Below are 70458 nucleotides of genomic sequence, written 5' to 3' on the forward strand. Positions count from 1 at the left end.
GCTAATTTTTGTGTTTTTTGTAGAGATGAGATTTCGCCATATTTCCCAGACTGGTCTCAAACTCCTAAGCTCAAGGCAATCCACCCACCTTGGCCTTCCAAAATGCTGAGATTATAGGTGTGATCCACCTTGCTCATTCCAGTTTAAACTTGTGAGTTGATTGTGTCTCCTGATTAGACTCCTACAAATACAGAATTGATGCTAGGAAGGGTACCAGGAGATAGACCCACACAGATAGGATTTGGGAATAGGTTTGGTTATCCATGGAACAGTGCTGAACTCCTTCCTAATGGGATATAGGATGCTGGTGATTTCCAGGAAGTGACCTCACAATGACTCAAGCTACCACTTACTGTTGATTGTGGTGAAATGCCAGGTGAAGCATATGCCCTGTGAGCTTAGGGGTGCTACAGTTGACCACTGCCACAGTAAAGATGACTCTGAAGAATGGCATGGGATGGATCCTTTCGAATGCACTTGAGCAGCGGTCTCCAACCAAAGGGCCATAGAACCGGAGGTGAGCAGCAGGCGAGTGAGGGGAAACTTCATCTGTATTTCTAGCCCCTCCTATCGCTTGTATGACCACCTGAGCTCCATGTCCTGTCAGATGAGCAGCAGCATTCGATTCTCATAGAAACACGAACCCTGTTGTGAAGCGTGCATGCGAGGGATCTAGGTTGTGCACTCCTTATGAGAATCTAATGCCTGATGTTCTGTCACTGTCTCCCATCACCCTAGATGGACAGTGTCGTTGCAGGAAAACAAGCTCAGAGATCCCACTGAGTCTACATTATAGTAAGTTGTAGAATTATTTCATTATATCTTACAATGTAGTAATAATAGAAATAAAGTGCACAGTATATGTAATGCATTTGAATCATCCTGAAATTATTCCCTCCACTCCCAGTCTGTGGAAAAATTGTCTTCCACACATTCACTCTGTTTTTTGGTAGAGACAGGGTCTTAATATATTGCTCAGGTTGATCTCAAATTCCTGGCCTCAAGTAATATACCTCTCGGCCTCCCAAAGTGCTGAGATTACCGGCGTAAGCCACCACCCTCAACCAAGACTTATTTCTTTTTTTTTTTTTTTTTGAGACGGAGTCTCGCTCTGTCGCCCAGGCTGGAGTGCAGTGGCGCGATCTCGGCTCACTGCAAGCTCCACCTCCCGGGTTCACGCCATTCTCCCGCCTCAGCCTCCGAGGAGCTGGGATTACAGGCGCCCGCCACCATGCCCGGCTAGTTTTTTTTTGTATTTTTAGTAGAGACGGGGTTTCACCATGTTAGCCAGGATGGTCTCGATCTCCTGACCTCGTGATCCACCCGCCTCGGCCTCCCAAAGTGCTGGGATTACAGGCTTGAGCCACCGCGCCCGGCCAAGACTTATTTCTTAAACCAAATAAAAATTAAGTGAGATTACTTGAGCCCAGGTGGTCGAGGCTGCAGCGAGCCCTAATTGCACCACTGCACTCCAGCCTAGGTGACAGAAAATAAAAAATAAAATAAAAATAATGTCTCAAGAAATAAAATAAAATACAAATTAACCCTTTATGACAGTCCCAGTAACTTTCCCTCCTAAATGTTCCCCACAAGTCTTTGAATTTTGTTTAATTTTCACACACATACCATTTAAGACGTTTAAGAACTTCTGTCTATCTGTGTCATCCCTTTATTTCAAAAGAATGTCTTTTTGTCACTTCCAGCTGGATCTACCATGAAAGACTTCTGAATCCAGGAAGAGAGACTGACTGGGCAACATGTTATTCAGGTACAAAAAGACTTGGACTGTAACTCAAAAATGATCAAATAATAGTGCATGCATCAAGTGCAGTGGGAAGCTCTTTTGGACAGTGAGAGAAGCTTCCAATTAAGGTGACCCTTGAAGCCAAGTCCTGAAAGATGAGGAAGAGTTGTATGAGAGTGGGGAGGGAAGGGGGAGGTGGAGGGATGAAGAATGGGCTGGGATGGGATGAAGTGAGCTGCTCAGGCAGGAAGACCAGCACTGTACAGACCTGGACAATGAAGATGTCACATTTTGTTCAGGGAATGGTGAATTAAGTGTGGCAGGAATGCTTTGTAGAGACAGTAGTCTGCTTGTATGGAATTTTGCCTGAGAGACCTGACTACAGTTTCTAATTTTTTCATGTTATCATCCATCACAGTCCTTGTCAGATAGTTTGGAATAGGTATAATGATCACAATAACACCAAGCATAGTATTTCAGTAATTCTCACAGAATCACAGGTAGGTGCCGCAGTTATCCCCATTTTATGAATGAAGTGATCAAGACGTAGGAATAATGAGTGATTTGCTCAAGCTCACCTGGAAATTAAGACTGAGTCAAATGTTGGGTCTGGTCGGACTTTAATGCTTGCTTTGTTCATGAGCACCACATATTGCCTCTCCTATGCAGTTAAGCAGGTAGACAGGTGACAGAAAAGCCCGTGTTTGTCTCTACTCACACACTTCTGACTGAATGTATGTATGGAGTTTCTACACCAAATTCTCCAATGCTCTGGATATTAACTGGCTATCCCATGATTTTATTCTGATACTACCTGGACTTAGCACAGACTCCACAAGTTAGGTGCTCAGTCCCACGAGACTGTCCTCACTTGAGATGCCAGTGGCAAGTCCTAGGTTGTCACCTGTACTTTTGACCAACCTGTTACAAATCAGGGGTTCCCATAACTCTCTTCTTGGGTTTAATAATTTGCCAGAACAGTTCATAGAACTCAGAGAAACAGTTTATTTTCTTTTTTTCTGAGAGAGACGGTCTTATTTTGTTGCCCAGTCTGGTGTGCTATATTTCTTTTCTTTTTTTTTGGGACAGAATCTCCCTGTGTCATCCAGGCTGGGGTGCGATGATGTATCATAGTTTATTATAGCTTTGACCTCCTGAGATCAAGCGATTCTCCCACCTCAGCCTCCGAAGTAGCTGGGACTACACATGCATGTCACCCATGCCTAGCTCATTTTTGTAGTCGGTGTTTCACCATGTTGGCCAGATGGGGTCTTGTTGTGTTGCCCAGGCTGGCCACAAATTCCTGGGCTCAAGTGATCCTCCCACCTCATCCTTGTAGAGATGGGATTTAGTTTATGTCGCCCAGGCTGATGTCAAACTCCTGGACTAAATCGATTGTCTCACCTCAGCTTATCAAGTAGCTGGGACTACAGGCACACACCACCATGTCGGGCTAATATTTATTTTTATTTTTTTCTAGAGGTGGGTCTCACTATGTTGTTCATGCTAGTTTCAAACTTCGGGCCTCAAGTGTTCCTCCTGCACCATGCCCAGCCATCGCAGGGTCTTTATAAAAGAAAGAGGGTAGGAGATTCAGAAGTGGAGCAGGAGATGTGGTGATGGAAGCAGAGGTAAGAGAGGGAGATTTGAAGATGCTTCACTTCTGGCTTTGAAGATGGAGTCAGGGGCCATGATCCCAGGAATGGGAGTGGCTTCTAGAAGGTGAAAAAGCCAAGGGAACACTTCAGAGTCTCCAGAAGGAATGCAGCCCTGCTGACACCTTGACTTTAGCCTTAATAGACCTAGTTTATGTTTCTGGCCCCCAGAACTGTAAGATGGTACATTTGTGGTGTTTTAAGCCACTGAATGTAGAAAACTGGAAACTATATTGCAACAGCAAGAAGAAATGAACATGAAGCCAGGCATGATGGCTCATGCCAGTAATCCCAGCACTTTAGGAATTTAGGCAGGAGGATTACTTGAGGCCAGGAGTTCAAGACCAGCCTGGGCAACATAGTAAGACCCTGTCTCTACAAAAAATGAAAAAATTGGCCAGGCATGGTGGCTCACGCCTGTAATTCCAGCACTTTGGGAGACCGAAGTGGGCAGATCACCTGAGGTCAGGAGTTCGAGAGCAGCCTGGCCACATTGCGAAACCCTGTCTCTACTAAAAATACACAAATTAGCTGGGCATGGTGGCACGCACCTGTAATCCCAGCTACTTGGGAGGCTGAGGCAGGAGAATCACGTGAATCTGGGCGGTGGAGGTGGCAGTGAGCCGGGATTGCACCATTGCACTCCAGCCTGAGCAAGAAGAGTGAAACTCTGTCTCAAAATAAAATAAAATAAAATAAAATACTAAAACAATTAGCCAGGCATGATGGCATGAACCTGTAGTCCCAGCTACTTGGGAGGCTGAGGTGGGAGGATTGCTTGAGCCTGGAAATTTGAGGTTGCAGTGAGCTGTGATTGTGTCAGTGCACTCCAACCTTGGTGACAGTGAGATCTTGAAAAAAAGAAGGCAGAAAGTAAAGAAGAAATGAGCATGGTGGGCGTGGGGACAGATGGCAGTGTTAAATATTATGGTCAGAGGTGGCGTTCTAAATGAAAATTGAGCAAAGACTTGAAGGAGGGGAAGGAGCTGGCCAAGGTGCTGAGGGAAGAGGATTGTAGGCAGAAACAACAGAACAAAGTGTCCAAGGTGTGTCTGAGGCTCTGGAAGGAGGCCAGTGGAGCAGAAGGAGAGAGGGAGAGAATTAGGAGAGGGGGCCAGGGAGTTGCTGGGTGGGGATCAGTACAGATCACGTAAGCCCTGGGAGGTTATTGCTGGGGCTTTGGCTTTGACTCTGACTCAGATGGGAACTACAGGAGGGTTCTAAGCAGAGAGGCGACATGATCTGTCTTCCGGTTTAAAAGCATTCTCTGGCTGCTGAGTTGAGAAAGGCTGTGGGAAGATTTGGGTAGAAGCATGGGGGCCAAGTTATGGCAACATCCAGGTGGGAGATAATTTTGGTCCTGACCAGGGTCATGGTGGTGTAGAGAGATGGTCAGAGGGGAGAAGTAGGGGAGGAGGCCAGGGAGTTGCTGGGTGGGGATCTTTAGTGTGTGTTGAAGACAGTCAACAGGATTTCCTGACAGACTGGATGTGAGAGAAGGCAGAGGTCAAGGTTGAGTTTGATTCTTACTGAATTATTAAGTAATTAAAAAAAACACTACTGCCTTTCCCAATCCTAGCAAGTATGGGATGCTAGATTAAAGAAATCTCTTCAAGTTCATTGCAGTGGCTCATGTCTGTAGTCCCAGCTGTTTGGGAAGCAGAGATGGGAGTATCTTTGAAGGGCAGGAGTTCAAGACCAGCCTGGGCAACACAGCAAGATCTGCTCTTTACAAAAATATTTTTCAAAATTAAATAAATGTAGCTAGGCATGGTGATGTGTATTTGTAGTTTCAGCTACTCAGGAGGCTGAGGTGGGCAGATCTCTTGAGGTCAGGAGTTTGAGGCCAGCTTGGGCAACATAACAAGACCCTCACTCTACAACAAAATTAAAAAAATAGCCCGGCATGGTGGCACTCAACTGTAGTACCAGCTGCTGGGGAGCTGAGGCAGGGAGATGGCTTGAAGCCAGGAGGTTTAGGCTGCAGTGAGTTGTAATTGCACAGCTGCACTCTAGTCTGGGTGACAGAGCAGAACCTGTATCACTGTACAAATAAAAGAATGAAATCTCAAGTCAGAGCCTTTCAGCTCTACAACCCTTGCAAACCCTGAGCCATGCAGTAGGGTTTGCGTCACTGGGAATGAGGAACCCCCTGCCCAGTGTTGTTGCCTGACTAATCATTGTTTTAAGCATTTATTAATCAGGGTGGGCGCGGTGGCTCACGCCTGTAATCCCAGCACTTCAGGAGACCCAGGCGGGTGGATCACCTGAGGTCAGGAGTTCAAGACCAGCCTTGCCAACATGGCTAAACCCTGTCTCTACTGAGAAAATACAATAATTAGCCGGGCATGGTAGTGGGCGCCTGTAATCCCAGCTACTTGGGAGGCTGAGGTAGGAGAATCGCTTGAGCCCGGGAGGCGGAGGTTGCAGTGAGCTGAGATTACGCCACTTCACTCCAACCTGGGCGAAAGAGCGAGTATTATATCAACATGTAATGGTTTTATTATTAATATGTAATGAATGTTAAATATTTTAAGAATCTTGTTTCAACATGTAATGACTTTATTAATATGTGATGAATATTTTTTAAATTTTGTCTTATTTTCTAGTTTTAATATAATTGTTTATATAAAGAAATAGTCTTAGAGGTCTTTAATAAAGTAAAAAAATGTAAAGACATCCTAGACCCCAAAAGATTGAGAACTTCTAGTTTAGAAATATTCAGAATAAGCCACATACAACTTGCTACTTGAACTATTTTTTTTCTTTGTTTTTTATTTTAGGAGATGAGGTCTCACCCTGTCACCCAGGCTGGAGTACAGTAGTACTATCACAACTCACTGCAGTCTTGAGCTCCTGGGCTAAGGATCCTCCTGCCTGAGCCTCCTGAGTAGCTGGGACTATAGGTATACATGACGACACTTGGCTAATTTTTAAATTGTTTTGTGGACATGGGGTCTCACTTTGTTGGCCTGGCTGGTGTCAAACTCCTGGCCTTAAGTAACCCTTTCACCCCTGCCTCCCATCCTAGAGGTAGGAGCTGCCACAACGAGCACTTGTTCAATTTTCTAAACAAATAAAACATTTCTAAAGTAAAGCTGTAGGATGATGGCAGGAAGATAAAAATAGAAAAACAGAAGAATACGTTCAAATGACTTACACATATTCTTTCGACAGCAAGAAGAACTTTTAGTATATACATTCCTTGCAAACAAACATAAGGCAAATAAACAGTGTTGTATAGGAACGTCAACACACACTGTACAATATTCCCACTTTGCTGACATGAGTTATGGAACTTTTGTGGTTTACTTGAGTATTGCTATCAGTATTTTGCTTCTCTGATCATTTTTATGAACTTCCTCATCTGTTAACTTCTCTCCAAGGTATGTCATATCGTGACATACTGCTGCTGCACAAACATGGCCAGTGTCTTCCTCTTAAACATGTTGAATGCTTTCCTAATTTCTTTTACCCTCTGTCTCTGTGTTTTGCATTTTTCTTCCCTTTATTGTCAGAAACTCGAGAAAGTCAGTCATACTAATTTATCGCCATTTGCTTTATTAATTTATACTTTGCTTATATGGAATTTTGCCCAACAGGCCTCATTACAATTTCTAACCTGTTTTGTTTTGTTTTGTTTTTTTCTGAGACAGAGTCTCGTTCCGTTGTCCAGTCTGGAGTGTAGTAGTGCTATCACAGTTGACTGCAGCCTCAACCTCCCAGGCTCAAGCAATCCTCCCGTCTCAGCCTCCCACGTGGCTGAGACTATAGGTGCTTGCCACTATGCCCAACTCATATTTGGAATTTTCCTATACGTGGGTTCCAGAGGGGTGACGGCGAAATGTGAGTCAGCATGGATTTTGGTATATGCAGAGATGGGGGGCTGGAACTAATTCTGTCTGTATACCGAGGGACGACTGTATATGTTTTTACAATTATGCTGTAGGACACATAGTATTACATAGCCTTGAAAATAATAATTTTTAACTGAGTGGAGTAATGATAATATTGATAAAAGTAGCATCTGGCCAGGTGTGGTGGCTTACACCAGTAATCACAACACTTTGGGAGGCTGAGGCAGGAGGATGGCTTGAGGCCAAGAGTTTGAGACAGGCCTTGGAAACAAAGGGCGTCACCATCCCTACAGAAAAATACATGAATTAGCCTAGTGTGGTGGCATGTTCCTGTAGTCCCAGCTACTTGGGAGGCTGAGGTGGGAGGATCGCTTGAGCCCAGGGAGGCTGAGACAGCAGTGAGTCATGATCAAGCCTCTGCACTCCAGCCTGGGTGACAGAGTGAGACACTGTCTCATAACAACAAAAAAGTAGCAGCTAACATCAACTGAGCTTTTACCAGTTGCCTGTTAATACCATGGTTTAATTTCTTATAACTGTTTCTTATTTCACTTAACCACTCTGTCTTCCGTTACTCCCAGATTTTCACTGTGTTTGTACAGATGACCTTTGTTTAGATTGAATTGTCTCCCCAAGGTATTTGCAGAAGTAAGATTACTGTAAGTCATGGTGAATGGACATTCTCATTACCCTTGATGTCAATTGACAAAGTTTTGCGTGCCTCCCAGCTATAATCTCAGCACTTTGGGAGGCTAAGCCAGAAGGATTGCTTGATGCCAAGAGTTGGAGGAGGCAGTTTGGCAGTATGGTGAGACCCTGTCTCTATTATTTTAAAAAATTGTCAAGCTTTACCCTGGAAGGCTTATATTCAATTTAAACACCCCTCGTAGTATAAGAAAGTGCCCATTTCACTGCATCTTTGCCAGCACAGGGTATTACAATTTAATGTCATTGTTTGTTTATTTTAAATTGGTAAAACACCTCATATTACTTTACTTGTCACATTTCTACATCTTTCCTTAGCTTATTAGCTCTATTTCTTTTCTGTCTGTAAATGGTTGTTGTTTTGTTCTTTGAGACAGGGTCTTGCTCTGTCACCCAGGCTTGACTGTAGCGGCATAATCATGACTCACTGCAGCCTTGATCTCCCAGGCTCAAACTTCAGCTTCCTGAGTAGCTGAGACTACAAGTGTGTACCACCACTCCCAGCTAATTTTTTTCTTTTTTTGGATAGAGACAGGGTCTCACTGTGTTGTCCAGACCGGTCTCTAGCTCCTGGCCTTCAGCAGTCCTCCTGTGTTAGCTTCTCAAATTGCTGGAATTTTGGGTATGAGCCACCATGCCTGGCCTGGGCTAGTCCTGATTTTTCTAGAGTTCTCTTTACTTTGTGCTAGCCAATCTCTCATTATGCTGTTCCCCTTTTACAATGAATAATTCTCTGGATTAAATTTTACCACTTTAAACTTTTGAGTGGTTTTTGTCTCCTGATTGGACTCTGACTAATATGCTCGGAAGGGTCCCAGGAGATAAACTCACACAGGTGGGATTTGGGCATAGGTTTGATTTTCCAAGGGACAGTGCTGAGCTCCTTGCCAATGGGAAACGGGATGCCGGTGATTTCCGGTAAGTGACCTCACAGTGACTCAAGCTACCACTTACTGTTGATTGTGATGAAATGCCAAGTGAGGCACATGCCTGGGGAGCTCAGTGGTTGCTGCACTTGACCGCTATGAAGACTGGTGTGGGAAGGGTGCTTTTGGATGCACTTAAGCCAGGGTCCCCAACCCCTGAGCCATGGAGCTGTAAGGAGCCACACAACAGAAGGTGAGTGGTATCGAGTGAGGGAAGCTTCATCTGTATTTACAGCCACTCCGCTTTGCTCACATTCCCGCCTGAGCTCCACCTTCTCTCAGGTCAGCAGCAGCATTAGATTCTCATAGGAGCACGCACCCTGTTGTGAACCATGCATGTGAGGGATCTAGGTTGTGCTTTTGTCCCTATGAGAATCTAATGCCTAATCTGTCACCTTCTATGCTCAGATGGGACCATCTAGTCGCAGGAAAACAAGCTTAACATGCCCACTGATTCTACATTATGGTGAGTTCTATAATTACTTTTCATCTATTACAATTTAATAAAGGAAATAAAGTACCTAATAAATGTTACATACTTGAATCTTTTGGCCCAGGTCTTGCCTCTCAACAGCCTCTGCAACCTCTCCAGGCCCCAAACTTTCTCCAATCGGCCTCTACAGACCAAGCTCATGACTCACAATGGTCTATTTAGGCCCATACCCTACCTCACGGCAGTCTCCGCGGATGAGGCTACTGCCTCACAACAGCCTCCACTGGTCCAGCTCCATCATTACAACGGCCTCTTTAGACCCAGCTCCTGCCTCCCAGTCTTCTCTCCAGGCCCAGAACTTTCTCAAGTTGACCTCACCAGACCCAGCTCCGGCCTCTCATTGCCCTCCCAAGGGCCAGCTTTTGCCTCATGGCCACCTTCCAAGACCCAGCTCCTGTTTTACAGTGGCCTCATGAGGCCCATCTTCTGACTCTCGGCAGCCTCTACAGGCTCAGCTCCTACCTTACAATGGCCTCTTTAGTCCCAGCTCCTGCCTCTTTGCAGGAGGACCAACAGGCCTCAAGTCCAGGCCACAAAATCCAAGCCCAAAATGTCCACAAGTCAGCCTCTGAAGGCCCCGCTCCTGCCTTTCGTTGGCCTCTCCAGGCCCAGCTGCTGCCCCCAGATGACTTCTACAGGCTGTGCTTTTACTTCTGGCTGTGCCTGGAGGCCCAGCTCCTACCTCGCTATGGCCTCTCCAGCTGCCAGAGGTCCTCAAGTCAGCCCCTCCAGGCCCAGCTCCTCCTGCCTGCCACTGGCCTCTTGAGGCCCAGCCCCGCTCACGCCTCTGGGCGGCCTCCTCAGGCCCAGGACTTGACCTCCAGTGAGCCTCGCCAGGCCCAGCCTCCTGCCTCCGGAAAGCCTGCACAGGCCCAGCCTCTGCCTCCCAGCAGACTCTCCACGCCCAGCTCTCGCCTGACTGCGGCCTCCCCAGGCCAGAGCTCCTCCTGCCTTTCGGCAGCTCCGCCGGGCCCCGCTCCTGCCTCCCAGTGGTCTCGTTAGGCCCGGCACATTCGTCACGGGGAACGGCCTTTCCAGGCCCAGCCTTTACCTTTTGGCGGCCTTTCCAGGCCCCGAACTTCCTCAGGCCGGCCTTTCCAGGCCCAGTCGCGGCCTCCCGGCCTCCCATCCAGGCCCAGCTCCTTCTGTTCCTGGCTGCGGCCGCAGGCCGAGCCCCGGCCTCACGACAACCTCCTTGGGCTCGACTCCGGCCCAGCTCCCGCTCCGCGGCCTTGGTAGGCCCCAAACGTCCTGAAGCCGGGCCCCACGGTGGCCTCTCCGGGCCCGGCTCCTGCCTTCCGACGGCGTCTCCACACCCCAGACTTCCTCCAGTCGGCCTCTCCAGGCCCAGCTCCTCCTCTGGGCGGCCTCCTAAGGCCCAGGACTTGACCTCCAGTCGGCCTCGCCAGGCCCAGCCTCCTGCCGCCTGAAGGCCTGCACAGGCCCAGCCTCTGCCTCCCAGCGGACTCTCCACGCCCAGCTCTCGCCTGCCTGCGGCCTCCCCAGGCCAGAGTTCCTCCTGCCTTTCGGCAGCTCCGCCGGGCCCCGCTCCTGCCTCCCAGTGGCCTCGTTAGGCCCGGCTCATTCGTCACGTTGAACGGCCTTTCCAGGCCCAGCCTTTGCCTTTTAGCGGCCTCTCCAGGCCCCGAACTTCCTCAGGCCGGCCCCTCCAGGCCCAGTTGCGGTCTCCCGGCCTCCCGTCCAGGCCCAGCTGCTCCTGCTCCCGGCTGCGGCCGCGGGCCCAGCCCCGGCCTCACGACAACCTCCTTTGGCTCGGCTCCGGCCCAGCTCCCGCTCCGCGGCCTTTGTAGGCCCCAAACTTCCTGAAGCCGGGCCCCACGGTGGCCTCTCCGGGCCCGGCTCCTGCCCTCCGACGGCGTCTCCACGCCCCAGACTTCCTCCTGCCAGCCTCCCCGGCCCAGCTCCTCCTCTGGGCTGCCTCCTCAGGCCCAGGACTTGACCTGCAGTCGGCCTAGCCACGCCAAGCCTCCTGCCGCCTGAAGGCCTGCACAGGCCCAGCCACTGCGTCCCAGCGGACTCTCCACGCCCAGCTCTCGCCTGACTGCGGCCTCCCCAGGCCAGAGCTCCTCCTGCCTTTCGGCAGCTCCGCCGGCCCCGCTCCTGCCTCCCCGTGGCCTCGTTAGGCCCGGCTCATTCGTCACGGGGAACGGCCTTTCCAGGCCCAGACTTTGCCTTTTGGCGGCCGCTCCAGGCCCCGAACTTCCTCAGGCCGGCCCCTGCAGGCCCAGTCGCGGCCTCCCGGCCTCCCGTCCAGGCCCAGCTCCTCCTGTTCCCAGCTGCGTCCGCAACCCAGCCCCGGCCTCACGACAACCTCCTTTGGCTCGGCTCCGGCCCAGCTCCCGCTCCGCGGCCTTTGTAGGCCCCAAACGTCCTGAAGCCGGGCCCCACGGTGGCCTCTCTGGGCCCGGCTCCTGCCCTACAACGGCGTCTCCACGCCCCAGACTTCCTCCAGCCAGCCTCTCCAAGCCCAGCTCCTCCTCCCGGCGATCTCTGCAGGCCCACGCTGGCCTCGAGTCGGCCTCTCTAGGGCTCGCTCCTGCTCCCGGCGGCCCCTGCAGGCCCAAGTCGTCGCCCACTCGGCCTCCGCCGGCCCAGCTCCTGCCTCTCCGCGGCCTCTCCAGCTGCCAGACTTCCTCACGTCAGCCCCTCCAGGCCCAGCTCCTCCTGCCTGCCACGGGCCTCTTAAGGCCCAGCCCCGCTCACGCCTCTGGGCGGCCTCCTCAGGCCCAGGACTTGACCTCCAGTCGGCCTCGCCAGGCCCAGCCTCCTGCCGCCCGAAGGCCTGCACAGGCCCAGCCTCTGCCTCCCAGCAGACTCTCCACGCCCAGCTCTCGCCTGACTGCGGCCTCCCCAGGCCAGAGCTCCTCCTGCCTTTTGGCAGCTCCGCCGGGCCCCGCTCTTGCCTCCCAGTAGCCTCGTTAGGCCCGGCTCATTCGTCACAGTGAACGGCCTTTACAGGCCCAGCCTTTGCCTTTTGGGGGCCTCTCCAGGTCCCGAACTTCCTCAGGCCGGCCCCTCCAGGCCCAGTCGCGGCCTCCCGGCCTCCCATCCAGGTCCAGCTCTTCGGGTTCCCGGCTGCGGACGCAGGCCGAGCCCCGGCCTCACGACAACCTCCTTGAGCTCGGCTCCGGCCCAGCTCCCGCTCCGCGGCCTTAGAAGGCCCCAAACGTCCTGAAGCCGGGCCCCACGGTGGCCTCTCCGGACCTGGCTCCTGCCCTCCGACGGCGTCTCCACGCCCCAGACTTCCTCCAGCCAGCCTCTCCCGGCCGAGCTCCTCCTCTGGGCGGCCTCCTCAGGCCCAGGACTTGACCACCAGTCGGCCTCCCCACGCCAAGCCTCCTGCCGCCCGAAGGCCTGCACAGGCCCAGCCACTGCATCCCAGCGGACTCTCCACGCCCAGCTCTCGCCTGACTGCGGCCACCCCGGGCCAGAGCTCCTCCTGCCTTTCGGCAGCTCCGCCGGGCCCAGCTCCTGCCCCGTGGCCTCGTTAGGCCCGGCTCATTCGTCACGGGGAACGGCCTTTCCAGGTCCAGACTTTGCCTTTTGGCGGCCTCTCCAGGTCCCGAACTTCCTCAGGCCGGCCCCTTCAGGCCCAGTCGCGGCCTCCCGGCCTCCCATCCAGGCCCAGCTCCTCCTGCTCCCGGCTGCGTCCGCGGGCCCACCCCGGCCTCACGACAACCTCCTTGGGCTCGGCTCCGTCGCAGCTCCCGCTCCGCGGCCTTTGTAGGCCCCAAACGTCCTGAAGCCGGGCCCCACGGTGGCCTCTCCGGACCCGGCTCCTGCCCTCCGACGGCGTATCCACGCCCCAGACTTCCTCCAGCCAGCCTCTCCCGGCCCAGCTCCTCCTGTGGGCGGCCTCCTCAGGCCCAGGAATTGACCTCCAGTCGGCCTCGCCACGCCAAGCCTCCTGCCGCCCGAAGGCCTGCACAGGCCCAGCCACTGCTTCCCAGCGGACTCTCCACGCCCAGCTCTCGCCTGACTGCGACCTCCCCAGGTCAGAGCTCCTCCTGCCTTTCGGCAGCGCCGCCGGGCCCCGCTGCTGCCTCCCCGTGGCCTCGCTAGGCCCGGCTCATTCGTCACGGGGAACGGCCTTTCCAGGCCCAGCCTTTGCCTTTTGGCGGCCTCTCCAGGCCGCGAACTTCCTCAGGCCGGCCCCTCCAGGCCCAGTCGCGGCCTCCCGGCCTCCCGTCCATGCCCAGCTCCTCCTGCTCCCGGCTGCGGCCGCGAGCCCAGCCCCGGCCTCACGACAACCTCCTTTGGCTCGGCTCCGGCCCAGCTCCCGCTCCGCGGCCTTTGTAAGCCACAAACGTCCTGAAGCCGGGCCCCACGGTGGCCTCTCCGGACCCGGCTCCTGCCCTACAACGGCGTCTCCACGCCCCAGACTTCATGCAGCCAGCCTCTCCAGGCCCAGCTCCTCCTCCCGGCGGCCTATGCAGGCCCACGCTGGCCTCGAGACGGCCACTCCAGGGCTCGCTCCTGCTCCGGGCCTCCCCTGCGGACCCAACTCGTCGCCCAGTCGGCCTCCGCCGGCCCAGCTCCTGCCTCTCCGCGGCATCTCCAGCTGCCAGACTTCCTCACGTCAGCCCCTCCAGCCCCAGCTCCTCCTGCTTGCCACTGGCCTCTTGAGGCCCAGCCCCGCTCACGCCTCTGGGCGGCCTCCTCAGGCCCAGGACTTGACCTCCAGTCGGCCTCGCCAGGCCCAGCCTCCTGCCGCCCGAAGGCCTGCACAGGCCCAGCCTCTGCCTCCCAGCGGACTCTCCACGGCCAGCTCTTGCCTGACTGAGGACTCCCCAGGCCAGAGCTCCTCCTGCCTTTCGGCAGCTCCGCCGGGCCCCGCTCCTGTCTCCCAGTGGCCTCGGTAGGCCCGGTTCATTCGTCACGGGGAATGGCCTTTCCAGGCCCAGCCTTTGCCTTTTGGCGGCCTCTCTAGGCCCCGAACTTCCTCGGGCCGGCCCCTCCAGGCCCAGTCGCGGCCTCCCGGCCTCCAGTCCAGGCCCAGCTCCTCCTGCTCCCGGCTGCGTCCGCGGGCCCAGCCCCTGCCTCACGACAACCTCCTTTGGCTCGGCTCCGGGCCAGCTCCCGCTCCGCGGCCTTTGTAGGCCCCAAACGTCCTGAAGCCGGGCCCCACGGTGGCCTCTCCGGGTCCGGCTCCTGCCCTGCGACCGCGTCTCCACGCCCCGGACTTCTTCCAGCCAGCCTCTCCAGGCCCAGCTCCTCCTCTGTGCGGCCTCCTAAGGCCCAGGACTTGACCTCCAGTCAGCCTCGCCAGGCCCAGCCTCCTGCCGCCCGAAGGCCTGCACACCCCAGCCTCTGCCTCCCAGCGGACTCTCCACGGCCAGCCCTCGCCTGACTGCGGCCTCCCCAGGCCAGAGCTCCTTCTGCCTTTCGGCAGCTCCGCCGGGCCCCGCTCCTGCCTCCCAGTGGCCTCGTTAGGCCCGGCTCATTCGTCACGTTGAACGGCCTTTCCAGGCCTAGCCTTTGCCTTTTAGCGGCCGCTCCAGGCCCCGAACTTCCTCAGGCCGGCCCCTCCAGGTCCAGTCGCGGTCTCCCGGCCTCCCGTCCAGGCCCAGCTCCTCCTGCTGCCGGCTGCGGCCACGGGCCCACCCCGGCCTCACGACAACCTCCTTTGGCTCGGCTCCGGCCCAGCTCCCGCTCCGCGGCGTTTGTAGGCCCCAAACGTCCTGAAGCCGGGCCCCACGGTGGCCTTTCCGGGCCCGGCTCCTGCCCTACGATGGCGTCTCCACGCCCCAGACTTCCTGCAGCCAGCCTCTCCAGGCCCAGCTCCTCCTCCTGGCGGCCTCTGCAGGCCCACGCTGGCTTCGAGTCGGCCTCTCCAGGGCTCGCTCCTGCTCCCGGAGGCCCCTGCGGACCCAACTCGTCGCCCAGTCGACCTCCGCCGGCCCAGCTCCTGCCTCTCCGCGGCCTCTCCAGCTGCCAGACTTCCTCACGTCAGCCCCTCCAGGCCCAGTTCCTCCTGCCTGCCACTGGCCTCTTGAGGCCCAGCCCCGCTCACGCCTCTGGGCGGCCTCCTGAGGACCAGGACTTGACGTCCCATCGGCCTTGCCAGGCCCAGCCTCGTGCCGCACGAAGACCTGCACAGGCCCAGCCTCTGCCTCCCAGCGGACTCTCCACTCCCAGTTCTCGCCTGACTGCGGCCTCCCCAGGCCAGAGCTCCTCCTGCCTTTTGGCAGCTCCGCCTGGCCCCGCTCCTGCCTCCCAGTGGCCTCGTTAGGCCCAGCTCATTTGTCACGTTGAACGCAGGACTAGCCTTTGCCTTTTAGCGGCCTCTCCAGGCCCCGAACTTCGTCAGGCCGGCCCCTCCATGCCCAGTCGCGGCCTCCCGGCCTCCTGTCCAGGCCCAGCTCCTCCTGCTCCCAGCTGCGGCCGCGGGCCCACGTCGGCCTCATGACAACCTCCTTGGGCTCGGCTCCGGCCCAGCTCCCGCTCCGCAGCCTTTGTAGGTCCCAAGCGTCCTGAAGCCGGGCGCCATAATGGCCACTCCCGGCCCGCCTCCTGCCCTCTGACGGCGTCTCCACCCCCCAGAGTTCCTCCAGCCAGCTGCTCCTGGCCCAGCTCCCCCTCTGTGCGGCCTCCTCAGCCCAGGACTTGACCTCCAGTCGGACTCGCCACGCGAAGCCTCCTGCCGCCCGAAGGCCTGCACAGGCCCAGCCACTGCGTCCCAGCGGACTCTCCACGCCCAGCTCTCGCCTGACTGCGGCCTCCCCAGGCCAGAGCTCCTCCTGCCTTTCGGCAGCTCCGCCGGGCCCCGCTCATGCCTCCCAGTGGCCTCGTTAGGCCCGGCTCATTCGTCACGTTGAACGGCCTTTCCAGGCCTAGCCTTTGCCTTTTAGCGGCCTCTCCAGGCCCCGAACTTCCTCAGGCCGGCCCCTCCAGGCCCAGTCGCGGCCTCCCGGCCTCCCGTCCAGGCCCAGCTCCTCCTACTCCCGGCTGCGTCCGCGGGCCCACCCCGGCCTCACGACAACCTCCTTGGGCTCGGCTCCGGCCCAGCTCCCGCTCCGCGGCCTTAGAAGGCCCCAAACGTCCTGAAGCCGGGCCCCACGGTGGCCTCTCCGGACCTGGCTCCTGCCCTCCGACGGCGTCTCCACGCCCCAGACTTCCTCCAGCCAGCCTCTCCCGGCCGAGCTCCTCCTCTGGGCGGCCTCCTCAGGCCCAGGACTTGACCACCAGTCGGCCTCCCCACGCCAAGCCTCCTGCCGCCCGAAGGCCTGCACAGGCCCAGCCACTGCATCCCAGCGGACTCTCCACGCCCAGCTCTCGCCTGACTGCGGCCACCCCGGGCCAGAGCTCCTCCTGCCTTTCGGCAGCTCCGCCGGGCCCAGCTCCTGCCCCGTGGCCTCGTTAGGCCCGGCTCATTCGTCACGGGGAACGGCCTTTCCAGGTCCAGACTTTGCCTTTTGGCGGCCTCTCCAGGTCCCGAACTTCCTCAGGCCGGCCCCTTCAGGCCCAGTCGCGGCCTCCCGGCCTCCCATCCAGGCCCAGCTCCTCCTGCTCCCGGCTGCGTCCGCGGGCCCACCCCGGCCTCACGACAACCTCCTTGGGCTCGGCTCCGTCGCAGCTCCCGCTCCGCGGCCTTTGTAGGCCCCAAACGTCCTGAAGCCGGGCCCCACGGTGGCCTCTCCGGACCCGGCTCCTGCCCTCCGACGGCGTATCCACGCCCCAGACTTCCTCCAGCCAGCCTCTCCCGGCCCAGCTCCTCCTGTGGGCGGCCTCCTCAGGCCCAGGAATTGACCTCCAGTCGGCCTCGCCACGCCAAGCCTCCTGCCGCCCGAAGGCCTGCACAGGCCCAGCCACTGCTTCCCAGCGGACTCTCCACGCCCAGCTCTCGCCTGACTGCGACCTCCCCAGGTCAGAGCTCCTCCTGCCTTTCGGCAGCGCCGCCGGGCCCCGCTGCTGCCTCCCCGTGGCCTCGCTAGGCCCGGCTCATTCGTCACGGGGAACGGCCTTTCCAGGCCCAGCCTTTGCCTTTTGGCGGCCTCTCCAGGCCGCGAACTTCCTCAGGCCGGCCCCTCCAGGCCCAGTCGCGGCCTCCCGGCCTCCCGTCCATGCCCAGCTCCTCCTGCTCCCGGCTGCGGCCGCGAGCCCAGCCCCGGCCTCACGACAACCTCCTTTGGCTCGGCTCCGGCCCAGCTCCCGCTCCGCGGCCTTTGTAAGCCACAAACGTCCTGAAGCCGGGCCCCACGGTGGCCTCTCCGGACCCGGCTCCTGCCCTACAACGGCGTCTCCACGCCCCAGACTTCATGCAGCCAGCCTCTCCAGGCCCAGCTCCTCCTCCCGGCGGCCTATGCAGGCCCACGCTGGCCTCGAGACGGCCACTCCAGGGCTCGCTCCTGCTCCGGGCCTCCCCTGCGGACCCAACTCGTCGCCCAGTCGGCCTCCGCCGGCCCAGCTCCTGCCTCTCCGCGGCATCTCCAGCTGCCAGACTTCCTCACGTCAGCCCCTCCAGCCCCAGCTCCTCCTGCTTGCCACTGGCCTCTTGAGGCCCAGCCCCGCTCACGCCTCTGGGCGGCCTCCTCAGGCCCAGGACTTGACCTCCAGTCGGCCTCGCCAGGCCCAGCCTCCTGCCGCCCGAAGGCCTGCACAGGCCCAGCCTCTGCCTCCCAGCGGACTCTCCACGGCCAGCTCTTGCCTGACTGAGGACTCCCCAGGCCAGAGCTCCTCCTGCCTTTCGGCAGCTCCGCCGGGCCCCGCTCCTGTCTCCCAGTGGCCTCGGTAGGCCCGGTTCATTCGTCACGGGGAATGGCCTTTCCAGGCCCAGCCTTTGCCTTTTGGCGGCCTCTCTAGGCCCCGAACTTCCTCGGGCCGGCCCCTCCAGGCCCAGTCGCGGCCTCCCGGCCTCCAGTCCAGGCCCAGCTCCTCCTGCTCCCGGCTGCGTCCGCGGGCCCAGCCCCTGCCTCACGACAACCTCCTTTGGCTCGGCTCCGGGCCAGCTCCCGCTCCGCGGCCTTTGTAGGCCCCAAACGTCCTGAAGCCGGGCCCCACGGTGGCCTCTCCGGGTCCGGCTCCTGCCCTGCGACCGCGTCTCCACGCCCCGGACTTCTTCCAGCCAGCCTCTCCAGGCCCAGCTCCTCCTCTGTGCGGCCTCCTAAGGCCCAGGACTTGACCTCCAGTCAGCCTCGCCAGGCCCAGCCTCCTGCCGCCCGAAGGCCTGCACACCCCAGCCTCTGCCTCCCAGCGGACTCTCCACGGCCAGCCCTCGCCTGACTGCGGCCTCCCCAGGCCAGAGCTCCTTCTGCCTTTCGGCAGCTCCGCCGGGCCCCGCTCCTGCCTCCCAGTGGCCTCGTTAGGCCCGGCTCATTCGTCACGTTGAACGGCCTTTCCAGGCCTAGCCTTTGCCTTTTAGCGGCCGCTCCAGGCCCCGAACTTCCTCAGGCCGGCCCCTCCAGGTCCAGTCGCGGTCTCCCGGCCTCCCGTCCAGGCCCAGCTCCTCCTGCTGCCGGCTGCGGCCACGGGCCCACCCCGGCCTCACGACAACCTCCTTTGGCTCGGCTCCGGCCCAGCTCCCGCTCCGCGGCGTTTGTAGGCCCCAAACGTCCTGAAGCCGGGCCCCACGGTGGCCTTTCCGGGCCCGGCTCCTGCCCTACGATGGCGTCTCCACGCCCCAGACTTCCTGCAGCCAGCCTCTCCAGGCCCAGCTCCTCCTCCTGGCGGCCTCTGCAGGCCCACGCTGGCTTCGAGTCGGCCTCTCCAGGGCTCGCTCCTGCTCCCGGAGGCCCCTGCGGACCCAACTCGTCGCCCAGTCGACCTCCGCCGGCCCAGCTCCTGCCTCTCCGCGGCCTCTCCAGCTGCCAGACTTCCTCACGTCAGCCCCTCCAGGCCCAGTTCCTCCTGCCTGCCACTGGCCTCTTGAGGCCCAGCCCCGCTCACGCCTCTGGGCGGCCTCCTGAGGACCAGGACTTGACGTCCCATCGGCCTTGCCAGGCCCAGCCTCGTGCCGCACGAAGACCTGCACAGGCCCAGCCTCTGCCTCCCAGCGGACTCTCCACTCCCAGTTCTCGCCTGACTGCGGCCTCCCCAGGCCAGAGCTCCTCCTGCCTTTTGGCAGCTCCGCCTGGCCCCGCTCCTGCCTCCCAGTGGCCTCGTTAGGCCCAGCTCATTTGTCACGTTGAACGCAGGACTAGCCTTTGCCTTTTAGCGGCCTCTCCAGGCCCCGAACTTCGTCAGGCCGGCCCCTCCATGCCCAGTCGCGGCCTCCCGGCCTCCTGTCCAGGCCCAGCTCCTCCTGCTCCCAGCTGCGGCCGCGGGCCCACGTCGGCCTCATGACAACCTCCTTGGGCTCGGCTCCGGCCCAGCTCCCGCTCCGCAGCCTTTGTAGGTCCCAAGCGTCCTGAAGCCGGGCGCCATAATGGCCACTCCCGGCCCGCCTCCTGCCCTCTGACGGCGTCTCCACCCCCCAGAGTTCCTCCAGCCAGCTGCTCCTGGCCCAGCTCCCCCTCTGTGCGGCCTCCTCAGCCCAGGACTTGACCTCCAGTCGGACTCGCCACGCGAAGCCTCCTGCCGCCCGAAGGCCTGCACAGGCCCAGCCACTGCGTCCCAGCGGACTCTCCACGCCCAGCTCTCGCCTGACTGCGGCCTCCCCAGGCCAGAGCTCCTCCTGCCTTTCGGCAGCTCCGCCGGGCCCCGCTCATGCCTCCCAGTGGCCTCGTTAGGCCCGGCTCATTCGTCACGTTGAACGGCCTTTCCAGGCCTAGCCTTTGCCTTTTAGCGGCCTCTCCAGGCCCCGAACTTCCTCAGGCCGGCCCCTCCAGGCCCAGTCGCGGCCTCCCGGCCTCCCGTCCAGGCCCAGCTCCTCCTACTCCCGGCTGCGTCCGCGGGCCCACCCCGGCCTCACGACAACCTCCTTGGGCTCGGCTCCGGCCCAGCTCCCGCTCCGCGGCCTTTGTAGGTCCCAAGCGTCCTGAAGCCGGGCCCCACGATGGCCACTCCCGGCCCGCCTCCTGCCCTCCGACGGCGTCTCCACGCCCCAGAGTTCCTCCAGCCAGCCTCTCCCGTCCCAGGTCCCCCTCTGGGCGGCCTCCTCACCCCAGGACTTGACCTCCAGTCGGCCTCCCCACGCCAAGCCTCCTGCCGCCCGAAGGCCTGCACAGGCCCAACCACTGCGTCCCAGCGGACTCTCCACGCCCAGCTCTCGCCTGACTGCGGCCTCTCCAAGCCAGAGCTCCTCCTGCCTTTCGGCAGCTCCGCCGGGCCCCGCTCCTGCCTCCCCGTGGCTTCGTTAGGTCTGGCTCCTTTGTCACGGGGAATGGCCTTTCCAGGCCCAGCCTTTGCCTTTTGGCGGCCTCTCCAGGCCCCGAACTTCCTCAGGCCGGCCCCTCCAGACCCAGTCGCGGCCTCCCGGCCTCCCGTCCAGGCCCAGCTCCTCCTGCTCCCGGCTGCGTCCGCGCGCCCAGCCCCGGCCTCACGACAACCTCCTTTGGCTCGGCTCCAGCCCAGCTCCCGCTCCGTGGCCTTTGTAGGCCCCAAACGTCCTGAAGCCGGGCCCCACGGTGGCCTCTCCGGACCCGGCTCCTGCACTCCGACGGCGTCTCCACGCCCCAGACTTCCTCCAGCCAGCCTTTCCCGGCCCAGCTCCTCCTCTGGGCGGCCTTCTCAGGCCCAGGACTTGACCTCCAGTCAGCTTCGCCAGGCCCAGCCTCCTGCCGCCCGAAAGCCTGCACAGGCCCAGCCTCTGCCTCCCAGCGGACTCTCCACGGCCAGCTCTCGCGTGACTGCGGACTCCCCAGGCCAGAGCTCCTCCTGCCTTTCGACAGCTCCGCCGGACCCCGCTCCTGCCTCCCAGTGACCTCGTTAGGCTCAGCTCATTCGTCACGTTGAACGGCCTTTCCAGGCCTAGCCTTTGCCTTTTAGTGGCCTCTCCAGGCCCCGAACTTCCTCAGGCTGGCCCCTCCATTCCCAGTCGCAGCCTCCCGGCCTCCCATTCAGGCCCAGCTCCTCCTGCTCCCGGCTGCGGCCGCGGGTCCACCCCGGCCTCACGACAACCTCCTTGGGCTCGGCTCCGGCCCAGCTCCCGCTCCGCGGCCTTTGTAGGTCCCAAGCGTCCTGAACCCGGGCCCCACGATGGCCACTCCCGGCCCGTGTCCTGCCCTCCGACGGCGTCTCCACGCACCAGAGTTCCTCCAGCCAGCCCCTCCCGGCCCAGGTCCTCCTCTGGGCGACCTCCTCAACCCAGGACTTGACCTCCAGTCGGCCTCGCCACGCCAAGCCTCCTGCCGCCCGAAGGCCTGCACAGGCCCAGCCACTGCGTCCCAGCGGACTCTCCACGCCCAGCTCTCGCCTGACTGCGGCCTCTCCAAGCCAGAGCTCCTCCTGCCTTTCGGTAGCTCCGCCGGGCCCCGCTCCTGCCTCCCCGTGGCCTCGTTAGGCCCGGCTCATTCGTCACGGGGAACGGCCTTTCCAGGCCCAGGTTTGCCTTTTGGCGGCCTCTCCAGGCCCCTAACTTCCTCAGGCCGGCCCTCCAGGCCCAGTCGCGGCCTCCCGGCCTCCCATCCAGGTCCAGCTCTTTCTGTTTTTGGCTGCGGCCGCAGGCCGAGCCCCAGCGTCACGACAACCTCCTTTGGTTCGGCTCCGGCCCAGCTCCCGCTCCACGGCCTTTGAAGGCCGCAAACGTCCTGAAGCCGAGCCCCACGGTGGCCCCTCCGCACCCGGCCCCTGCTCTCCGACGGCATCTCCACGCCCCAGACTTCCTCCAGCCAGCCTCTCCAGGCTCAGCTCCTCCTCTGTGCGGCCTCCTAAGGCCCAGGACTTGACCTCCAGTCGGCCTCTCCAGGCCCAGCCTCCTGCCGTCCGAAGGCCTGCACAGGCCCAGCCTCTGCCTCCCAGTGGACTCTGCACGCCCAGCTCTCGCCTGACTGTGGCCTCCCCAGGCCAGAGCTCCTCCTGCCTTTCGGCAGCTCCGCCGGGCCCTGCTCATGCCTCCCAGTGGCCTCGTTAGGCCCGGCTCATTCGTCACGTTGAACGGCCTTTCGAGGCCTAGCCTTTGCCTTTTAGCGGCCGCTCCAGGCCCCGAACTTCCTCAGGCCGGCCCCTCCAGGTCCAGTCGCGGCCTCCCGGCCTCTCGTCCAGGCCCAGCTCCTCCTGCTGCCGGCTGCGGCCGCGGGCCCACCCCGGCCTCACGACAACCTCCTTTGGCACGGCTCCGGCCCAGCTCCCGCTCCGCGACGTTTGTAGGCCCCAAACGTCCTGAAGCCGGGCCCCACGGTGGCCTTTCCGGGCCCGGCTCCTGCCCTACGATGGCGTCTCCATGCCCCAGACTTCCTGCAGCCAGCCTCTCCAGGCCCAGCTCCTCCTCCCGGCGGCCTCTGCAGGCCCACGCTGGCCTCGAGTCGGCCTCTCCAGAGCTCGATCCTGCTCCCGGCGGCCCCTGCGGGCCCAACTCGTCGCCCACTCGTCCTCCGCCGGCCCAGCTCCTGCCTCTGCGCGGCCTCTCCAGCTGCCAGACTTCCTCACGTCAGCCCCTCCAGGCCCAGCTCCTCCTGCCTGCCACTGGCCTCTTAAGGCCCAGCCCCGCTCACGCCTCTGGGTGGCCTCCTCAGGCCCAGGACTTGACCTCCAGTCGTCCTCGCCACACCAAGCCTCCTGCCTTCCGAAGGCCTGCACAGGCCCAGCCACTGCGTCCCAGCGGACTCTCCACTCCCAGTTCTCGCCTGACTGCGGCCTCCCCAGGCCAGAGCTCCTCCTGCCTTTTGGCAGCTCCGCCTGGCCCCGCTCCTGCCTACCAGTGGCCTCGTTAGGCCCAGCTCATTGGTCACGTTGAACGCAGGCCTAGCCTTTGCCTTTTAGCGGCCTCTCCAGGCACCGAACTTCCTCAGGCCGGCCCCTTGAGGCCCCGTCGCGGCCTCCCGGCCTCCCGTCCAGGCCCAGCTCCTCCTGCTCCCGGCTGCGGCCGCGGGCCCACCCCGGCCTCCCGACAACCTCCTTGGGCTCGGCTCCGGCCCAGCTCCCGCTCCGCGGCCTTTGTAGGTCCCAAGCGTCCTGAAGCCGGGCGCCACGATGGCCACTCCCGGCCCGCCTCCTGCCCTCCGACGGCGTCTCCACCCCCCAGAGTTCCTCCAGCCAGCTGCTCCTGGCCCAGCTCCCCATCTGGGCGGCCTCCTCAGCCCAGGACTTGACCTCGAGTCGGCCTCGCCACGCCAAGCCTCCTGCCGCCCGAAGGCCTGCACAGGCCCAGCCAGTGCGTCCCAGCGGACTCTCCACGCCCAGCTCTCGCCTGACTGCGGCCTCCCCAGGCCAGAGCTCCTCCTGCCTTTCGGCAGCTCCGCCGAGCCCCGCTCCCGCCTCCCCGTGGCCTCGTTAGGTCCGGCTCCTTCGTCACGGGGAACGGCCTTTCCAGGACCAGCCTTTGCCTTTTGGCGGCCTCTCCAGGCCCCGAACTACCTCAGGCCGGCCGCTCGAGGCCCAGTCGCGGCCTCCCGGCCTCCCGTCCAGGCCCAGCTTTTTATGTTTCCGGCTACGGCCGCAGGACGAGCCCCGGCCTCACGACAACCTCCTTGGGCTCGGCTCCGGCCCAGCTCCCGCTCCGCGGCCTTTGTAGGCCCCAAACGTCCTGAAGCCGGGCCCCACGGTGGCCTCTCCGGGCCCGGCCCCTGCCCTCGGACGGCGTCTCCACGCCCCAGAGTTCCTCCAGCCAGCCTCTCTCGGCCCAGCTCCCCCTCTGGGCGGCCTCCTCACCCCAGGACTTGACCTCCAGTCGGCCTCGCCACGCCAAGCCTCCTGCCGCCCGAAGGCCTGCACATGCCCAGCCACTGCGTCCCAGCAGACTCTCCACGCCCAGCTCTCGCCTGACTGCGGCCCCCCAGACCAGAGCTCCTCCTACCTTTCGGCAGCTCCGCTGGGCCCCGCTCCTGCCTCCCCGTGGCCTCGTTAGGCCTGGCTAATTCGTCACGGGGAACGGCTTTTCCAGGCCCAGCCTTTGCCTTTTGGCGGCCTCTCCAGGCCCCGAACTTCCTCAGGCCGGGACTTCCAGGCCCAGTCGCGGCCTCCCGTCCTCCCATCCAGGCCCAGCTCCTCCTGCTGCCGGCTGCGGCCGCGGGCCCACCCCCAGCCTCACGACAACCTCGTTTGGCTCGGCTCCGGCCCAGCTCCCACTCCGCGGCCTTTTGTAGGCCTCTAACGTCCTGAAGCCGGGCCCCACGGTGGCCTCTCCGGGCCCGGCTCCTGCCCTACGACTGCGTCTCCACGCCCCAGACGTCCTGCAGCCAGCCTCTCCAGGGCCAGCTCCTCCTCCCGGCGGCCTATCCAGGCCCACGCTGGCCTCGAGTCGGCCTCTCCAGGGCTCGCTCCTGCTCCCGGAGGCCACTGCGGACCCAACTCGTCGCCCAGTCGACCTCCGCTGGCCCAGCTCCTGCCTCTCCGCGGCCTCTCCAGCTGCCAGACTTCCTCACGTCAGCCCCTCCAGGCCCAGTTCCTCCTGCCTGCCACTGGCCTCTTGAGGCCCAGCCCCGCTCACGCCTCTGGGCGGCCTCCTCAGGCCCAGGACTTGACGTCCCGTCGGCCTCGCCAGGCCCAGCCTCTTGCCGCACGAAGACCTGCACAGGCCCAGCCTCTGCCTCCCAGCGGACTCTCCACTCCCAGTTCTCGCCTGACTGCGGCCTCCCCAGGCCAGAGCTCCTCCTGCCTTTTGGCAGCTCCGCCTGGCCCCGCTCCTGCCTCCCAGTGGCCTCGTTAGGCCCAGCTCATTGGTCACGTTGAACGCAGGCCTAGCCTTTGCCTTTTAGCGGCCTCTCCAGGCCCCGAACTTCGTCTGGCCGGCCCCTCCAGGCCCAGTCGCGGCCTCCCGGCCTCCCGTCCAGGCCCAGCTCCTCCTGCTCCCGGCTGCGGCCGCGGGCCCACCCCGGCCTCACGACAACCTCGTTGGGCACGGCTCCGGCCCAGCTCCCGCTCCGCGGCCTTTGTAGGTCCGAAGCGTCCTGAAGCCTGGCGCCACGATGGCCACTCCCGGCCCGCCTCCAGCCCTCCGACGGCGTCTCCGCGCCCCAGACTTCCTCCAGCCAGCCTCTCCTGGCCCAGCTCCCCCTCTGGGCGGCCTCCTCAGCCCAGGACTTGAGCTTGAGTCGGCCTCGCCACGCCAAGCCTCCTGCCGCCCGAAGGCCTGCACAGGCCCAGCCACTGCGTCCCAGCGGACTCTCCACGCCCAGCTCTCGCCTGACTGCGGCCTCCCCAGGCCAGAGCTCCTCCTGCCTTTCGGCAGCTCTGCCGGGCCCCGCTCATGCCTCCCAGTGGCCTCGTTAGGCCCGGCTCATTCGTCACGTTGAACGGCCTTTCCAGGCCTAGCCTTTGCCTTTTAGCGGCCTCTCCATGCCCCGAACTTCCTCAGGCCGGCCCCTCGAGGCCCAGTCGCGGCCTCCCGGCCTCCCGTCCAGGCCCAGCTCCTCCTGCTCCCGGCTGCGTCCGCGGGCCCACCCCGGCCTCACGACAACCTCCTTGGGCTCGGCTCCGGCCCAGCTCCCGCTCCGCGGCCTTTGTAGGTCCCAAGCGTCCTGAAGCCGGGCCCCACGATGGCCACTCCCGGCCCGCCTCCTGCCCTCCGACGGTGTCTCCACGCCCCAGAGTTCCTCCAGCCAGCCTCTCCCGTCCCAGGTCCCCCTCTGGGCGGCCTCCTCACCCCAGGACTTGACCTCCAGTCGGCCTCCCCACGCCAAGCCTCCTGCCGCCCGAAGGCCTGCACAGGCCCAACCACTGCGTCCCAGCGGACTCTCCACGCCCAGCTCTCGCCTGACTGCGGCCTCTCCAAGCCAGAGCTCCTCCTACCTTTCGGCAGCTCCGCCGGGCCCCGCTCCTGCCTCCCCGTGGCCTCGTTAGGTCCGGCTCCTTTGTCACGGGGAATGGCCTTTCCAGGGCCAGCCTTTGCCTTTTGGCGGCCTCTCCAGGCCCCGAACTTCCTCAGGCCGCCCCTCCAGACCCAGTCGCGGCCTCCCGGCCTCCCGTCCAGGCCCAGCTCCTCCTGCTCCCGGCTGCGTCCGCGCGCCCAGCCCCGGCCTCACGACAACCTCCTTTGGCTCGGCTCCGGCCCAGCTCCCACTCCGCGGCCTTTGTAGGCCCCAAACGTCCTGAAGCCGGGCCCCACGGTGGCCTCTCCGGACCCGGCTCCTCCACTCCGACGGCGTCTCCACGCCCCAGACTTCCTCGAGCCAGCCTCTCCCGGCCCAGCTCCTCCTCTGGGCGGCCTCCTCAGGCCCAGGACTTGACCTCCAGTCGGCCACGCCACGCCAAGCCTCCTGCCGCCTGAAGGCCTGCACAGGCCCAGCCACTGCCTCCCAGCGGACTCTCCACGCCCCGCTCTCGCCTGACTGCGGCCTCCCCAGACCAGAGCTCCTCCTGCCTTTCGGCAGCTCCACTGGGCCCCGCTCCTGCTTCCCCGTGGCCTCGTTAGGCCCGGCTCACACTTCACGGCGAACGGCTTTTCCATGCCCAGCCTTTGCCTTTTGGCGGCCTCTCCAGGCCCCGAACTTCTTCAGGCCGCCCCCTCCAGGCCCAGTCGCGGCCTCCCGGCCTCCCGTCCAGGCCCAGCTTTTTCTGTTTGTGGCTGCGGCCGCAGGCAGAGCCCCGGCCTCACGACAACCTCTTTCGGCTCGGCTCCGGCCCAGCTCCCGCTCCGCGGCCTTTCTAGGCCCTAAATGTCCTGAAGCCGGGCCCCACGGTGACCTCTCCGGGCCCGGCTCCTGCCCTCCGACGGCGTCTCCACGCCCCAGACTTCCTGCAGCCAGTCTCTGCAGGCCCAGCTCCTCCTCCCGGCGGCCACTGCAGGCTGACGCTGGCCTCGAGTCGGTTTCTCCAGGGCTCGCTCCTGCTCCCGGCAGCCTCTGCGGCCCCAAGTCGTCGCCAAATTGGTCTCCGCCGGCCCAGCTCCTGCCTCTCCGCGGCCTCAGCAGCTGCCAGACTTCCTCAGGTCAGTCCCTCCAGGTCCTGCTCCTCCTGCCTGACACTGGCCTCTTGAGGCCCAGCCCCGCTCACGCCTCTGGGCGTCCTCCTCAGGCCCAGGACTTCACCTCCAGTCGGCCTCGCCAGGCCAAGCCTCCTGCCGCCCGAAGGCCTATAGAGGCCCAGTCTCTGCCTCCCAGCGGACTCTCCACGCCCAGCTCTCGCCTGACTGCGGCCTCCCCAGGCCAGAGCTCCTCCTGGCTTTCGGCAGCTCCGCCAGGCCCCGCTCCTGCCTCCCAGTGGCCTAGTTAGTCCCGGCTCATTCGTCACGGGGGACGGCATTTCCAGGCCCAGCCTTTGCCTTTTGGCGGCCTCCCCAGGCCCCAAACTTCCTCAGGCCACCCCCTCCAGGCCCAGTCGCGGCCTCCCGGCCTCCCGTCCAGGCCCAGCTCCTCATGTTCCCGGCTGCGGCCTCTGGACCATGCCGGCCTCACGACAACCTCTTTGGGGTCGGCTCCGGCCCAGCTCTCCCTCCGGGGCCTTTGTAGGCCCCAATTGTCCTGAAGCCGGGCCCCACGGTGGCCTCTCCGGGCCCGGCTCCTGCCCTCCGACGGCGTCTCCACCCCCCGGACTTCCTGCAGCCAGCCTCTCCAGGCATAGCTCCTCCTCCCGGCGGCCTCTGCAGGCCCACGCTGGCCTCGAGTCGGCCTCTCCAGGCCCAGCTCCTCCTCCCGGCGGCCTCTGTGTGCCCATGCTGGCCTCGAGTCGGCGTCTCCAGGGCTCGCTCCTGCTCCCGGCGGCCCCTGTGGGCCCAACTCGTTGCCCAGTCGGCCTCCGCCGGCCCAGCTCCTGCCTCTCCGCGGCCTCAGCAGCTGCCAGACTTCCTCAGGTCAGCCCCTCCAGACTCAGCTCCTCCTGCCTGCCACTGGCCTCTTGAGGCCCAGCTCCGCTCACTCCTCTGGGTGGCCTCCACAGGCCCAGGACTTGCCCTCTAGTCGGCCTCCCCAGGCCCAGCCTCCTGCCGCCCGAAGGCCTGCACAGGCCCAGCCTCTGCCTCCCAGCGGACTCTCCATGCCCAGCTCTCGCCTGACTGCGGCCTCCCCAGGCCAGAATTCCTCCTGCCTTTCGGCAGCTCCGCCGGGCCCCGCTCCTGCCTCCCAGTGGCCTCGTTAGGCCCGGCTCATTCGTCACGGGGAACGGCCTTTCCAGGCCCAGCCTTTGCCTTTTCGCGGCCTCTCCAGGCCCCGAACTTCTTCAGGCCGGCCCCTCCAGGCCCAGTTGCGGCCTCCTGGCCTCCCGTCCAGGCCCAGCTCCTCCTGCTGCCGGCTGGGGCCGCAGGCCCAGCCCCGGCCTCACGACAACCTCTTTCGGCTCGGCTCCGCCCCAGCTCCCGCTCCGCGGCCTTTTTAGGCCCCAAATGTCCTGAAGCCGGGCCCCACGGTGACCTTTCCTGGCCCAGCTCCTGCCCTCCGACGGCGTCTCCACGCCCCAGACTTCCTGCAGCCAGCCTCTCCAGGCCCAGCTCCTCCTCCCGGCGGCCTCTGCAGACCCACGCTGGCCTCGAGTCGGCCTCTCCAGGGCTCTCTCCTGCCTCCGGCGACCCCTGCGGGCCCAACTCGTCGCCCAGTCGGCCTCCGACGTCCCAGCTCCGGCCTCTCCGCAGCCTCAGCAGCTGCCAGACTTCCTCAGGTCAGCCTCTCCAGGCCCAGCTGCTCCTGCCTGCCACTGGCCTTTTGAGGTCCAGCCCCGCTCACGCCTCTGGCGGCCTCCTCAGGCCAAGGACTTGACCTCAAGTCGGCCTCGCCAGGCCCAGCATCCTTCCTCCCGAAGGCCTGCAGAGGCCCAGCCTCTGCCTCATAGCGGAGTCTCTACTGCCTTTCCAGGCCATGTTTTTTCCTTTTGGCTGTCTATGTAGGCCCAGAGCTGCCTGAAGTCTGCCTTGCCTTTCCCAGTTTCTGCCTCTCGGTGTTCTCTTCTGGCCCAGCTCTTCTTCCTGGGTGCATCTGCAGGTAAGGTTTTGCCTCACAACAACCACTTTTGATTCAGCTCATGTGCAGCCTCTGGCGCCCTTGTAGACCCAAAACTTTCTCAAGTCCAGTCCTCCAGTTCCACTGCCTTCCTCGTGGCAGCCTAAAGAGGCCCAGGTTTTGCCCAACAATGGTTTCTCCAGGCAGCCTCAACAGACCCAGCTCCTGCCTCACACTGGCATCTCTAGGCCCTGCTGCTGCCTCTCACTGTCCTCACCTCGCCCATCTTTTTCCTTATGCCTGCCTCCCATATCCCAGCTCCTGTCTCACTGTCGTCCCTGTCATACCAGCTCCTGTCTCACGGTGGCCTCTTGTGGCCCATCTTCGGCCTCATAATGACAACTTGAGCCCATCTTCTGCCTCGTCATGGTCTTTTCTGGCTTTGCTCTTGCCTCGCAGTCACCTCTTCTGGATCCATCTTTTTAGTCTTTGATGGTCAACAGCATCAAGGAGCCTAATGCTTCCCTGGACTCTTAATTGTTGGTAACTTCACAGCAGAGTACCTTAGCAAAACACCTCCCTCTTCTTTTAACCTTGACAGTGCATTTGTTACAAATTTACAATAAATTCTGCCTGCGTGGTTTCATACTGATTTTTGTGTTATTTAGTGTCTCATCGTTTTTCTTGTTTTCTTTGGGTGGGAATGGGAATGAGCCTCTGCTTCGGCCCTTTTTCTTTGCTCTGGACATGGTAACTTCTCACTTCATGTCTTCTATATGTATATTTTTTACAGTTATCTTTTTTGTTTTGTTAGGGTCTTGCTCTGTCACCCAGGCTGGATTGTAGTCATGTGATCATGGTTCACTGCAGCCTTAGCCTTTTGGCCTGAAGTGATTCTCCCAACTCCACATCTTGAGTAGCTGATACTACAGGCACGTGCCGCCATGCCTGGCTAATTTCTGATTTTTTTCTGAGAGGTTGGTTCTCACTGTGTTGCTCAGGCTGTTCCCAGACTTTTGGACACAAGCAGTCCTTTTACCTGAGCCTCCCAAAGTGCTGAGATTACAAGCACGAGCCTCCATGCCTGGCCTGCTATTTGCTTGTCATGAACTATTAAGAATTTACTTTTTGATTAATATACTATTTCTGTATAGATTTATGTATATGTAGATATTTTAAGTTTTTCATGGATACCAATTTTTTCCCTCTTTTTGAGACAAGGTATCACTTTGTCATTCAGGATGGAGTGTGGTGGTATGATCCCGGCTCACCACAACCTCTTCTTTCTTGGCTTAAGTGATCCTCCCCCCTCAGCCTGCTGAGTAGCTGGGACCCCACGTGTGAGCCACCATACCCAGGTAACTTTTATATTTCTTTTAGAGAGGGGGGTCTCACCATGTTTCCCAGGCTGGTTTCAAACTCCTGGGCTCAAGCAGTCCTCCTGCTTCAGCCTCTTGCAGTGCTGGGATTACAGGTGAGAGCCACCACATCTGGCCTACCATTCTCTTTTCATGGATCATTAAGAATTTACTTTATGCCAGCACAGTAACTCACTCCTGTAAATCCCAGCACTTTAGGAGGACAAGGTGGATGGATTACGAGGTCAGGAGTTCAAGACCAGCCTGGCCAAGATGGTGAAACCCCGTCTCTACTAAAAATACAAAAATTAGCCAGGTGTGGTGGCAGGCACCTATAATCCCAGCCACTCTGGAGGATGAGGCAGGAGAATTGCTTGAACCTGGTGAGGAATAGGTGCCAGTGAGCTGAGATCATGCCATTGCACTCCAGCCTGGGCAACAGAGTGAGACTGCATCTCAAAAATTCTTTTACTGTTTTATTAGTATAATGTAAATACATAAATATGTGTGTGTGTATATTCATATGTGAATATATGTGTTTATGTATTTTCATAGCGTGTGCACACACACACATTGTGAAAGAGATATTTGAATACCTAGAAATTGATAAACTTCTTCCAGGTTTTGAAACCACCCTTAGCACAAACACAAAAGAAGTACAAACTATCATTATTAATGACCATGGACCAAGATGACCATGAGTCAGTACTTTGCACCTCAACCACCTTCCAGCAGAGCATCTCAGAGGGCTGGATATATCTGAACATCACACCCTTTCACATAGACTAGGATGGTTTGTATCTATTACCTCTTTTAAGACCTCATTGTGATCCTTGTTAGAGTGAAATCAAACTATTTCTCAAATCACAGAGATACTGAATAACAGCTTTGGTCAGGAAATAGGTATTTCATTTGGTTTGTCATGACAAGCTCCTGGCCTAGTCAGATGGAATATAGCAGAAATGTGTGTGTGTGTGAACATTCTTGTGCACAGATGTGGGGGTGGAAGTGGTGGATTGAATTTGATAAAATCAGCAGGGGACAGGCTGCTGGGAAGAGGGCACTTGTTTTGGCAGCATCTGTGTAACTCTAGAATGAACAAAGGCTTGTAATCCAGAGTTTTATCTCCTGAAAAATAAAGATTGTAATTCCTGCCTTGATATGTGGACTAGGTGACTTGCTGTATGCAGAATATCTAGTATATAATAGGTGCTGAATTAATACTACTTTCTGTAGCTCATTCTTAATCACTGCTTAACTTTAAAAAGTTTAGGATGACTACTACTTTTGTAAAAATTATTTGTAATTATTACATAAAGTCGAAGTCCTATAGAAAAGCACAAAGCAGGCCGGGTGCTATAGCTGACACCTGTAATCCTAGCACTTTGGAAAGGCAGGGTAGGATTACTCAAGGCCAGGAGTGTGAGGACAGCATGAGGAACATAGCAAGATCCCATCTCTATAAAAAATTAAAAACCAGTTATGGTAATATGTACCTGTAGTCCCAGCTACTGGGGAGGCTGAGGCAGGTGGATCACTAGAACCCAGGAGTTTGAGACTGCAGCCTGGGTAATAGAGTGAGACCCTGTCAGACAGAGGGAGTGGGAGAGAGAGAGAGAAGAGAGAGAGAAAAAAGTACAAAGAAGCAAGTAATAAATCATGAAATTTTCAACCACCAAGAAATAACTCTTAACATTATGTGATATTGCCAGGCCTAATAGCTCACGCCTGGTTGAGGCACGAGAATCGCTTGAGCCTCAGAGGCAGAGGTTGCAGTGAACCAAGATTACACCATTCTACTCCAGCCTGGGCAACAGAGACTGTCTCGGAAAGAAAAAAAAAGTGATAATCCATACCTCTTTTTGTGCAAATAGGTAATTAGGTAAATTGATATATTAATGCATTAAAAATAACTTTGCCTGGTGTGGTGGCTCACGCCTGTAATCCCAGCATTTTCGGAGGCTGAGGTGGGCAGTTTGCGAGGTCAGGAGATCAAGACAATCCTGGCCAACACGGTGAAACCCTGTCTCTACTCAAAATACAAAAATTAGCCGGGCATTGTGGCAGGTGCCTGTAATGCGGGCTACTTGGGAGGGTGAGGCAGGAGAATCGCTTGAACCTTGGAGGCGTAGGTGAGCCAATCTTGCAGTGAGCCAAGATCGCACCACTGCACTCCAGCCTGGCAACTGATCAACACTGTCTGAAAAAAAAATAATAACTTTACGTATTTCATATGTGTTTTAGTTTAAATATATATAACTTTCATTTTGCTTGATACAACAGAAGCTGAAGAAACTAAAGTAAGGTGGGAGAATTTCTAAACTTCAGATAAGGCCGGGCGTGGTGGCTCAAGCCTGTAATCCCAGCACTTTGGGAGGCTGAGACGGGTGGATCACGAGGTCAGGAGAGCGAGACCATCCTGGCTAACCCGGTGAAACCCCGTCTCTACTAAAAAATACAAAAAACTAGCCCGGCGAGGTGGCAGGCGCCTGTAGTCCCACCTACTTGGGAGGCTGAGGCAGGAGAATGGCGGGAACCCAGGAGGCGGAGCTTGCAGTGAGCTGAGATCCGGCCACTGCACTCCAGTCTGGGCAACAGAGCGAGACTCCATCTCAAAAAAATAAAATAAAATAAAATAATAAAACAAAATAAATAAATAAACTTCAGATAAATGCCTATGTGAGAGTGGTATCTTTTTATTCAACATTCATTAAAATTATGAAAAAAGATAACGTATCATGATTCTTTTTAATCTGCAGTTTCTATTTTCATCCATAGCTGCTGTGTTTTTGGAATTGGTGCATGTTTGAGAGTTTCTGTTTAATGCGTTTATACTTGGATAACTTTTTTTTTTTTTTGAGACAGAGTCTTGCTCTGTCACCCAGGCTGGAGTGCAGTGGTGCCATCTTGGGCTCACTGCAACCTCTGCCTCCTGGATTCAAGCGATTCTCCTGCCTCAGCCTCCTGAATAGCTGGGATTACAGGTGCATGCTACCACGGCCAGCTAATTTTTGTATTTTTAGTAGAGATGGGGGTTTCACCATCTTGGCCTGGCTGGTCTCGAACTCCTGACCTCAAGTAATCTGCCAACCTTGGCCTCCCAAAGTGCTGGGATTACAGACGTGAGCCACTGGGCCTGGCCTCTAATTTTTTTATCTTTTGTGTATAAATTCCAAAAGTATGGAATTTTGGAATTGCAGCCACCATTATATAAAAATTCTGGGAGGTAATTATTTCAGAGTGAGTTTCCGCACCAGGCCCCAACAGATCATGCCAAACCAGCGTGAGGTCAAGTTTTACATTATTATTATTTGGTGTTAAACAGCTTTAGTGTCAGTCATTGCAACTTCTCGGCACAATAAAAAATATCTCACATGATCAACATGTTCTGTTCTGGGGACGGGGGCAAAGGCAGGGGGAATCACCTTCTTAAAAAGTACAACTCAAGTTGGGAGGGCAGAGGGGATGGGGAGGAAACCCTCCTGGTGCCTGTAGCAAAGTGCAAGAGCCCCCGCCCCCAAACTAAGCTGAGTCCGGCCCCTCTGGGGAAAAAAAGGGGTGCATGAACTCCCCCTGTTCCACAGGTGCCTCCCTGTGGCCCAAGGCCCGCACCATACTCCATCTTGCAGCCCTGGCAGGAGCTATTTTGCATTAAGTGGAAAGCTCTGAAGGTCACACACTCCAAGTTATGTACAGGGGCTGGGAGGAGGGAAACTGCCGCTGCAGGTCCCCCAGCTCTCCCCCTCTCACAGCTGCAGGGGTAGGGGGTATATATATAAGAGGAGCAGGCCTTGGCCAGGTGCGGTGGCTCACACCTGTAATCCCAGCACTTTGGGAGGCAGAGGTGGGAGGATCACAAGGTCAGGAGATCGAGACCAGCCTGGCCAAGATGGTGAAACCCTGTCTCTACTAAAAATACAAAAATTAGCCGGGCGTGGTAGCATGCACCTGTAATCCCAGCTACTTGGGAGGCTGAGGCAGGAGAATGGCATCAACGTGGGAGGCGGAGCTTGCAGTGAGCCAAGATCACGCCACTGCACTCCAGTCTGGGCGACAGAGCGAGACTCCGTTTCAAAAAAAAAAAAAAAAAGAAAGGAGCAGGCCTTATTCTGCCCCAAACTGAAAGGATGAAATGACTTTACCCGGGAGAAGATAACCATCCTGCCCTCCATTGCTACCCCCACATACTGTCCGTGTTCTCAGGGAGTACTGTGAGTCCTGGGATCTTCTCCAGGGTCCCCCACCTGCCTGTGGTAGTTATGGAGGGACCCGGGGGTGGGGGTCAGGACTAGGGAGTCCCCTTCCAGCCAGGCTGTCCAAGGCCCTGATTCTGGGGCAGAGGCAGTGGTAGGGCAGCCAGGGTTACACCAGAGCATGAGCAGGGTGAGGTGGGGTCAGGCAGTCCTGGGAGTCAGAGCAGGGGCAGCAGTGGTGGACCAGCTATGCATACATCTTCTCCTCCAAGATTTGTGTGCAGAACATCCTGCCCACGCTGCTCCAGCAGCTTCAGGTGGCACCTGCCCCAGCCCAGCCTCTGGGACCCAGGCAGCGGCTCCCAGCGGCCCTGCACCCACCACCAGCATCGGTTTCACCTGCAGTTGAAGATCCGTGAGGTGCCCAGAATGTCATGCAGTCGTCACTCCCACCGAGCAGCCCGTGGGGCTGAGGCTCCTCTCATTGGACTGCCCCCCAAATGGCACCGCTGCTGCCCCTGCTCCGACTACCAGCCTCGCAGGACTCCAGAGGCAGTGGCGAGGCAGTGGCGAGGCAGTGGCAAGGCAGTGGCGAGGCAGTGGCGGGGCAGCAGCGCCAGAGCCCCAGCCGGGTGAGGTGTGGTCAGGACCCTCGCGGGGATGGGAGTCGGGGCAGGGGCAGAACAAACCTTGGAGGGGAAGATGTGTGCATAGCGGGCCTGGAGGGCGGCTGTGTCCGGGGGAACTGGAAGAAGCCGTGGGCCTGGAAGACCTGCATGACCAGGGCCGACACCGGTCCAGGACTCGCGCAGTGAGGAGGACAGCGCCTTCTCCAACTTCGGTTCCCTGAGCCCGTCCTTGGCTTATCTACCTGTACAGGCAAAGGGGAAGCTGTCCCCCTCGCACATGGCGCACTTGGGAGTGTTGGGCTCCAGGCTGAAGCTGGAGCATCTTCTCATCTTGCATTTGGGACTGGTGGGGTCCTTGGGTGCGGGTTCCATGTCGGTAGGGTTCCCTCTGCCCCGCCCGCCAAAGCCCAGTCAGTTTCTCCTCTGCAGGCCCAGCCCCCCAGGTGGCTCAGACCAGCTGCTGCCTAGGAAAGCCTTACTGTCGGGAGGGGCCACTATGACTGAGGGGCCTCCTGGCTCCAGGTCGCCCACACTTTCAGGTCTCTTGCGTCAGAAGGTGGCAGGATCCGTTCGGAGGAACCAGGTTGCCTTGGAAGGTGTCGCTGGGCCCCCAGCCCCAGGGGGTAGTAGCCTTAGGGGGGCCTGCTCTGCTGCCCTGACCAGACTCCTGAGCCTTGAAGGCTCCTGGGCCCAGTGAGAAGGAGGTGGCTGCCGAGGTTGAGGAGGAAGCATCCGAGTATGTGGAGGAGCAGGATGGGGCGGGACCATAGCCTTTGCCAAAAACCGCAGATGGATCAGGGGGGCCTTGGGGGCTCAGGATCCAGCAAGGGGCGGCAGGGGGTAAAGGAGGAAGGGATGACAGGTGCAAATGCCTTCCCACCAAAGCCCTTGTTGCCCTCTGGCTCCTTCCCAGAGCTGCCCCCACTCTCAATTGGTCACCCACTCCTTGAACTTGAGATCAGTGTCAGTGGTGCTGAAGCCATCATCAGCAATGACATCATCACCCCTTCCTCCTCATGGATGACCTCTCATCACTCACTATGTCCTCACTGGCCACATGCTGGGAATAAACAGCTCAAGTGGGCAGCAGCAGGGCTGCCCACTGGTCACCTCCTTCACCAGGGACTGCAAAGTGGCCTGGAGCTCCATACTAGGCAGAAGGCTTTGGGCCAGATACGATGCAGCACCAGACACCACCTGCCTCAGTTCCTGTAGTGCCTGACGGTCCACTTCCTTGCTGTCTAGGCTGTGTACTCCACTGTGGGAGAAGGCTCAGGCCAGGCTGAGCCAGATTCCCTGACTGTGTGCAGCTGTTCTGCCCCACAGAAGCTGCTCCTTGCTATCCCAGCTCTGGAGTGTCTGGGCTGCAACTGACAGGAGCTCAGAGAACACCCCAGGGGCATTGGCAGTGCCGTCTCTGACATGCTCTGCTTCCACGAGCCCTTGTGCCCTCCTGCCAGCCCCTGGCTTGTGGGCTTCGCCTCCAGGCTGGACTTCTTTCAGTCCTTGTTGCAAGTGGGCCACCTTCACCTGGGAGGTCAGGTCATGGTACTTCTCCTTCTCATTGGGCCCCAGGGTGTTCCACCACTCACCCAGGATCTGGCTGACGGTCCGGTTGTCCTGGTTGGGGCCATGCTGGTGGGCCCCGCCAGGACTTGGTGCTGCTTGCTGAAGATCATGACTGCCACTTACGGGCCGCTGGATGTGGTCTTTGTCCCATTTGTTGGGGCTACATTCATCCTTCTCAGAAGATGAGTCCAGGCAGAGCACTGAGGGACTGGGCCTGACACCTCTGGGTGCTAGAGGCAACTGGGTGTCAGGAGACAAGACAGAGAGGAAAGCATCACCATGGTCGTTCTCTGTGTCACTGTCCAGCAGGGGCTCCCCCGAGGGGCCCAGGACTCCTTCTCCATGGTGGGAGGTGGGCTCTTACCAGGTTCAACCACCCCCAAAGTGTGTGGGGGTCCAAGCCCTGGGCTTTCAGGGCAGGTGGTTCCAGGGGGCCGCCCAGGGTCAGCACTCCCTGTCCCACCTGGTGGCCGCTCATGAGCAACCGCTGCTGACTTGGCAGGTTCTTTTGTCTGGTTGGAGGCCACTGAGTGACTGGCAGGTTGCTGGGCCTCACGCGGCTACAGGGAGGAGTCAGGAAGGGGACAGAGTGCCAGGGGAACACGGCCACAGAACAAAGTTCCATGTTCCTCCACATGAAGATGCCGATGCCACTGGAGGCCTCGCTAGACGCAGGCATCAGGGGCCTGTGGGCCGAGTACTTGGTCCCGGCAGGGGGTTCCTGGCAGGCTCTCACACCTCCTCAGCCCCCTCCTCAACCTCAGCCCCCCCAACCTAAGACAGCTTGGACCTACAGAAGGGAGGGTGGGAGGGGAGCAGGAGGCCAGGCCTTAAGTTTTTTTTTTTTTTCGAGATGCAGTTTGGCCGGCTGGAGTGCAGTGGTGCGATCTCAGCTCACTGAAACCTCCACTTCCTGGGTTCAAGCGATTCTCTGGCCTCAGCCTCCCAAGTCTATGCACCTTTACCGCTGAATATTATATATTTTCTTATGCTTTCATGTGATTAACTGGCATTCTTTTTTTTTCTTTTTGAGACAGAGTGCTGCTTTGTCACCCAGGCTGGAGTGCAGTGGTGTGATCTCAGCTCACTGCAACCTCCGCCTAGTGGTTTAATTGATTCTCCTGCCTCAGCCCCCCGGTAGTTGGGATTACAGGCACCTGCCACCACACCTGGCTAATTTTTTGTATTTTTAGAAGAGGTGGGTTTTCGCATGTTTGCCTGGCTGGTCTTGACCTCCTGACATCAGGCGATCCACCCTCCTCGACCTCCCAAAATGCTGTGATTACAGGCATGAGCCCGGGCACCCAGCTGCTTTCTTTCATTTTTACTTGAAAAACTCCATTAAGCATTTCTTTTAAGGTAGACCTAGTGGTCCTGAATTCCCTCAGCTTTGTTTGTCTAAGGAACATGTTATTTCTTCTTTCTTTCGGAAGGATAGCTTTGTCAGACATAGTATTAGTTGTTGGCAGTTTTTTTCTTTCAGCACTTTGAATATATTCTTCAATTCTCTCCTGACCTGCAAAGCTTCTTCTGAGAAATCTGCTGCTGGTTTAATGAAGATTCTCTTGTCTGTGTCATGCCACTTTTCTCTTGCCTCTTCAACATTTAAAAAAAAAATCTTTGACTTTTGATTATTTGATTATATTGTGATTATGTATATTTGGTTTGAACCCCTTAGGAATCTTTAAGCTTCATGGATTTGGATGTCTAAATCTTTCCCATGATTTAGGCAGTTTCAGCCATTCTTTCTTTAAATAAACTTATTTCTCCTTTCTCTACGTTGCTTCTCAAACTCACATGACAGTGGATTGCCTAATGGTGTCTCGTTGGCTTTCTTTTCTCTCTCCTTTTTTATGAGCTGTAGTCTTGCTCTGTCACCTAGGGAGGAGTGCAATGGCATGGTCTTGGCTCACTGCAACCTCCCACTTGGGCTCTGCAGCCCAGCCTGTCTTGTAACCGCTGCCTCCTCAAAGCGACACCTGGAAGATTCTTCTTCCCTTTGAGGGAGAATCATCGTTATTGCTTCATCGCTTGTAAGGGACTGAGGTGGGAGAATCATTTGAACCCTGGAGGCAGAGGTTGCTGTGAGCCAAGATCACACCACTACACTCCAGCTGGGGTGACAGAGTAAGACTCTGTTATTAAAAAAAAAAAAAGTTCTGGAGATGTATGGTGGTGATGGTTGCCCAACACCACGAAACTGTACAGTTAGAAATGGTCATGATGGTGAATTTTACATGTATTTTAGCACAATTAAAATATACATATATGATAATGTATGTATCTATGCATCTAAACCAGATGCTGAGAGACAGGGAGAGGAGCTGATGAAGGCATGCAGTGCCTGAGGGGGACGGTCCCCGCCCAGAGTCCTGGGAAAGCTGGCCACTGCTCTCTGCAGGCAGAACTGGTTGTCCCAGCTGCCCTGGACTCCCTAAAGGCAGGTGCGCACACAGCCACTAGAAGGCAGCATGGGCCCTCGAATGGGGAGCCTGGGCATGAATGATTTCAGGGTTCACCCCCGTCCTCAACTTCTCCAAATGTAAGAGGGGAAGGGTCATTCTGGCCCACCCGCCATGCATGGTTGCAGTGAGGCTGAGAGGAGAGGACAGATCGCAAAACTAGAAAGTGTCCAGCCAGGGCCGGGCGCGGTAGCTCATGCCTGTAATCCCAGCACTTTGGGAGGCCGAGGCAAGTGGATCACCTGAGGTCAGGAGTTTGAGAGCAGCCCGACCAATATGGTGAGACCCTCGTCTCTACAAAAAACACAAAAATTTGCCGGGCGTGCTGGCATGTGCCTGTAGTCCCAGCTACTCAGGAGGCTGAGGCAGGAGAATCGGTTGAACCTGGGAGACAGAGGTTGCAGTGTGCCAAGATCCTGCCACCTCACTCCAGCCTGGGGGACAGAGCTAGACTCCATCTCAGAGAAAGACTCTGTCAAACAAGCAAGCAAGCAAGCAAGCAAGCAAGCATGGAGGGAGGGAGGGAGGGAGGGAGGGAAGGAAGGAAGGAAGGAGAAAGAAAGAGAGAAAGAGAGAAAGAGAGAAAGAGAGAGAAGACAGAAAGAAAGAAAGAAAGAAAGAAAGAAAGAAAGAAAGAAAGAAAGAAAGAAAGAAAGAAAGAAAGAAAGAAAGAAAGAAAGAAAGAGAGAGAGAGAGAGAGAGAGAGAAAGAAAGAAAGAAAGAGAGTCCAGCCTGGGCAACATGGAGAAACTCCGTCTCTACCGAAAATAGAAAAATTAGCCAGGTGTGGTGGTGAGCACCTGTGGTCCCAGCTACTTGGGAAACTGAGGTGGGAGGATCTCCTGAGCCCGGGATGCAAAGGTTGCAGTGAGCTGAGATCGCACCATGCCACTGCACTCCAGCCTGGGCTACAGAGCGAGACCCTGTCTCAAAAACGAAACAAAGCAAAAAAAAAAAAAAAAAAAAAAAAAAACTAGAAAGTGAGTGATGTGGAATTGCTGCAGCTGTCCTGGAGACACGCCCTTTTGGAGGGAGGCCTCTGTCAGGAGATTGAACTCTTCATTGGCTCAAACCCCCGCCTCTAGGAGGGGCCCACCTGGAAGTCCCCATACTGCTACCCTGCAATTCCATACTTGGGCACAGTAAGCACAGAATCAGAGATGAGACAAAGGACAGCATGGTGCACTGGGGAGCCCTGAGCCTTTCCTATGGTCACCCTGTCCCCAGGGGCTCCTTTCCTGAGGGCACACCCAGGTGTGAACTTCACCCAGCACAGGCCAGCCCCTCCAGGGCAACCCAAGCCCCTCCCTACCCTGCTAGAGAGACAAATGGTAGAAATGCGGAATTGAATGGAGAGCTGGAGGGGACTCGGATGGGGACAGGGGAGGAGGCTGGGCTGATAAGTAAGAATTGCAGGGACTGAGGACATTTTCCAAGAAATGTAGCTTAGGTAACAAAATAATCTATGAAGTAGCAACATTGACATCCTCAAAGAGGAGAAAGCTGCACATCAGAGAGCTGGCATAACTGCACAAGGCCGCACAGCACAGACAGGATCAAAGCAGGTCCAGTGAAAACTCTATAGGCCTCCACTACAGACCCACGTCAGAAAACACATTCTAGAATGTTCCAGAACCAATCGTGGAACACAGGTGCCAAAGTCCAACTTAAAAAAAAATCTTTAATGTCTTGAGCTCTGCCTTTTTTTTTTTTTTTTTTTTTGAGACAGGGTCTTACTCTGTTGCCTACGCTGGAGTACAGTGGTGCAAACATGGTTCACTGCAGCTTTGATGATCTCCTGGGCTCAAGCAGCCCTCCTACTTCAGCCTCCCGAGTAACTGGGATCTCAAGCATGCACCACCACACCTGGCTCATTTTTAAAATTTTTTGTAAAGATGGGGTTTTGCCATGTTGCTTAGGCTGGTCTGGAACTCTTGGCTTCAAGCAATTTTCCTGCCTTGACCTCCCAAAATTCTGGGATTGCAGGAGTGAGTCACTGTGTCCAGCTAAGTAAGACGTGCATCCTTTTTTTTTTTTTTTTTTTTTTGAATGAAGTCTATGATGCCCAGGCTGGTCTTGAACTCCTGAGCTCAAGTGATCCTCCTGCTTTGACCTCCCAAAGTGCTAGGATTACACGTGTGAGCCGTCGCACTAAGCCAAGACCTGCATCTTAAGAGGGGGAGTTTAGACTGCAGGCCTCTTGCTTGCAAGTGAGATATCATTTTCCCAATCCATCCAGAAAGGTCCTTGTACCCTGTATGACTCATACTAATTCTCAGAGAGTGATCATCAGATTAGAGACTCTGGGGGTGTACCCTGCTCATAACCTTCCTTCTGCAGAAAAAAATGTGATTCAGCAGAAAATAATGCACTGTCTGCACACAGCACACCCTTCCTGGTTATCAGATTCTAGCCTTTTGTTGCCTTTGAACTGCTTTACAACTCTGTAAATTGTAGGCAAATGATACTGTTATGCCCAGACTGTTTGTTCCCCAAAGAAGACCACCACAGTCCAGAGTCAAAGCCAAGCGGCAAGGATCTTTACTACAAGTTCGAACTTGGTCCCTCCTTTACACAGTATACAAGAGGGCCCTGAACGATGCGAGCGTTTGCTTTTTATAGCCCGAAAGTTGTAGGGGAACAAAGAAATTCTTTTGGCTCCTGCGCTTTCAGTAACCTTGAACGGCTGTCCCCTTATCGGAGACTTTCCAGGTGGTGTTTATACTGGGCTCAGGGAGTTTGAGAGATATATGGTGGTGGGATGGGAGGATGGGATGTGTTTGTGCTAGGCTCAGGGAGTTTTGAGCCCGGGGCTGAGGAATGTGCCCAGCTCCTTTCATTCCCCCCTTCTCTTCAGGTATCTTTAGAGCCAATCTTGGGTCTTATAAGTCTGATTCTGTTTCAGCGTTTACAGGTTGGTATTGGGCTCTGAGGACCATGAGTTGTACAGTGTCAAATCTTTCCTTAATAAATTGTAAAATTCTGTTAACAACACAAGGTCCTACGGTAAGCAGAAATAGTAGACTTAGCAGGGGTCCAAGGAAGGGGGCTAACAGAGAAAACATAGAGGAATTCCACCATTGGTCTGCAGCTGAAGCAAACTGCCGTGTTTTTACTTCAGTGCTTAACTTGTGTAACTGTTGGACCCGGTCCTCTACAAGTCTTGATTTATTTATGTAGAAACAACAGTCTTTTTTTAGAAATATACATGTACCACCTTTTTCTGCAGTGAGTAGGTCTAGGGCTCTCCGGTTCTGCAAGGTTACCTGAGCTAGGGACGTGAGCTGCCGCTGAAGGGAGGCAAGGGACTCAGCCGACTCCTCTATAGCAACGGCAAATTGTTGGTACAACTTGTTACTTTCTATGAGGGTGTGACCTAGGGCTCCCCCCGCTAGTCCGGCCGCAATGAAGGATGTGGTGAGGGAGATTCCTGCAATGAGGGGGAGAAATATGGCTCGTGCAGGTCTCGGTCTAGGGTCTGGGTGAATAACAGCACTAGTCCAGTTACCGGTATACCCTAGGAACTCGCCAGCAGTTAGTAGAGTCAACCGGGGAACTAATGTGACAGGGAGACACAGTAGGTTATTAACAGAAAGACTAGGTAGGTTCTTAGATAAGGTTCTATTACACCAGAAGAATATGCCTGATGGAGCCCTTAAGGTGATATTAGGGGGCGTTGCAGTGATGCTGCAGAGGCTGGAATTGGTTCCTGAGAAACAGTAGGGAAACTTCTCCTGACTGGGGTTTAGGTATAGGGGCACGTTCAGGATAGGAGCATACGAGAGGTTTCGGAGGTTGTTAGCTTGGGCAAAGGTAGAGGATCCCTATGGCAGAGGGACAGTGGTTAGCGGTGGATGTCCTAGAGTGGCGCACAGAAAGCAGCCAGACAGGCTATGAAGTCCTGTAAGGTTAGCAAGTTTTAGTCCTTCTTGTAATAACTTTAACCAGGAGAAAGGACGTAAGTCTTGTGTTAGTCTGTTTTCCTGTCGTTGGATATTCCCGTGGACCAGGGGCAGTACTTGCACTAGGCCTCGCCACAGATAGAGGTGACTGCTAGGCCATGTGGAGGAGGGGGAGTAGTATACAGCCCCATGTTGAGGTGTGGTCCAGCAGGAGTTCTAGGGGTCTCTAACTATTTATGTATATGAAAAGTCTCTATCCCGTCTATGATGGAAGGGCCATTTAGGGTCTAACTGTTTTCTCTCTCCTCAATAACGGGGTCTATGGATGTTACAATAGTTATAAGGGCAGCCGGCATTTTGGTGCCACCAATAGTGTTTACAATTGTATTTAGTCTGATCAAACTCAAAGTATATTATTGGTGTCATAGGTTTGGCTATTTGAAAACTAGTAAAATTTAGTAGAATTGGGCTGTTGCACCCTGAGGAAGGGCAATCAGCACTGGCCAATAATTTTCCGGGCTTATGAGGTTGCCTAGGGTTCGGTTTTCATAAAGCCAGAATCTCCAGACAAAGGGATTATGAGCTGGTTTTGTGATTTCTCCAGCAGCCACTAGGGCGACTAACGTTAGGGTTAGATTACCTAACTGCATGTTTGCAGTGAGCTATGCTGCCGGCGCAGGGTGAGTTTTAAGGGGTTGTTCCTAGCTCTGTCCACAGTCCACGTGTCCGGTGCTTCAGCCGCCGTCGTGATTGGTCCCAGAAGATCGGAGGTTGGGTCCACTGGCTTGACGTGGGTGTAGTGGATCCACGATGCGATGCCTTCTACCTTCAGGGCGGTGGGTGTGGTTAGGAGTATCTGGAGTGGTCCTTTCCACCTGGGTTCTAGGGTCTCTTGTCGGTGTCGCTTGACCAGGACCCAGTCTCCCGGCTGGTACGGATGGGGTGTCGGCGGGGGACCGGTCTCATATAGTTTCTTCAGCTTGGGCCAGATTTTTTGATGAATTTTCTGCAAGGCTTGTAGGGAAAACAAGAGTTTAGAGACATTTTCTGTTTCGGACTTGAGCAGATCATCTTTTAGGCCGGGAACTAAGGGTGGGGGTCTGCCATACATAATTTTATAAGGAGTAAGGCCCAGTCTGTAAGGGGTATTACGGGCCCGGAACAGAGCGTAGGGGAGAAGGACCACCCAATTAGCGCCAGTCTCTATAGTCAATTTAGTTAAGGTCTCTTTTAAGGTCCGATTTATTCTCTCTACCTGTCCTGAACTCTGGGGCCTGTAAGCGCAATGTAGTTTCCAATTTGCCCCAAGGATGGAAGCCAAATCCTGACTTACTTTAGCGACGAAGGCCAGCCTATTATATCTGACCTTATCTGGACGGGAAAGCCATACCTGGGGAGGATATTTTCCAGGATTTTCTTTGCTACAACCTGAGCAGTTTCTTTCTTGGTGGGGAATGCTTCAGTCCACCCTGAAAAAGTATCTACAAAGACAAGTAAGTACCGATACCCGTATTTTCCTGGCTTTATCTCAGTAAAATCTACTTTCCAGTAGATACCGGGCCTGGTTCCCCTGAGCCTTGTTCCCGTTGCAGCCTGGGATTGGGGATAGGCGTTGTTAAGCTGGCAGACTTTGCAACTTGTCACGATGTTGCTGGCCATCTCGGCTGTATGTCTGAATTTGAGCTTAGAGCGTTTGATCAGGTCTATCATCCGCCGAGCACCCAGGTGGGTGGTTCGGTGGATGTGTTCTAACACATGTTGTTTTAATTTTTCTGGTAGGATGGTTTGGTCATTAGTATCAGTCCACCACCCATTCTGGATCTGTTTCAGGGGAAGCTTGTCAATCCACTGGAGATCTTGTTCTGAATAATCAGGGAAATATGGCAAGTCCCGGGGGCCGGGTCAGGGAGCTGGAGTGCAAGGAGTTGGCTGGGAGCCTTTGCTACCTTTCTTGTAGTTTGGTCCGCCAGAAAGTTGCCTTGAGCAGTTGGAGTAGTTAGTTTTTGATGCCCTGGGCAATGCATAATGGCTAACTTTTCTGGCCTCCATAGGGCTGTTAGCAGGGCTAGGATTTCTTGCTTGTTTTTTATTTCTTTTCCTTTAGCCGTCAGTAACCCCCGCTCCCTGTAAATGGCCCCATGTATATGCGCTGTTGCAAAAGCATATCGGCTGTCTGCATATACCGTCAGCTTTTTCCCCGCCCCTAAGGTAAGAGCTTGGGTGAGTGCTATCAATTCGGCCTTCTGGGCCGATGTCCCTGGGGGCAGGGGTTCCGCCCAGATTACCTCAGTCTCTGAAGTCACTGCCGCTCCAGCGTACCTCTGGCCCTGATGCATGAAGCTGCTCCCATCAGTGAACCGGACGAGGTCGGCGTCAGGAAGTGGGCGATCCTGCAGGTCTTCTCGAACTCCGTGCACCTGAGCTAGTATCTTGGTGCAGTCGTGGAGTGGGGCGTCCAGGTCCGGGTTGGGCAGCAGCGAGGCAGGGTTTAAGGTCGTTGGGGGCAGGAAAGTTATCCCAGGTCTTCATGGAGGGCCTTATTGAACAGGGTAGGAGAGTTTTTGAATCCTTGCAGCAGTCTGGTCCATGTCAGTTGGCCACTTATACCTTTATCAGGGTCATTCCACTCGAAGGCGGAGAGCTTTTGGCTCTGAGGGGCTAAAGGCAAACTGAAGAAAGCATCTTTTAAATCTAAAACAGTGTACCATTGATGTTTAGGGTTTAGGGTGCTTAGGAGGGTATATGGGTTAGGCACAGTTGGATGTATGTCCACAACCCTCTTATTGATTTTTTTTAAGTCTTGTACAGGTCTGTATTCTCCACTATTAGGTTTTCATACCGGCAACAATGGAGTATTCCAGGGTGAGTGACATGAGCAGAGGATTCCTTGGTCAAGGAGTCGGCGGATATGTGGGGCAATTCCTTTCTTGGCCTCTAGGGGCATCGGGTATTGGCGTACTCGCATGGGGTCTGCCCCAGGTTTAAGTTCAACAAATAAAGCAGGACGGTGTTTTGCTAGTCCTAAGCCCCCCGTTTCCGCCTAAGCTTCTGGATATTGCTGGAGCCAGGTTGCTATGTCCTGGTCAGGGGCCGGTTGCTCCTGGTGGAGCCGGTACTCATCTTCTAGGGTTATAGTTAGGACGGACACGGGTTGATTGTGGGAGTTGGTCACGATGGGCCCCTCAGGGAGGAAATGGATCTGTGCTCCCATATCGACCAAGAACTGGACTGGGGACCCCTCCACTTGCAAAGTTACCCTAGGTTCGGGGAGGGGATCCGAACCCCGTCTTCCCTAGTCTTTATCTTGAGTGACTAGTACGGGTGTAGACCTAGGGGGTCCCTGTCCTCGTTGTTTTTTTTTTTTTTTTTTGGGGCAGTCTCTTACCTAGTGGCCAGCCTCCTTGCAGTAGGCACATTGGTCTTTTTTTCAGATTATCATGCCTTGGGGGGCCGCCTGGGTTGGGTGTACTCTGGCTGTAGATGCTTTTTCTGTACTACTGCTGCCAGGACCTTGGTCATTTTTTTTCAGTGGCCTTAAATTGCCTTTCTTCTGGAGTATCTCTGTTATTGTAAACCCGCTGGGCTATCTGAAGGAGGTCCTGAATCCGCTTTCCTTCCAAGTCTTTTAATTTCTGGAGTTTTCTTTTAATATCTGGGGCTGCCTGATTTACGAATGACATTACAATAGCTGCCTGACTTCCTGGAGCCTCTGGATCTATGGGGGTGTACTGTCTAAAAGCTTCCATTAATTTTTTTAAGTAGGTGGCTAGGCTCTCTGTCTTTTCTTGCAGAATAGAATATACTTTAGCCAAATTAGTGGGCTTGCGAGCAGCTGCCCGGAGACCTGCCATTAGAGTCTGGCGATAAAGGCATAGCCGTCCCCTACCTTCTGCCGTGTTGTAGTCCCATGCCGGCCTGGTCAGAGGAAAGGTCGTGTTTATGAGGTCGGGGTTGGCAGTCGGTTGACCGTCGTCCCCCGGGACCAGCTTTCTAGCTTCTACCTGTATTTTCTCTCGCTCCTCTGTGGTAAACAAGATTCGGAGGAGCTGCTGACAATCGTCTCAAGTGGGCTGGTGGGTGAACATGACACTATCCAGTAAAGCCAGTAGATCTTTGGGGTTGTCTGAAAACCGAGCACTCTGAGTTTTCCAGTTATACAGATTACTGGTGGAGAATGGCCAGTACTGGAGCCTGGGGATTCCTGTGTCATCTGGGGGTCCTATTTCCCGGAGGGGTAAAGCCACCGTGGAGTCAGGCGGCTGGGGGGGGCTAGTCCGCGAAGTACGCCTTTGCGTCCGCCCCGCCGGCCCCTCAAAGTTACTTTCCCTTTCAGCAGGCCCGTGAGTGCCGGCTGCCTCCCCTCCGCCTGCTCTCTCCTGCTCTTTCATTCGCGCGCGCTCTCTTTCTCTGTCATCCCATGTCCTTTCTCCTTCACACTCAGTCTCTTTTTCTTTCTGTCTCTCTCTCTGACTCTCCACGTCTGCCGTTTCCTCCCCTTTCTCTTTCCGATTTCCCTTCTCACTTTCTCCCTCTCCCGTCTCACTTTCTGTGTCTCTTTTTGTAAAGGAATGTGGGTTAGAATCCCTGTAAAGGAAATCTGCGCCGGAAGCCGGGAGGCCGGGGACCGGGGCCGCAGGCGCAGCGCTGGAAGCCGGGAGCCCGGGGACCGGGGCCGCAGGCGCGGCGCCGGAAGCCGGGAGCCCGGGGACCGGGGCCGCGAGCGCGGCGCCAGAAGCGCGCGCCGGAAGCCGGGAGCCCGGGGACCGGGCCGGGAGCGCGGCGCCGGAAGCCGGGAGCCCGGGGATGGGGGCAATTCAGACAGCGAGCGCGCACCCGGGGACCGGGGCAATTCAGACAGCGAGCGCGCACCCGGGGACCGGGGCAATTCAGACAGCGAGCGCGCACCCGGGGACCGGGGCAATTCAGACAGCGAGCACGCACCCGGGGACCGGGGTCAGATTCAGACTGCGAGCGCGCACCCGGGGACCGGGGTCAGATTCAGACAGCGAGCGTGCACCCGGGGACCGGGGTCAGATTCAGCTGTTGCCCGGATCGCGAACACGCTCCCGGCAACTCAGATCGCAATTTAAATCAGAAGAGAGCCAGGGGACGTCTCCCACCGGTCTCCACTGGCTGTCCTATAGCGCGTCCGCCAGGACTGTGCCAGCCTCAGTTTCAGACCTCGCGAGTCACAGATTCAGATTCAGAACAGACACACAGACACAGACAGACAAACGGAGACGAGCCAGCTCACCTATCAGTAGATCGATCTCAGCAGATCCGTTGACCAGGGGTCTGGTGGGCTTGGGGAATCCCGGACGGGCCCCCAGATGTTATGCCCAGACTGTTTGTTCCCCAAAGAAGACCACCAGAGTCCAGAGTCAAAGCCAAGCAGCAAGGATCTTTACTACAAGTTCGAACTTGGTCCCTCCTTTACACAGTATACAAGAGGGCCCTGAACGATGCGAGCGTTTGCTTTTTATAGCCCGAAAGTTGTAGGGGAACAAAGAAATTCTTTTGGCTCCTGCGCTTTCAGTAACCTTGAACGGCTGTCCCCTTATCGGAGACTTTCCAGGTGGTGTTTATACTGGGCTCAGGGAGTTTGAGAGATATATGGTGGTGGGATGGGAGGATGGGATGTGTTTGTGCTAGGCTCAGGGAGTTTTGAGCCCGGGGCTGAGGAATGTGCCCAGCTCCTTTCAATACATTGCCCTGTCTAGTAGATGTTCTCCCTCGCTCTCTTGTTGAAAAACCAGTTTCCATTTGCACATTCATTTCAATATCCCTGACCTATGAATGTGACTGTTCTTAGCTGCCCTTTTGAGCTGGTTATAACATCACCTGGCCCCCCTTATGAGTTAAATAAAATGGTTAATACCTATTCATTTTCTATCTGTGTGAGAGTCATAATTTCACCTTTTTTTGAAAATGATCTTGCAACACTTCCTTCATCAGGTGTTTATGACAGCTCCTTTAGGCCAGAAGAGGTGGTGGGGTCCCTTGCAGGGCATCCCATGAAGTGGAGTTAAGAGCAGCCGGCAGGTGGCCTCTGTTCCCCAGAGCAGTCTCTGAATGGGAAGGGAGGTGAGGGGAGGAGGAAGAGAAGAGGGAGGGGTTCTGACCAGTGAATGGGACAAGGTCTTAGCAAGACCTAGATTCTTGGGTTGGTGAAGTGGCTCATGTCTATACTCCCAGCACTTCGGGAGCCAAAGCAGGGGCATCACTTGAGCCCAGGAGTTCTGTTTCAGCCTGGGCAACAGAGCAAGACCCCATCTCTACAAAAAACCAAAAAAACAAAAAAACAAAAAAAAAATGACCAGGTGCAGTGGCTCATGTCTGTAATCCCAGCACTTTGGGATGCCGAGGCAGGTGGATCATCTGAGGTCAGGAGTTCAAGACCAGCCTGGCCAACGTGGTGAAACCCCATCTCTACTAAAAATACAAAAATTAACCAGGCATGGTAGTGGACGCTTGTATCCCAGCTACTCGGGAAGCTGAGGCAGGAGAATCACTTGAACCTGGGAGGCGGAGGTTGCAGTGAGCCAAGATCGTGCCATTGCACTCCAGCCTGGGCAACAAGAGCAAAACTCCGTCTCAGAAAAAAAAAAAAAAAAACAACTGGATTCTCTCTCTGGTTAAGTTCCTAGCCAGCTATTTGACCTTGAGTTTTTTTTTTTTTTTTTTTTTTTTTGAGACGGAGTCTCACTCTGTCGCCCAGGCTGGAGTGCAGTGGCCGGATCTCAGCTCACTGCAAGCTCCGCCTCCCGGGTTGACGCCATTCTCCTGCCTCTCAGCCTCCCGAGTAGCTGGGATTACAGGCGCCCGCCAACTCACCTGGCTAGTTTTTTGTATTTTTTAGTAGAGACGGGGTTTCACGGTGTTAGCCAGGATGGTCTCGATCTCCTGACTTCGTGATCCACCCGTCTCGGCCTCCCAAGTGCTGGGATTACAGGCTTGAGCCACCACGCCCGGCCTGACCTTGAGTTTTAACAAGGCCTTTAAGTTTTAAGGGTAAGGAAGGGTGTCAACCTCTTTAAGTTTTGAGGGTAAGGAAGGGTGTCAAAACTGACATTTATTTCCTGAGCTCTTGTTTGTCTTGTTTGGGGTGGGGCTGGAGAGGTGGGATGATTGACTACACTGGACAAGAAGCTGGGTTTCAGCAGTTAGGCAGTCTGCCTGGGATCAAGCTCCTTGATGAAGATATTGACAGTAATAACAACTGCAGCAGCTACCATTTCATGGGCACACATATGCCCGTATGTATTATCTCATTTAGTCCCCACCGCTGCCTGGAAGGAAGGATTGATCTATGATCCCATCATTCAGACAGGAAGACAATGGCTCAAGGTCACACCACATAGATTCCGGTTCTAAATCTAGCCAAGTACTAAACCTTTTACTCCACTGCCTTTGCCTCCTAGATGTGACAGGGCAATCCTTTGGCCATTGAATCACTTTTTTCCTCACCTGTAAAAGAGACAGAATTATTACTTTGATCATCACACGTAAAGGAATGCAATGACAGATGACCAAATGCCATGTGGTTTCCTGGGCTGGATTCTGGAAAGGAAGAAAGGACATTAGTGGAAAAGCTGGTGAAATCCCAATAATGTCTGGAGTTTGGTGAATCATGGTGTACCAATGTCAGTTTCCTAGTTTTTACAAATGTGCCATAGTTGTGTGAGGTGTTAATGGAAGGCAAACTGGTGAAGCGTGTAAGAGAACTCTCTATATGATCCTTGCAATGTTGCAATGTTTCAGTAAATCTTCTTTTTTTTTTTTTTTTTTTTTTGAGATGGAGTCTCGCTCTGTCCCCCAGGCTGGAGTGCAGTGGCACGATCTCGGCTCACTGTAACCTCCGCCTCCCGGGTTCAAGTGAATCTCCTGCCTCAACCTCCTGAGCAGCTGGAACTACAGATGTGCACCCCTACACCAGGCTAATTTTTGTATTTTTAGTAGAGACAGGGTTTCACCATGGTCTCGAACTCCTGACTTCATGATCCACCCGCCTTGGCCTCCCAAAGTACTGGGATTACAGGTATGAGCCACTGTACCCACTGCTGTTTGATTTTTTTTACAATAAGCCCGTGATACTTTTATAATATGAACCAATACATGTTTTTAAAATTCATCTTTCTAAAAAGATAGGCTGAATCCATATGAGAAAAAAATAATGGACCAAAACTTAGAGAAAAGATAAGTACTGGCTGGGACTCAGGACTGTGGCCAGGGGCTGATATGTGGTTTGAGCAAACCACTGCCCTTCCCAGAGACTCGCCTGTGAAATGGGGTTGGGCAGAAGCGGGCAGGGCAGCAGCTAAGGATTGAGCTGAACTCATGACATCTCAGGCTCTTCCCAGCCTGAACAGCTCAAGATTTTGAGGCAATCTGGATTCCCACACCTGGTTAGAGAAGCAGATTAAGGAAATGATCTGGATTTTGGAGTTCTCTCCCGAAGAGGATAAACACCACAATACTGATAGAACAGGCAACAAGGCCAAATTCAACCCAGAAGAATGTTTTAGGTCACACCATCTCTCATCAATCCCTAATTGAACTGGAGGTGTTTAACTCTTTCTCTGCCATTTTTAATCTTCCAATCTAAACCAGTCCTTCTCAAACTAAAATGTGTGTACAAATCACCTGTGAATCTTGTTAATATGCAAATACTCAATCAATAGATCTGAAGTGGGACCTGAAATTGTGCAATTCTAACAAGCCCCCAGGGGATGTCAGTGCTGCTGGTCCCCAGACCACTATTTAAATATCAAGGCTCAGCTGGGCACAGTGGCTCATGCCCATAATCCCAACATTTTGGGTGACCAAGGGGGGAGGATTATTTGAGCCCAGGAGTTCCAGACCAGCCTGGGGAACATTAGTGAGACTCTGTCTCTACAAAAAATACAAAAATTAGCCAGGTTCAGTGGCATGTACCTGTAGTCTCAGCTACTCAGGAGGTGGGAAGATCTCCTGAGCCTAAGAGTTTGAGGCTGCAGTGAGCTGTGACCGCATCACTGCACTCCAGTCTGAGCTACAGAGTAAGACCCCGTCTCAAAAGAAAAATAAGAAGTGACAAAGCAGCATCCCTTTGTCACAGAGAAAACCTGGAAACTCCATTGCACTTCATGGAATTACTAAAAGATGACACCAGACCGTACAGGAAGTCTTCCTATTAACTGGTTTTTGTTGTTGTTGTTTTGTTTTGTTTTGTTTTTTTGAGATGAAGTCTTGCTCTGTTGCCCAGGCTAGAGTGCAGTGGTGTGATCTCAGCTCACTGCAACCTCACTGCCAACCAGGTTCAAGCTATTCTCCTGCCTCAGCCTCCTGAGGAGCTGGGATTACAGGCACACGCCACCACACCTAATTTTTGTACTTTTAGTTGGGACAGGGTTTCACTATGTTGGCCAGGCTGGCCTTGACCTCCTGACCTCAGGTGATCTGCCTGCCTTGGCCTCCCAAAGTGCGGGGATTACAGGTGTGAGCCACTGCACCTGGGCCCTATGAACCTGTGACCTGTCATTTCTCTCATGTCTCTCATTACTATTTGCTTGTTGTCTACCATCTGTCCCCTCCACTGCAATGAAAATCCTTTGAAGGCAAGGACATTGCTGGGTCCCTAGCTTCTGAGTACATTTTTTTTAACGTATTTTTGTTTTTTGTTTGTTTTTTCTTTTAGAGATGGAGTCTCACTCTGTCACCTAAGCTAGAGTGCAGTGGCGCGATCTCGGCTCACCACAAGCTCTGCCTCCCGGGTTCACGCGATTCTCCTGCCTCTACTCTGGGACTATAGGCTCGCCCGCCACCACACCCAGCTAATTTTTGTATTTTTAGTAGAGATGGGGTTTCACCATGTTAGCCAGGGTGGTCTTGATCTCCTGACCTCGTGATCTGCCCGCCTCGGGCTCCCAAATTGCTGGGATTACAGGCATGAGCCACCATGCCTGGCTGCTTCTGAGTACACATTTAAGGGCTAACTAAATACTTTTTGGATGAATGAACCTCAAAATTTTGAGGTAGTAAGTAAAAAAGCAAGTGACAGAAGAGTATGCAGTTTTTCGTTTGTTTGTTTGAGACAGAGTCTTGCTTTGTCACCCAGGCTGGAGCACAGTGGTGTGATCTTGGCTCACTGCAACCTCCACCTCCTGGGTTCAAGTAGTTCTCCTGCCTCAGCCTCCCAAGTAGCCAGGATTACAGTCATGTGCCACCACACCTGGCTAATTTTTATATTTTTAGTAGAGATGGAGTTTTGTCATGTTGGCCAGGCTGGTCTCGAACACCCGAACTCAAATCATCTGCCCATCTTGGCCTCCCAAAGTGTGGGATTACAGGCATGAGCCACTGCACCCAGTCCCATTTTTGTTTTAAAAAGAGTCTGAGGCCGATGTGGTGGCTCACACCTCTAGTTCTTTGGGAGAACTTCCTGAGGCTGGGTGTTCGAGACCAGCCTGGGTGGGGAACATAGTGATGCCCTGACTGAAAAAGTTATTTTTTTCATTAAAAGAAAAAGGGTCAGGCGCAGTGGCAGCAACTGCCATTTTTTCGTGTGTACATACATTTGTTTTGTTTTGTTATGCACAGTGCCTGGTCATAATATATCTATATCTGTATCTGTATTTTTTGAGACAGAGTCTTGCTCTGTCGCCCAGGCTGGAGTGCAGTGGCATGATCTCGGTTCACTGCAACCCCCGCCACCTGGGTTCAAGCGATTCTCCTGCCTCAGCCCCCCAAGCAGCTGGGACCACAGGCGCGTGTCACCATGCCCGGCTAATTTTTTTTTTGTATTTTTAGTGGAGATGGGGTTTCACCATGCTGGCCAGGCTGGTCTCAAACTCCTGACCTTGTGATCCACCAGCCTCACCCTCCCAAAGCGTTGAGATTACAGGAGTGAGCCACCGTGCCCGGCCATAATATTTTTTAAAGAATAATGCCAGTGTGGTGTCTCATACTGTAATCCCAGCACTTTGGGAAGCCACCATGAGTGGATGGCTTGAGATCAGGAGATTTTTTTTTTTTTTTTTTTTTTTGAGACAGAGTCTCGCTCTGTCACCCTGGCTGGAGTGCAGTGGTGCAATCTCGGCTCACTGCAAGCTCCGCCTCCCGTGTTCATGCCATTCTCCTGCCTCAGCCTCCCGAGTAGCTGGGACTACAGGCGCCCACCACCACGCCCGGCTAAATTTTTTTGTATTTTTTTAGTAGCTACGGGGTTTCACAGTGTTACCCAAGATGGTCTCGATCTCCTGACCTCGTGATTCGCCTGCCTTGGCCTTCCAAAGTGCTGAGATTACAGGCGTGAGCCACCGCGCCCAGCTGAGATCAGGTGTTTAAGACTAGCCTGGGCAACATCTTGAAAGCCTGTCTCTACAAAAAACACAAAAAGTTAGCTGGGGCCAGGCCAGGTGGCTCATGCCTTTAATCCCAGCACTTTGGGAGGCCGAGGTGGGCAGATCACCTGAGGTAGGGAATTCAAGACCAGCCTGGCTAACATGGTGAAACCCTGTCTGTACTAAAAATATAAAACTAGATGGGAGTGGTGGTGCGCTTGGTAATCCCAGCTACTTGGAAGGCTGAGACAGGAGAATCCCAGGAAGGGATACAACCTACATTAAATAATAATAAAAAGGAAAGACAAACTAAATTCCTTCTGTTTCCACATCCAAAACAAAGGTCATTGTGAATGGGATTCTTGCTAATTTGAGAATTACTCACAGAGCTTCTCACCAGGATTTCTTTAACTTGCTTCCTAAATGCTCACACGGTCTCACATTCCGCTCCCTCTCCCCAGTCCCACAAAACCACTAGCAAATGCATTATCCATTTACAGTGAAATGATTTTACCTAGAAGTAAATAGAATTGTTTCATTCCCCTAATTAAAATCCTTCAATGGCTCCTCTTGCTGCTATAGGGATATATATAATTAAAGCCCCTCTGTATGACTAATAAGGCCCTTCAGCTCTGATCTCTCTCTAACTTTTCAGACTCACCCATGTGTGGCATCCCCACGTACCCCCTTTCAGCTGTTCTGATTTACACACAGTTCCCGCATGTCCCATACACTCTGACATCTCTGTGCCGTTGAGGATGCTTACCTTTATCTAGAATGTCCTACTCTCTTCTCCAGTTCACTCTGATTTCTCTGCCAAGACTCAGTCCTAGCTCTACCTTATCTTATAAGCATGTCCTGACACCCCCTCCTAGCGTGAGTTAGATGCTCTTTTCAGCTCCTTCCGGGAGAGAAATCTTCAAAGCCAATAGAATGAAAGTATGACTTTTGGTAAGGAAAGTTATGAATCTCAGGCCAATAGACAATGAACAAGAGTCAAATATTTTATTTAACTCATTAATTGATGAGGGAACCAGTAAGATCTAAACACCGGTCCTAGGCTCATTTGAGAAGCTGAATGTATATAGGCAATTTAATCGATTGATGGGTTAGATACAGAACTGGTTAATGTGTATCTGGTCTATAAGCCAGATACACATTATATCTGGCTTATATGTTCTACATGGCTTATATGTTCTATATATCTGGCTTATATGTTCTTATATCTGGTTGTATGTTCTACCAGACAGGAGTTATTCGCATTCTATTGAATAAAAATTTTCACAGTAACCTTTGCTGCTACAGAGTTGTAAAATAGAAAATCAACAGAAGGTCACATGAACCATGTCCTGGAAAACACCATGTCATTTGAGGCCTCTTTTCAATTGTTGGATAATTTTTCTGACAACAGACAGAGCTTTTGGTGGAAGTGGAAGTTCACATTTAACATACAGAAGACTACCAAAGTTTTACCAACCAAGTCTTATTTTGGCATGAAAACATGACATGCGAGTAGAAAAATGGATTAAACATATGAACTGACAAATGAGAATAAATAAAAATGACAAGTAAACATACTGAAACTGTTCACTCTCACAAGGAGTTTAAGAAATCCTAGTGAAAACAGTAAACAATCTCCCCTGACAAGTTAATAAAAACAGGCTTAGATGATGCTATCCACTATTAGCAAGACTTGGAGGGAAACAAACACTTCCATAATTAGCATATGGGAATATAAACTGAGAGCAGCTTCCTGGACCTGCGGCTCATATGCCAGTCCCTCGTGCTCTTGTCCATTGTGTGTTACTGCACAGTACTGCACAACAGTAGAAAAATGTCAGCGATAGAACCCAAAGAACCTCCATCTGCCCTAGAACCTGCAACTTATGCTAGGACCACCACTGTATTATTCCCGAGTCTGGTAAGGCAGAGAGGTCTCCAGAGCAGTCATATTCTGCTTCTAATTTAAAAAAAATCATCCAGTCATACCCTCCGAGGGAAGCCACTGTTGAAAAAGACACAAAATGAGAAGGTTTGCCATGTCTTGAAATCAAGAGGCTAGTGCTGTTGCCTTGGTGCCCTTCATCGTTTATTTTGTGACCTTTTGCCTTATTGTAGCCTCCTCCCCAATTCCATCTCCCTTCTCTCCTCTTACTACTACTACTACACACACACACACACAAACACACACACACACAGACACACACACACACACACACAGATCCAGTAAACTCATTCACATAATGTTTCCTGATTTGTGTTACTGCTTGCAAAGGTGTTTCCATTTCAAAGGAAAATGTCTGTTTATCCCATATTTGGGCAATATGTAACCAAAATCTCTGTTGACAGAATTCAAACCTTCTTTGGATAGGGAAGGAAAAACAAAGAAAAAGACTGACAGAGGAAGTAAATGCTGTGGAGACCAAGCACCTAAGTGATGTACTTTCATAAATAAAAGATACGGTTAGGAAATGCAAAGTTGCGGCCTGGAGCAGTGGCTCACGCCTATAATCCCAGCACTTTGGGAGGCCGAGGCAGGCAGAATACGAGGTCAGGAGATCAAGACAATCTTGGCTAACACAGTGAAACCCCGTCTCTACTTAAAAATACAAAAAAATAGCTGGGTGTGGTGGCAGGCACCTGTAGTCCCAGCTACTTGGGAGGCTGAGGCAGGAGAATCGCTTGAACCCGGCAGGCAGAGGTTGCAGTGAGCCCTGATCCGGCCACTGCACTCCAGCCTGGGCAACAGAGTGAAACTCTGTCTCAAAAAAAAAAAAGGAAAAAGAAAGAAAGAAATGCAAAGGTGTATTCTTGTCTTTGGGAGGCTTTGCTCATGAGTCCTGACAGATAATATTATTTTCCTGACCAAACTGTGAAAAAAAGTTGTTGTCTCGGGAAAACACCATCCTTTAAGCATAGACTTGAAGAGGAATTTCTTGATTTCCCATTGTCACACTGAGTACTGAGGATACCCAGTTTAGTCTTTTGAACTTAGAATTCTGAGAAATTTAGGAGTATCAGAATTGAACTAAAAAATTTTTAAAAACATTAAAAAGCTAACATTTATGAGATGCTTACTACATTCTGGATATTATCAGTAATTTTACATACATTATTAACTCATTCCCGGCTTGGACTAAAGAGCAACAACACTACTAAGCATATATTATGACTATCTTCATTTTACGGAAGAGGAAACTAAAACACAGAAACCTTGTTTAAGGTCACACAGCTGGTGAATGTCAATCCAGTCTATTATTAGGAATAGAAATCTATGTCCAGTTTATACACACACACACACAAATATATATATATACTATTATATATACTATTATATTTTATTATATATACTATATTATATATATTATATATATACTATATTATACTATATATAATAAAATATAATAGTATATATTATATTTTTTATATATGTATGTATACTATTATAGTTGAACTACCAGTGCAGACATTCTGGAATTTGCTTTGGGGTCTAAACTCAAGAGCTCTCCTGGATTCAGTAGCATTGATAGAAGGCACTGGGTCAAGGACCGGAAAAACAGTGATGTAACAGAGGTCCCTGGACCCACATGTTATCACTGTCACTGACAAGAACATGCCACTTCTTTCAAAGCCCCACTGCCTTCCACCATACATGATGTCTCAGGCAACACATGGGCCAGATAACACAGCACAGCCTGGCAGAGCAGAGATGAGTTTTGAGGCTGGAAAGGGCTGGTGTGATAAGAAATTGCAAGAAAAGGAACTGAGGTAATGAGTCTTGTCCACCAGGTGGAGTGAGGTGTTGCAGTCTGGGTGATGCAAGGAAATCTGCAGAGAATAATGCTACACCAATAGTGGCAGAGACCCATAATTCAGGCAGAAGTATTTCTATTTCACTTTGTGTTCTTCTCAAACGGCTGCTGCAAATCTATTGTCATAGCTATGTTTACTTTTGTCTTCTTGCCAACGACTGCAGCTCTGGGGTGAGTACTTCTGGCTGGAATGGCAGTGCCTGGCAAATTCTTTGCAAGTGCATGACTGGCATCACTTCTGAGTTGCCTCTGCACCTCCAGAGCTCTGGGCATAGCTGAAGAGTACAAACACCCCCCAATCTTGTCCCCAGGCTCTCCAGAGGCAGCATCTGAAAAGTGTGATCTGGTAGTCCACAAGCTTCCCATGAGCATCCCAGGAGACTCCCCAGTAGTAAACCATGACCCGCTGTCAAGGTGGATGACTGTCAGACTGTCTGGGAGTGGGGAGAAACAGATACTGTTTAATCTTTCAGAATGCAAAGGAGGAAGTCTGATTCACTGGTAGATAGGGGACTGGCTGTGGTGGCTGATGCTTTCTGGCATTCTGTAGTTGTAAATGGATCTGTTTCTAGAAATAGGAATCATATTAAGCAAAACACACACACACCCCTCATGTGGATTAAGCAACACACACACGCACACACACACACAACCATGGAAGAACAATTTGTACAAGGAGAGCACTGAACCTTGCTTCTCAGGAAGAAAGGAATGGAGGAGGGAGGAAAGGAGGGGAGGGGAGGGGAAGGGATGGGAGGGGACGGGAGGGGAGGGGAGGGGAGACAGAGAGGTAGCAGGGTTGTGGGGTAGGGATGGAGAGAAGGAGGGAGGGGAGAGGAAGGAAAAAAAGAAAGAAAAGAAAATCTTTTCGGCTGGGCGCAGTGGCTCACGCCTGTAATCCCAGCACTTTGGGGAGCTGAGGCAGGCGGATCACGAGGTTGTGAAATCAACACCATCCTGGCTAACACGGTGAAACCCCGTCTCTACTAAAAATACAAAAAACTAGCCGGGCGAGGTGGCGGGCGCCTGTCTTCCCAGCTACTCGGGAGGCTGAGGCAGGAGAATGGCGTGAACCCGGGAGGCGGAGCTTGCAGTGAGCCTAGATGGCGCCACCGCACTCCAGCCTGGGCGACAGAGCGAGACTCCGTCTCAAAAAAGAAGAGAAGAGAAGGCGAGGGGACGGGAGGGGATCTTTTTAAGAGAAACTTGCTGTAATTTTTCAAGAAAACAGCTAACTTCGCCCGTGAACATTTTAATTCTTAAAAAGTGTTGTCAGTGAAGGGAAAAGCAAAGCAAAAGGAAGAGATAGAGAGATGGGGTGATTTCACAATTGTGTTTTCATTCCAATCAGATTAGAAGAGAGTATTACTGGCCGGGTGCGGCAGCTCGTCTGTAATCCCAGCACTATGGGAGGCTGAGGTGGCTGGATCACGAGGTCAGGAGAAGGAGACCATCCTGGCTGTCACAGTGAAACCCCGTCTCCACTAAAAATACAAAAAAATTAGTCGGGCGTGGTGGCGGGTGCCTGTCGTGCCAGCCAAAAGCTGAGGCAGGAGAATGGCGTGAACCCAAAAGGCGGAGCTTGCACTGAGCCGAGATTGCACCACTGCACTCCAGCCTGGGCAACACAGTGAGATGCCGTCCCCCCAAAAAAAGAGTATTACTTTCAGCATCTAAAACAATCCAAGTTTAATTCCTACAATGACACTGTTCAGTTTGCCTTATCCACCAAACACTAATGAAGTGAGAGATAATTAGGACACCAGAGAGGGAGTCTTGTTGAACAGAAAAAAAAAGAAATTCTGATCTGGATACTGGAGTGGACCAAAGAAAGAGATTTTCGATTCTTTATAAAACATCAAAAAGAAAAGAGAGCATTATCTATCCTGAATGGCTCAAACATTAATTTGAATCACATTTTTTTCTCTACAGATGTACTCCAAGGTAGTTATTTATTTATTTATTTATTTATTGAGACAGGGTCTCGCTCTGTTGCCCAGGCTGGAGTGCAGTGGTGTGACTGCAGCTTGACTGCAGCCTCAAACTCATGGGCTCAAGGGATCCTTCCACCTCAGCCCCCCAAGTAGCTGGGACTACAGGTGTATGCCACTACATCCTACTATGCCCCACTAATTTTGTATTTTTTTATTTTTTGTAGAGACAAGGTCTCACTGTGATGCCCAGGCTGGTCTCAACTTCTGGGCTCAAGTGATCCTCCCACCTCAGACTCAGACATGAGCCACGGTGCTCAGCCTATTTTTATTTTTTTAGAGACTATGTCTTGCCGTGTTTCTCAGACCGGAGTGCATGGCTATTTGGAGGCACTGTTGCCTCATCAGCGGCACTGCTGCCTCCAACTTCTGGGCTCAAACTGTCCTCTCACCTCTGCTTCCCGAGTAGCTGAGACTACAGGCCTGGATATTATGCCTGGCCCATATGCTTCTGGAGATCATTCTGCCTTTTAGAAACATTTTTTCTTTTTTTGAGATGGTGTCTCTGTCATCCAGGCTGGAGGGCAGTGGTGTGATCTCAGCCTCACTGCAATCTCTGCCTCCCAGGAGACCTGCTTTGTGGCTACACATGTGGTCATTCTTAGAGTATGCCCAGGTTCTAGAATATTAGTTTCCTTGGGTCCTCTTTTAAACAGCCCGAGTCCTGATGTTCTGAATTTTACGTACAAAGAAAATGTTTCTACAGAGGGATATCCAAATTTAGTACTGTAATGTAATGATGCATTTTACAACACAACTACTATCAGCGTGTTTCCAGTTTAGCACCAAAAAGTTGATACTGACATAACCTTTCCTGAGAACAATAATGAACTTTAAGTGAAAGATTTATCTTTCTGAAAAATTGATATTATTCCATGTCCCTTTTTTTTCTTTTTGGCATCTATGGATGAAAACACTTTCTACTTCTGAAATCCATCTACTAAATGTTTCTGAAAAGCGTTTTTCTGAAGGCTGCCATCCAATTCTGCTATCTCAATGAAACTTCTCCTCCAGTATAGCCTTTCAGATCTCACACAAAATGCCCTAGATTAGTCTTCAGGGGATATTGATGCTTTTTAATGATTCGCACAAATGTGTAGAATTGTTTGCCACTATAGGCAAGTATCTCCAGAGAAGATATTCCTGAGATAATCCAGTGTTTCATATGGTGAGTATTTATACTTCTATCTATTTATTTTATCTCAAAGCATTTTTGGCTGTGTGTCATTAATGTTTCATAATAATTATAGCAATACATGTATGTCACTCACTAATTTATACATATAAACATGCATCCATATAGATGTGAATATTAGGTGGCATATACTCAAATTTTTTTACTAAAGGGACACTGTGAAGAACTTTGCTACCACCTTTTTAGTTTTTTAAGATATATGTATTTATACTTATTTGACTTTTTGGAGAATAACTTCTATGGATTATGCTTAGAAGCACCACAACCCTTCCATCTGAAAATTGGCTGGGAGATAAAACAAGCTTTCTCCTCAGCAGTTTCAACCTCAACTGTCTCCCCATGCATTCATAGTGGAAACAACTGGTCAAGCTATAGAACAGGAAAATTAAAACCTGGGTTCTTGCTGTGGTTCCAGCCCAGGAAAGCCATAAACGTGTTAAATCACACATTGACCAAAAGGAAATGCAAGCAGCAACATTGCCTTAACTATTAATGCTTTAAGGATAACTTTTACACTGCTATGTAAAGAAGCAAAAAAATAATCAAATGTAATTTCTCCAGCCCTGGGACAAACTATTGTTACAAACTCAGTGAGAGGGACAACTATAAGAAGAAACCTGCTTTCTTTGCTGTGAGGCAGCTCCCAGAGTCCCATACATACTCTGCTCTCCACGGTATAGATAGACATTTGACATTTCCAGACCTGCTACATGCAGGATACACAATACCCCAAAATTGTCCTAGCTCTTGTCTTCCTCTGCCTGGCTCATTTTTTTGTTTTGTTTTGTTTTGTTTTTGTTTTTGTTTTTGTTTTTGTTTTTGTTTTAGACGAAGTCTCGCTCTTATCCCCCAGGCTGGAGTGCAATGGTGCGATCTCAGTTCACTGCAACCTCCACCTCCTGGGTTCAAGCGATTCTCCTGCCTCAGCCTCCCGAGCACCTGGGATTACAGGTGCGTACCACCACACCCAGCTAATGGTTTGTATTTTAAGTAGAGATGGGGTTTCACCATGTTGTCCAGGCTGGTCTTGAACTCCTGACCTCAGGTGATCTGCCCGTCTCAGCCTCCCAAAGTGCTGCAATTACAGGCGTTAGCCACCACGCCCGGCAGGCACATTTCATTTAACCTAATGCTGGACCTGACATCCGCAAGTTTGATGGCTTAAGACTATTCCATTGTTCATACATCCTTCAGTTTCTGCATTTCTTTACCTGTGGATGGGCAGGTAGGTTGACTGTGTACTTTGGTTATTGTCCATAGTGCTTCATGAAACATGGGAAGGCAGGTGTTTCCTTAAGGTATGGGTTTCTTTGGCTTTATGGGTATACCCAGTGTTGGAATGGCTAGATGAACTGGTAGCTGTATTATTGTTTCAGGAACCCCCAGCTGTTTCTCCCAGTGTGTGTATGAATTTACATTTCCACCAATAATGCGTAAGTGAACCTCTGTCTGCAGAGGATCCTCTGGCCCCTGTCTTCAAAAAGTTTTATTGCTGTTTCTGGTCATACTTGTTCTCAGGGAAACTTGACAGTATCTGAGTGTGGTTGGGATTTACATTTGGGGGATGATTACTGATGTGGAGAAACTTTTGTATCACCCATGAGTTTCAGGTCGTCTTTGACAGAAATGACAGAAATGTCTATTACAGTCTTTTGGGCATTTTTAGCGTGTGTATTGATTTTTATGTTTTTGCCCACTTAGGACCATTCGTTTCTCGTATGTGTTAGACAGCAAGCTTTTCCAGATCCATAATTTTCCATAATTTTCTCCCAGTCGGTGGGATGCCTTCTCTTTGGGTTACTGTTTTCTCTCCAGTGCCGAAGCTGTGACGTTTTCCTTAGTCTCACAAGGTTATGTTTGCTTTTGTCAGCAGTGATTTCTGTGTCACATCGAGAAGAAAAGCAAGATGGCAAAGCCATTGTGTTGTCTGTGGGTATTTGGCTCCTGTACCTTCCTTTTCTGTTTGCAGCTTAGGTGCTCAGATTCAGGTTTCCCCAAAATAGATGCTCACCCTATGCATTTTCTTTGAAGTGTTTGGGTTTCAGGATTAAACTTAGGTGTTCAGTGGATTTTGTGTTGTTTTTTGTGTCTCGTGCAACGTAAGGGCTTAGGTCAATTCTTTCCATGTGAATACCCAGTTGCCTCAACAGTTGTGCCTTCAGTGTGCTTTTGGAGGGGAAAAAAACAAAAACAAAAAAAACATGTTCACTGCATTTAATTTTGGGTTATTTGGTTCCCTTGTTGTGAGCTGTTATTTGTGTTAGGAAGTATCTTTTGTGTAGTCTCATTGAAGCATTACAGTGGTTTCCTGTGAGAAAGCTACTATTTTCATTCCCATTTTATTGATGAGGAAATTGAGACACAAAAAGGCTAAGCAACAGCTAGGAAGTAATAGAGCTTCAAGTAGGATTCCAGCCCGAACTGAATGTCATCCAAGGGCTGTGCTCTTTCTATTCAAATAGGCTGCTTTTTACGGTGAGTAATGAGAGGTAATAAAGTGTGCTTTCCTCAAAGGAAAATTAAATGTTTGTCTTGAAGGCAGAGTTATAGCAGGCTATTCAGTGTTTGCAATTACATGAATCATTGATATGGCTGTAGATAGTGCACTACAATTTCCTAAAATGTCTTCTCACTCTCATAGGACTGCTCTACATTTAACCTGTGTCAATGGGAATTCAGAAGTAGTAAAACTCCCACTGGACAGAAAAATGTCAATTTCATGCCCCTGGCAGCAAAAAGAGGGCAGATCTGATAAAGGTATACAGTAGCCAACTATGTCGGCATGAGATGGATTTAATTTCAATACATAGAATAAAAATGAGTTTTCTTATTTAAATATAACTAGTTGGTGAAACGTGTGGAATGTTTATTTTGAACTCCTAGGATTTAAAATCTATTTCTTGGTCTAATACTGACAGGCCATACAATGCCTGGAAGAGGAATGTGCGACAATTTTGCTAGAGCATGGCACTGATCCAAATCTTCCAGATGTGTATGGTAATACTGCTCTCCACTACGCTGTGTACAATGAGGATAAATCAATGGCCCCAAAACTGCTTTCATGCAGTGCAGGTATGGAATCAAAAAACAAGGTATAGATCCACCAATTTTATTTTCAAAATACTGAAATGCATTTGTTTTAAAAATGACCTGTGTAAGGGTCAGTTTTCCATATTTGGAAGCTCAAGCATAACCTGAATGAAAATATTTTGAAATGACTTTATTATCTATGATTTTGTTTTAAATATTGTTACCTTTAAATAAACATTATGGGGTACAGCTTTTTTATGCACTTGTGGTAAACATTTTTTTTTGAAAACATTGAATTTATACAAGGTAACAGTTTTTTTTCCAATTTTTTCCTCCCAGAATTTTTTTTCCTAACCAATGTAAAATGACAGAATTTGCCCTGGAAATAGGTTTTACATTAAAACTCCAAGAAAACGAATACATTTTACAATGAATACAAATCTTGATCCTTTGACAAGTTCCTTATAAAAAGTAATAGATATGAAAGTGATGTATCTGTCAGTGGCAAGGCTTAAGATATTTCTGATTGCTCTTAAGGCAGAAATGGAGCGGGAAAAGGAGAGCAATCAGAAATGTCAAGACTAATTTGGAAATTAGGTAATTGAGGGAAAAGACCATGAAGAGATTCTCTGTGTGTGTTTTTTGTTGTTGTTCATTCATTTTTTTCCCAGTTTGTATGTTTAGACAAGATTCTCTTCAGTTTGAGGTTTTTAGTTTGGGGAAGGGAGTTAGTGGGTTGTAAACTGCCTAGATCAATTTTAGGAGGCCTCTGAGGAGCCTGATCAGTAGTGAATAGGTGGTGATGAAGTGGGAAAGTAACAAACTGGAAACAACAATACCTTTCTAGTACCTTAAGCAAATGGCAATAAGAACTGCAAGGCTTAGCCAGTGTGCACCAATACCAATAGGAAATTATTTTTTCAAGATACCTGCTGAGTGCAGAAGTCAGGAAAGCAATTTCTTGTTGAGAAGCACAAGTCATGTTACATATCCTTATACCAACAAGGTCTCACTATTATTGACTTAATTTCTTCTAATTTGAAATTGAAGAAGATAATATTGATTTTGTTGGAACAAGATGTTTTTCTACCTGCCCGTTAATTGTTATAACAGTAATTTTGTTAGAACAAGATGCTCTGCTACTATTAGCCAAAAGATTATCATAATACATAGGCAAATTGGCCAACTCTAGGCTCAACAGATTATAACAAAAGTACAAAAACGTTTTACAATGACAAAAATGCTACTACGCTACTTGGATGTGGACATCTAACACATTGTACAATCCAAACTGTATGAGGACACCTTTGATTTGGTACGTATTTATCAAAGAGCTTTTGTAAGTTAGGTTTTGTAAGTTGCAGGAGACAGAGGTGGAATAGACATAGTTTTGATCATTAAGTTGTTCATAATGCACTAGAGCTCTCTCTATTTAATTTTTGTGTTGTTTCAACAGAATTTTCAAAGAAAACCTTTTATTCACTTTCTCACTTGTCCACTTAACAGATAACTATCACATCTTTTAGATGCTAAGCATTTTTCTAATGCCCCAGAACACAAACAATTAAAAATACAGTCAGGAGCTTGTTATCATCTATCATCATTGTCATTTTTTTTTATTTTGCTAATTTATTCAGTGCTTACCGTGTGATAGATACCCACTGGAAGCTTATAATTATGATTTAAATTTATTATATTAAATATGTGCCGGACACTTTAAGTATGTGATGAGGAATGAAAGCTTTAAAAAAAGTAGGAAGGATTTAAGGTAAGCATGCAGAGGGAGTAGAATTTTTCTAATTAAAAGAACAGAAGAATGATGTTCGGCAGGAGGAACATCTAACAAGATTATGTGTTTGGCAGAAGGAACAGATAACGAGATTGCGTGTTTAGCAGGAGAAGCGGCAAGTGAAGAAAGTAAGACCCTTGAGTGAACTTTGCAGGGTTTACAAGCAGTTCACTTTTGCTAGTACGAATAGTGTGAGATGTGAGAGGTTGAGAATAAAGTGACTACTTTGCTGAGGCAAGTTTATGACAGACTTTTTGATTCTATAGAAATGAGTAGATCTTATCCTGTGGGCCATAGGAATTTTACCAGCGGAAATGCTTTAAACTGCAAATACTGGAAGACCAGTGGCTGAAAGAGTAGGAACCAGAGTTGTTTTGGTTGTTCAGTGATACCCTAGAATCCCACTTTCCCTCTTTCAGCTGTGCCGTTGGCAGTGATTTATCTATGCTTCCTTTCATGGTTGGCTAATCCACAACAGCTCCAAACATCTTGTTCTCAGAACACAACATTGCTAGGGCTGTTTTCCTTCACATGTTTCTTTAAAATAGGGAGAAAACTTAGAAGCAAGCAGTAGACATTCTGTAACATTGTATTGGCTGGGTCATACCACATGATCATCCCTAAACCAGGCACTGGGAAAGCAAATGTAATTATGTGGTTAGTTTAGAATAATCATTTCTTTTTTTGAAGCTGGGGAGAGGGGTGTTGGGGTGATAAATATCCAAACAGACTTGTGTTTCTTCTACAAGGAAGAATAAGGAATGGCTATTGGTTAGGGAGTCAGCAATGTTTGCTGTAGGGACACACTGGAGAATTTTGAGCAGGGGAATCATAAGATGAAATCTGAGTATTAAGGCATTCTGATTATCATGTAAAACAGGAGTTGGCAAGCTTTTCCATAAAGGAACAGGTGGGAAATATTTAAGACCATGTGGTCTCTGTCATATCTATTTAACCCTGCCATCATAGTGTGAAAGCAACCATGGATAATATGTAAACAAACAGGCATGACTGAGCTCCAATAAAACTTTATTTACAAAATGATAAGACACAGTGGATTTGGCCTATGGCCTATACTTTGCTGATCCCTCAAGAGGACTGATGGAAGGTTACCCTGTAAAGAAACTAGGAGACAAAGGAAGCTTTTGCAGTAGTCAGCTATAGTTTTCTTGTCACACATCCTTGGACTAGTATCAGTCTGTTATGAGGTTTTCACCCATTCTTGGTGAAATACAGTTGGAAATCTCAGTTATTTTAAAATGTTGGTCTTCTTCTTGGTGTTAGGCTTCTTTCATTCGTTCTGCTTAAATTTTTTTTCATATAAGATAAAACAGGCCGGGCGTGGTGGCTCATGCCTGTAATCCTGGCACTTTGGGAGGCCGAGGGGGGCAGATCACTTGAGCTCAGAAATTCGAGACCAGCCTGGGCAACATAGCAAAACCCTGCCTCTACTACAAAAAGTAGCTGGGCATGGTGGCACATGCCTGTAGTCCCAGCTATTTGGAAGGCTGAGGTGGGAGAATCACTTGAACTGGAAGGCAGAAGTTGCAGTGAGCCCAGATCGCGCCACTGCACTCCAGCCTTGGTGATAGAGTGAGACTCTGTCTCAAAAAAAAAAAAAAAAAAGAAAGAAAAGAAAAAAGAAAAAACGTTGATAGTTGGTGGGAGTTTTTAAAATGCAAGCCATTAGTTACGAGCCCATGTTTAACTAGGAAAAATAAAAATAAAATATAAATATTTTGTAAATGTTTATATTCCCAGTGGCAGTGGGAATATAAGGCAGAGGCAAAAGAGAGGTATGATCAATACGATTTAGTGATGACTGAATGTGAAAAGTTGTGAGATAGGGAGAAATCTCACATGATTCACAGGTTTCCAGGTTATACACTAGCATTTAATCTGCACATGAGGAAGGGGTAGGAAATGTTCTGGTGGGTACAGAAGAGCAAAGAGCACCAGTTCGGCAGGAATGACTCATGTTTTTCTATGCATGTCAAGTTCAATGGAATATCCATATAGGATATTTTTAATAGATAATTGGATAATTGGCATTGATACCTGGCCAAAGCTTGAGAGTGGAGATGCAGACTTTGAATAATCTTATTGTAATTATTCTGCAAAATCATAGGTCGTAAGGAACTTGTCCACAATGGGAAAGATGTAGAATGAGCAGAAACCAGTGACAAAACCTGGGAATAGGAACATTTCCCAGAGGGAAAGAAGTTAGTAAAGAAGACTGAGCAGTGGGTAGAGAAAGAAAAAGTAGGAGAGAAATCAGAGGAAGTGATGTTACAGAAAATTGTTTAAAATGTGAGAATTTCAAGGAGGGAGTATTGATTCGAACAAGGTTACTAAAAAGTAAATTGAGTTGACCTTTTAAAAGCTCTTGGTGGTACCTTTATCAAATGAGCAGTTTAGAGTTGTAAGGTCTGCTGTTTATATGGTTGGTACTTCTGGTGTCCAAATATGGACGAATCCACCTACCAAGAGCCTGTTCACATGCCAACATTTTCCCAGAATTTTCAAAACCTAAAGGTCATGTATCAGGAAAAGTGTGGTCTTGCTTATCTGGTTTTTGTGGAAATACTTTTTCAGCGCTCATGTTCTTGATATGCTTTTCTGGATGCGTTCCCAAACAAAAATCTGGCAGCAACAACTGGAAGCCACTCTCAGATGCACATATCCTTTCTCTGACATGCAATCATCGTGACACAGCCGTGTTTCAACAGAATTTCAAGTTTTGATCAGAAATAGTTTACAGACCAGCAGTGTGCAGAAACTGACATCTTTAAATATTTTATTGCAGAAAACTAATACTGAAAGGAGCTGGGCACATTCCTCAGCCCCCGGGCTCAAAACTCCCTGAGCCCAGTACAAACACCACCTGGAAAGTCTCCAATAAGGAGACAGCCATTCAAGGTTACTGAAAGCACAGGAGCCAAAAGAATTTCTTTGTTCCCCTGCAACTTTCAGGCTATAAAAAGCAAATGCACGCATTGATCGGGGCCCTCTTGTATACTGTGTAAAGGAGGGACCAGGTTCGAACTTGTAGTAAAGATCCTTGCCGCTTGGCTTTGACTCTGGACTCTGGTGGTCTTCTTTGGGGAACAAACAGTCTGGGCATAACACTTGGGGGCTCCTCCGGGATTCCCCAAGCCCACCAGACCCCTGGTCAACAGATCTGCTAAGATCGATCTACTGATAGGTGAGCTGGCTCGTCTCCGTTTGTCTGTCTGTGTCTGAGTGTCTGTTCTGAATCTGAATCTGTGACTCGCGAGGTCTGAAACTGAAGCTGGCACAGTCCTGGCGGACGCGCTATAGAACAGCCAGTGGAGACCGGTGGGAGACGTCCCCTGGCTCTCTTCTGATTTAAATCGCGATCTGAGTTGCCGGAGCGCGTTCGCGATCCGGGCAACAGCTGAATCTGACCCCGGTCCCCGGGTGCGCGCTCGCGGTCTGAATTGCCCCGGTCCCCGGGTGCGTGCTCGCGGTCTGAATTGCCCCGGTCCCCGGGTGCGCGCTCGCGGTCTGAATTGCCCCGGTCCCCGGGTGTGCGCTCGCGGTCTGAATTGCCCCGGTCCCCGGGTGCGCGCTTGCGGTCTGAATTGCCCTGGTCCCCGGGCTCCCAGCTTCCGGTGCGCTCCCGGCCCCGGTCCCCGGGCTCCTGGCTTCCGGCGCCGCGCTTCCGGCCCCGGTACCCAGGCTCCCGGCTTCCGGCGCGCTCCTGGCCCTGGTCCCCGGGCTCCCGGCTTCCGGCGCCGCCGGTCCCTGGGCTCCTGGCTTCCGGCACCGCGCTTCCGGCCCCGGTCCCCGGGCTCCCAGCTTCTGGCACGCTCCCGGCCCCGGTCCCCGGGCTCCCCCGGCATCCGGCGCCGCGCTCCCGGCCCCGGTCCCCGGGCTCCCGGCTTCCGGCGCTGCACTCTTGGCTAGCTATCATTAATAAGTCAGATCAGATTTCCTTTACA

The 70458-nt window shown here is 53.1% G+C and overlaps 1 long non-coding RNA gene and 1 pseudogene across 1 annotated transcript; one reads left to right on the forward strand and one right to left on the reverse strand.

Moving 5' to 3' along the window:
* The first annotated feature begins 26975 nt into the window (after window positions 1-26975).
* On the forward strand, window positions 26976-29893 carry LOC135970138 (uncharacterized). The gene is made up of 2 exons (XR_010585650.2): window positions 26976-29284; window positions 29593-29893. It is a non-coding gene; the product is annotated as an uncharacterized lncRNA (long non-coding RNA).
* Window positions 29894-35833: 5940 nt separating this feature from the next.
* LOC102142465 (protein capicua homolog) lies at window positions 35834-37720 on the reverse strand (annotated as a pseudogene).
* Window positions 37721-70458: the final 32738 nt, after the last annotated feature.

This window comes from Macaca fascicularis, chromosome 3 (assembly GCF_037993035.2).
Source record: "Macaca fascicularis isolate 582-1 chromosome 3, T2T-MFA8v1.1".
Classification (NCBI taxonomy): Eukaryota; Metazoa; Chordata; class Mammalia; order Primates; family Cercopithecidae; genus Macaca; species Macaca fascicularis.